This window comes from Castanea sativa, chromosome 2 (assembly GCF_040712315.1).
Source record: "Castanea sativa cultivar Marrone di Chiusa Pesio chromosome 2, ASM4071231v1".
Classification (NCBI taxonomy): domain Eukaryota; kingdom Viridiplantae; phylum Streptophyta; class Magnoliopsida; order Fagales; family Fagaceae; genus Castanea; species Castanea sativa.
In genome coordinates this window covers 51,351,152-51,422,726 of record NC_134014.1, presented here as the reverse complement: position 1 = coordinate 51,422,726, position 71,575 = coordinate 51,351,152, and the positions used below count along the sequence as shown (strand labels likewise).

The 71,575-nt window shown below is 34.3% G+C and overlaps 7 protein-coding genes and 1 pseudogene across 10 annotated transcripts in view; 2 read left to right on the top strand and 6 right to left on the bottom strand.

Moving 5' to 3' along the window:
• Positions 1 to 2,307, top strand: part of LOC142623314 (putative trehalose-phosphate phosphatase J) — a 3,165-nt gene extending 858 nt beyond the window's left edge. Inside the window, exons 3-12 of the mRNA XM_075796713.1 lie at positions 1 to 87; positions 212 to 283; positions 386 to 478; positions 615 to 668; positions 783 to 884; positions 1,024 to 1,101; positions 1,247 to 1,316; positions 1,600 to 1,670; positions 1,759 to 1,851; positions 1,982 to 2,307. The exon at positions 1 to 87 is cut by the window's left edge and continues 54 nt beyond it. Coding sequence (XP_075652828.1) covers positions 1 to 87; positions 212 to 283; positions 386 to 478; positions 615 to 668; positions 783 to 884; positions 1,024 to 1,101; positions 1,247 to 1,316; positions 1,600 to 1,670; positions 1,759 to 1,851; positions 1,982 to 2,044 — 783 coding nt within the window. The 3' untranslated portion in view covers positions 2,045 to 2,307. The remainder of the gene's footprint in view (positions 88 to 211; positions 284 to 385; positions 479 to 614; positions 669 to 782; positions 885 to 1,023; positions 1,102 to 1,246; positions 1,317 to 1,599; positions 1,671 to 1,758; positions 1,852 to 1,981) is intronic.
• Positions 2,308 to 14,358: 12,051 nt separating this feature from the next.
• On the bottom strand, positions 14,359 to 15,189 carry LOC142625493 (NDR1/HIN1-like protein 13). Its single transcript, XM_075799138.1, has one exon. The coding sequence runs from the start codon at positions 15,187 to 15,189 to the stop codon at positions 14,359 to 14,361; it is 831 nt and encodes a 276-aa protein (XP_075655253.1).
• A 7,579-nt stretch (positions 15,190 to 22,768) lies between these two features.
• On the top strand, positions 22,769 to 23,546 carry LOC142623348 (PLAT domain-containing protein 3-like). Its single transcript, XM_075796744.1, has 2 exons — positions 22,769 to 22,849; positions 22,938 to 23,546. Exons 1-2 carry the CDS (start codon positions 22,784 to 22,786, stop codon positions 23,391 to 23,393), a joined length of 522 nt encoding a protein of 173 aa, XP_075652859.1. The 5' UTR covers positions 22,769 to 22,783; the 3' UTR covers positions 23,394 to 23,546.
• Positions 23,547 to 28,678: 5,132 nt separating this feature from the next.
• Positions 28,679 to 32,379, bottom strand: LOC142625947 (inactive TPR repeat-containing thioredoxin TTL3). 4 transcript variants are annotated; one of them, XR_012842427.1, is made up of 6 exons: positions 30,876 to 32,379; positions 30,534 to 30,729; positions 30,248 to 30,420; positions 29,610 to 29,943; positions 28,904 to 29,169; positions 28,679 to 28,760 (listed from the first exon to the last, which is right to left on the bottom strand). XR_012842427.1 is itself a non-coding variant. In XM_075799708.1 (6 exons), exons 2-6 carry the CDS (start codon positions 31,853 to 31,855, stop codon positions 28,993 to 28,995), a joined length of 1,860 nt encoding a protein of 619 aa, XP_075655823.1. In that variant the 5' UTR covers positions 31,856 to 31,877; positions 32,117 to 32,379; the 3' UTR covers positions 28,697 to 28,992. The 4 variants fall into 4 exon arrangements, 3 of the variants coding, with proteins under 3 accessions (XP_075655823.1, XP_075655824.1, XP_075655822.1); XM_075799708.1 differs by having other exon boundaries at positions 28,697 to 29,169; positions 30,876 to 31,877; positions 32,117 to 32,379; XM_075799709.1 differs by having other exon boundaries at positions 28,697 to 29,169; positions 30,876 to 31,848; positions 32,117 to 32,379.
• Positions 32,380 to 45,764: 13,385 nt separating this feature from the next.
• On the bottom strand, positions 45,765 to 47,143 carry LOC142625492 (uncharacterized). The gene is made up of 2 exons (XM_075799136.1): positions 46,480 to 47,143; positions 45,765 to 46,141 (listed from the first exon to the last, which is right to left on the bottom strand). Exons 1-2 carry the CDS (start codon positions 47,141 to 47,143, stop codon positions 45,765 to 45,767), a joined length of 1,041 nt encoding a protein of 346 aa, XP_075655251.1.
• Positions 47,144 to 47,386: 243 nt separating this feature from the next.
• Positions 47,387 to 48,118, bottom strand: LOC142625491 (uncharacterized). The gene has a single exon (XM_075799135.1). It carries the CDS (start codon positions 48,116 to 48,118, stop codon positions 47,387 to 47,389), a length of 732 nt encoding a protein of 243 aa, XP_075655250.1.
• Positions 48,119 to 57,485: 9,367 nt separating this feature from the next.
• LOC142623389 (protein SCO1 homolog 2, mitochondrial) lies at positions 57,486 to 63,565 on the bottom strand. Its single transcript, XM_075796794.1, has 7 exons — positions 63,298 to 63,565; positions 62,362 to 62,497; positions 62,139 to 62,214; positions 58,370 to 58,570; positions 58,199 to 58,288; positions 57,950 to 58,082; positions 57,486 to 57,864 (listed from the first exon to the last, which is right to left on the bottom strand). The coding sequence occupies exons 1-7, from the start codon at positions 63,369 to 63,371 to the stop codon at positions 57,756 to 57,758; spliced, it is 819 nt and encodes a 272-aa protein (XP_075652909.1). The 5' UTR covers positions 63,372 to 63,565; the 3' UTR covers positions 57,486 to 57,755.
• Positions 63,566 to 65,973: 2,408 nt separating this feature from the next.
• LOC142625490 (succinate dehydrogenase [ubiquinone] iron-sulfur subunit 3, mitochondrial-like) lies at positions 65,974 to 70,091 on the bottom strand (annotated as a pseudogene).
• Between the last annotated feature and the right edge of the window lie 1,484 nt (positions 70,092 to 71,575).

The window sequence follows — 71,575 nt, the reverse complement described above, 5'->3', positions numbered from 1 at the left end:
GGAAAGAAAATAGTCATGTTTTTGGACTATGATGGTACACTGTCTCCAATTGTGGATGACCCTGACCAAGCTTTCATGCCTGAAGATGTAAGTACTTGTTTTTTCCTTTGTCTAGCTTTGCCTTTGTACATCATATTTTTTGTTTTCCTTTGTTTACCACTTTTTAATTTTAACTATTGCTAAACTTGGGTCTCGTTTCTATGTAACTCAGATGAGAAAAACTGTGAAAAAATTAGCGAAGTGTTTTCCCACCGCTATAGTGACTGGGAGGTGCAGAGATAAGGTACATTTCATGTTCATTGATTCTTTTGTCCTTGTCTTCCTGCTTGGATTATTAGCTTTTCTCTCTTTTGAGCTGAAATGAGTATTGTTCAATAATTAATAGGTGTATGATTTCGTACGCTTAGCTGAGTTGTACTATGCCGGAAGCCATGGCATGGACATTACAGGACCAGCAAAAGGCTCCAAACACAAGAAAGTGAGTCAGCTCAAAGCTAAAGCCTAAAACTGTTTCTATACTTTCACAGTTTCACACATATTTTTAAACAATAAATTTTGTCTTTTTATTGATTTCTAAATTAATTTCTTTGTTTCCATTTTTTTACATTCTTCAGGGGAGTAGTGTTCTGTTCCAACCTGCGAGTGAATATCTTCCTATGATAGATGAGGTTTGTGTCCTTGGCAATTTTTATATGATTTTATTCATTTGGATAAATACATCTAGATGATTTAGAAGTTGGTGCTTGAATTTTGAAGTTAACATGAAGAAATTTCAATTTCAGGTTTTCAAACAATTGGTAGAGAAAACCAAATCAACTTCTGGGGCTCAAGTGGAGAATAACAAGTTTTGTGTCTCTGTTCATTTCCGACGTGTTGATGAAAAGGTATAACCATAATCATGACTACTATTATCATAGTTTTTATTTTTATTTTTTCCTTGGTTCACGTATATCTTAAAAGTACATTCTATATTTCTATGTATGTATGTAAAAGGAAGTCTGACTTTAGTGCTTGAACATACAGAAATGGTGTGAACTGGCTGAACAAGTTAAATCAGTACTAAAAGAGTACCCAAAGCTTCGACTTACCCAAGGAAGAAAGGTATGACATGGCATCAAACTATTAGTCCAGTTGATCTTGTGTGTGTGTGTATATATATATATATATTTAAATTTCAAAGTTAATTTTAGTTTGTATTGCATAATTAAATGGTGTCTGACTTTCAACGTGGTTTTGTTTGGTTCAGGTGCTAGAAATTCGCCCTACAATCAAATGGGACAAGGGGAAGGCTCTTGAATTTTTGTTGGAGTCACTTGGTGAGTTTTATCTTTAATCAATAACCACTACTTGTTTTTTTTATTTTAGGGTAGTAACAGTACCAAACGTACTTTAATCATAACTAAATATCCATTTTCTTTTTTCCCTTAAAAAGTGATTCTAACACTAACTCTAAAGCATAAAACTGCCTATAAGGATGGTTGATACCACTTCAATTATTTTACTCACTTAAATTATTGATAATAAATCATATATTAGACAATATTATAGATATAATAACAATTAAATTCTCTGACCACTGTAATATTCCTCTTTTGATAGGATTTGCCAATTCTACCGATGTTTTTCCTGTTTACATTGGAGATGATCGCACTGATGAAGATGCATTCAAGGTATCGTATGTTTGAATCAAATTTAATCATCTTTATAGTAAAAATTGTTGTTTATTGATAGACTAACTTTAAATTTATTGCCTATCAGGTATTAAGAGATAGAGGACAAGGTTTTGGCATTCTTGTCTCCAAGTTTCCAAAAGAAACTAGTGCATCTTATTCTTTACAAGACCCAAGGGAGGCAAGTACAAAATACATGCACTTTAATCTTACTTTTGGTAGTTTTAAAAAAAAAAAAAAAATTTCCCATAGAAATTTTGCATGCCTCCTATGGTATCTGACTAACTGTTTATTCTTTTATGTTTTTATAGGTTATGGACTTTTTGCAACGCTTGGTCCAATGGAAACGACTACATAGGCAATCCGGGGTGTAAAGTGATATGTACCCCCGCAACTTTTTTCAAGAAATGTATATTGGTGGGCAAATAACATGTATTTATATTTAGTATAAAAGATGTAAAGGAGGAGGGAAAAAAAAATGACAAGGAAACAGAACATAGTCGTAACCTTTTCTTGTCTTGAAGGCCTTGTGCATCTTCTAACTACCTTTGTACAAGAAAAAAGTGAACAACTACTTTTGTAGAAGGGAAGAAATTGTAGTGAGAAAGCTATCTACATGCATAGAAAGTTTACTATATCTCTCTCTTGAATGTTCTTTGGTGTGCCTTTTTTTTTTTTTTTTTTAATAAATAAATTTTTTTTATTTAGCTTATTGACTTATCTACAATCTTTTAAAGCCACATATTTTATAGGTACAAATTTAATGCCCAATTTTGACAAATCAAAGTAAAAATAATCTAAATGTACACCTAATATGAAATAACACAATTATGGAATTCTTAATCTTTATTCTATGGATAAAATTTAGTTACAAAATTTATTGAAGGTGAATTTTGATAAATCCACCCTTGGATTACATCTCCTTCTTATATCCTCCATCCTTGCAAAATTAAAAAAAAAAAAAATTAAAGATCAATAATTATGTCATCAATAAATCATTTAAATTGCAAGTTTTTATAGTTTAAAATTTTGTATGAAATATAAACTTATAGATCATATAGTAAATAATATCCGATTGATAGAAAATTTGATATGGATTACATCTCCTTCTTATATCCTCCATCCTTGCAAAATTAAAAAAAAAATTAAAGATCAATAATTATGTCATCAATAAATCATTTAAATTGCAAGTTTTTATAGTTTAAAATTTTGTATGAAATATAAACTTATAGATCATATAGTAAATAATATCCGATTGATAGAAAATTTGATATGTGTATTAAGAGTGTAAAAGAAAATGTAATTTAATAGTTAGATTTTCAAAATATATAGTAATGTTTATTTTATAAAGTAAGGTTGTAGTCTTAGGTTACAACAAATATTGTAGCTAAAAATTTTTTTTTTCTACCAATTCTCATAAAAATTGTAGGATATGAATTCAAGGTGCTTGTTCTAAAATAGTTTACCATGATACTTATATTCAATCGTACAATATAACCATTAATACTACCTTATCTTTATAATTTAATTGTTGAACTAGTCAAGAGACACTACAAGAAAAAAAATGTTTATTGCAAAAAAAAAAAAATCATAATATCAAGGTTATTACAATAGTTGTTAAACGTATTACGTTTCTGGAACAAAAAATTTCGTTGCAATAAACTTTAGATGTTTTAATGATAATTTCGATGCAATGAATATTTGTTGTTGTAATAAACAATTTACTACTTCGAAATTTTGTAGCAATAGACTATTACTTCACGAATTTTATTGTAATAGAGTGCAAATAATTAACAAAAATAATTTGGGTCAAATTATTGCAACAATATCTTTGTTCTAATAGATAATTGCTTCATGTTTATCATTACAATAGATTGTTTATAGCTTCATGTTTGTCATTGCAATAGATTGAAAAATAATTAATATTTAGTTATTGCAAAAATATCTTTGTAGGGTCAATGGGCCCAGGGATACATATTGGGTTGGTCCAAGAGGGTTTGTTGAGTTAAAGGCCTAATCCAAGGATGCTGAATGGTCCGAGAATGTACGAACATCAACCCACTAAGCAATACTAATATGTAAAGAAGTGATATTTGGTCAAGTATATCCACGAAGTTGGTTCGAGGAGGAGTATGTCCTCGACTATGTAAGGCTGAGGTAGGAGAAGGCTGTCTGGCGTCTAAAGGCGATATTCTAAGAAATCCTACAAGTAAGGATAGGCATGGTGGATGCATAAGATAAGAAGAAGAGTTATGAAATATCTAAGATAATGCTGTTACCATTGCATTGAATGGTCTACAACTATTTCTCTGGCCGCATTAATGGGGAAGTGATACCTGAGCATCAAAGTTCAGTCTTACAGCTGCCTCCAAAGACTTCAAGGATAAGTTGATGGGACAAGTATCTAAATTGATAATTTGATCCATACGTGGAAGATGGAGGAAAGAATGAGGATGATATAAAAGAAAAGGAAGATGTTCAGGAGAGGGATCGGAGAAACAGGAGAGAAAGCACTGTACACTTTTGCATAGTGGTGTCCAAGCAAAACCGGGACCCGACCCACCCGCAAAAACCGTTCGATTCGGACCGACAACCGGCCGACCCGACGCCGTGACAGGTCGACGACGGGTCTCAGCCTCCTGAACCCGAAAATGGCGGGTCGGTTGGTGGTTTTGAGGCTGAGAAACCGATTTTAACCGACCCGACCATATCTGTGAGGAACGTCGCCGATTTTCTGTCCGATTTGTCGAGAAAACAAGAACACACTGACCAGAAAATCATCAAAACTTATTTGATCTTCGAGATATGCCGAGATCACATCAAGATCCGGCTAGATCTCGCAGAGATCGGCTTGATCTCTTCGAGATCCACCGAGATCTCATTGAGATCCGGCCAGATCTCACCGAGATTGGCCTGATCTCTTCGAGATCTCGCTGAGATCAGGCGGCTTTTAGCGAAATCTAGCATGTTTCTCACAACTTGAAACCGACCGAGGACCGATCTGTACCCGAAGAAAATCCGACCACCCAAACCGACTCTGATCACCAGTCGGCGGCGGGTCTGGAAATGAGAAATCCGAGGTAGGCGGGTCGGTTTCGGGTTGGGCATAAACCCGACCCGTGGACAGCCCTACTTTTGCATCCATAATTGTAACCTATCTTTGGAAGGGTGAAAGAGAATATAAATCATTCTCGACTTGGGTCCAAGGACAATTTCTGTTACATAAACAACCACTTGTGTATGATGGTACAATCTAGTCTATTATTTTTATTATTCAACATCATTAAAATATAGATTTCACACTCACTCTCTACAAATTTCATTGTATTGGGCAATTTGAGCCTATTCCCCTATTCCTATTGGGTTTAGACGCAAATTGTGACCCTACAATCTTCATTGCAATAAGCAATCACTTTGAAATTTTCATTGTAATAGATTGCAAAAATAATTGGTATCAAGATATTACAATGATTTCTTTAATTTAAGTTATAATTTTCATGATGTTTTTTTGAGCAATTTTCTTTGATAGATTGCAAAAATAATAAAAGCATTTGTTTAGAAAATACTTCTAAAAACTTTTTATGGAAAAGGAAAAAAGCAACTAACTTTAATTTTTTTACAACTATTTTTTATTAAATATTTTTCATAAAAAATTGTATCAACATTTCTAAAAATAATTTATTAACAAATATTCTAAGAACATCTGTTAACCGAAACTTATCAATAAAAGCACCATAAATTGTAATTTCAAAGCTAAAGTATAGTAGAAATGTACGAGGACCAAAGAAAGTGCCGTTGCTTTGTAAATTTATCCAACTACTTTTGAGATAGTAATGTGCCTAGATTAAGAAGGTTAAAGAGAAAGCCACCGAGGAATATTTCAAAGTAAAAAGATAAAAGGCAAAATCTTAATGTGGCATGGTATCTACTATCTACATTAACTCTCTATCATAATTATTGTGCCTTTATACATTTATGGTTATTATAATTTTGCTCTTTTGTGAAAAATACCAAAAAAGTCAATACCTGGTACCAAGTGTTCGTTTAGTTTGCGTTTTGGATTCAGGTGTCTGCTTTTGGCTTCTTTTTTTTTTTTTTTTTTTTTTTTGGGACTAGCGTCTTTTGCACGGTTCATAGAATATGAACAGTGCATTAAGGCACTGCTACAATAACTCAGCAGTGAACAATAACTCATAAATTATTTTTTTATTGTTTTCAATTTTCAGCAAAATAAGTGATATTCAAATGCACACCAACCATACCGGTGAATATATTGTACCATGAACAGTGCATTAAGGCACTTCTACATTAACCTAATAGTGAACAGTAACTTATAAATTATTTTTTTATTGTTTTTAATTTTCAGCAAAATAAGCGGTATCTAAACGCACATTAACCATACCGGTAAATATACCGTACCGGTTATTAAATCGGTATTGGTACTTTTCCAAAACGTACCGGCCAATATTTGCCTTTCGGCTAATACAATAAAAAAAATAAAAAATTGAAAAAAATTATTAAAAAATATTTTACTTAATCTAATATATTAGTTAATGCACTTAAGCTAATAAGTAGGCTTATAAAATATGTGAATTTTAAATTTTATGTTGATAAACTTAAAAATTAATAAATTCATACTTACATAAATGATACAAATATATATTTATATATAGTAATATATAATAGCAGTATTCCCAAAATGATATGTCTGTATCAACGAATACCGAAATATCTTGTTTCTTTGGCCAAATTGAAAAAGGCCTAGAAATTGACTTCTTTGAAAAATATATACACAACACTTCCATATTGTTTTCCTATAATATATGGAATCTTTAAAGAATTTTACTGTAACACTCAACCTCCTGTGGGGTTATTTTATAAGAAAGTACCTGATCAAAATTCTCTTGTTTGATGCAATTTAACAATAAAAAAGAAGGAAAAAAGTTCTCTTATTTTATGTGTAAATCATTAATTATGTAAAGTTTAAGCTCTTATGGTACCCTTATTACATTTCTAAATATGAAAATAGTTTACACATAAAACAATATCAAATAAAGTTAAGTATTATACTCAAAATTTCAGGAGAACTCCATGTTTTATGAAGAAACAATAGGTGAGTTTTGTGTGCTTTTCTTTCCCTTTGTTCTTCTTCTTATATTTAAGTTTTTGACAAAGGGTGATTTGAATGGTGATCTCCATTTCAGATGCGTGGTATCCTCAACCAATTGTGTAAACTTAAAGAGTTTAATAGTTATATTTTTTGTACTCGAAGATCTTTAATGGTGATAAGATTGATTCTTTGACCTTTAGGTTGCCACCTTCTGGATACAACTCTGAGGATTCTTGGTGGTGGGGAGAGGAGAAAAGAAAGAGAAATGTTTGGAAAGACGTAGAAAGAAATAGCCAGAACCAGTAATTTTTGTTGGGAATGGAAAAAAGAGGTTTGTTTAGTGTGTACTGTTTAAATCAGAAGGCTAGGCTCTAAATTATAAAGAAATAATGCCTTGTATAACATATTCTCCCATTTTAGGGAATCAAATTCAATTCGTTCTTGGCTATTGGGATGGACATTGACCTTTGGTAGAATTTGGGGGTAGCTATTCTAGCAATATTGATCTTGTATTATCCCCAACTTACACCATCATCAATGGACTCTAATGAGGCTCTTATTCTGGATTAATTCACCATCAAACATTAAAGATAAGACCATCAAAACGATTTTATTTAGGTAAAAAGTACAACTCAATCACTCATTATGCATGCATTAACCATCAACAATATGAGAGTAGATTTTTTAGGCTTCATCATAGCTCATGGGAATCCATCTTTTTGGAAGGGATAAGATTATCAAAACAATTTTTGATTGGATAATTGCATGATCAAGTAACGTGAGGACCCCTTATCAACAATTAGATATCATTCTTTTGCTTTCAATTGTATCATATGCTGAGTCAAACGGATAAGTTTTGCACTAGATCTTTTGTTGTTCAGATAGATGCATGCAAGGTATGCTATATGGCCAACACATTTTGCAACTTGTTATTCAACTTCACCAATCTGCTCTCCTTTTATTAGAAAAAAATTGACCGCATCTACTGGACACAATTTTCAATTCTTGCATTATGGATTCATGAACAATGAATGAAGTAGATGCACCAGTTGATACTATTACACCATGGTAATATTTGAACTCCCAATGTGTTTACTATTTATATATATCAATAATTGGTGCACTAAAAAGCATTATAAATTATAGCAGATAAGATTTCTCTTAAAACTGTCTTATACTATACTAATGCTGCATTTGTGATATTAGATCTGGCAAATGGTACGAGCAATGATAAAAGTATTTTCTGTTGTCCTTTATAGTTCTATTATCAAAAGCACAATTATTTATTGTTTGCCTTCTTTTTCAACAACTCAGAGTGACTTTCACTTCTGTTACTGTTTTCATTAATGCAGTTTAGCAATAAAGTAAAAAAAAAAAATTGGACTGAATTATTGTTAGGTACTATGCTTACATTAATATATTTGCTTGTCTCATGTTGAAGCTGCTTCCTTTTCCACATACCATGGATGTACATACACCCTTTTTTCAGACAAGGTTGTAGCAAAAGAGTGAGGATAATTCTAATATGCTTTAGAGATACTCTTTTCTCTTTTTAAAAATCCTTTTGTTAAGTAGAAAATGAGTTGGCACCATAATAGGACATAAGTGACACTAATATAAAATACTTAGAGACACAACTTATGTGAATTGACTAGGTATTATACACATCCAAGAAGCTGCGCATGGATGTTGTTGAAACAAGAACCTTGTAAAGAAGTAAATTAATTGGAGGAGGATACAATAAATGATCTACTCCACAAGCAAGACACAAACAATTGGTTTAATTATGGGACATTGGATCTTTGCTGCAGGGGTACAATACAATCATAAGTATTGCACACAAACAAAGAAACAACCCTACCCCATTGGGTACTTAGATTTGAAGAAACCCCACCTCAGAGATGAATTGGATCTACTTCATTTTCTAGGGCATTATTTTTCACTTTGTGAAAAGGGCGTGGAAGGAAAAACTTTTTTTTTTTTTTTTCTTGGTTAGGTTTGTCATGAAAGGGAAACCCACCACTAGCAAGGTTAGGGAATCTATGGTTGAATGAGGAGTTGGAATCCACTTAAAAGGGGGTATTTGATGTGAGGAACACACATGGATTTTGGAATGGAGACACTAACATGGTTCCAAGCTTTGACAACCTCGTTTCTTTCGGACGTGGAAAGATGGAGTCCACTAGATTCAACTATCATTGGCGCCTTAACTGAATTAAACTATGTCTTTTTAAGATTCAATTATTGGTGGAAAAGAAAGAGACTTCCTCTCCATCCAATGCAACCAACTGTCACTACTGATATCCTAGCCTTCCTTTTATACTTTTTTTTTTCAATATCATTATTTACTCATGCTCTATAAACGATACAAGTTCTTAATCTATCTCACTCACTCACCCACCCACCAACCCATTATTATTATATAAAAAAATACAAGTGTTATTTGATGCAGAGACAATGCTTTTTTTCTTTGTCTTCTATTTGGGTTAAAAAGTACTTCCATTTAAGATCTTGCTTATGCACTTAAATCCATTATAATATGAGAGTTTTGATACATTAAAAGATTCGGCTGTACATAAACACATCTTGTTTCCACCAACCCAAACCATAGAATAAATATATGTAGATACAAAATCTTTCATGTGAACAACTATGCCATTCCTATTGTAAACTGTGTGATTCATTTCTGTACTCTCTCCCTCTGCTATATAGTATTAGTTTAAGTATTTTGCTAGCTCTCGTTGCTGTACAGAATATATATGGTTGGTCAGATTTATTACAGCATGGAACAGGAACCTTTAGGCACTGGCGTGTCAGTAAGACTGAGTTCATATCAAAGTAGGGATGGTCCTGAAACCACACGTGTCAGGTATTGCAATGCACAAAGTAGATTTCCAACACGTGTGCTGCTTGGGAATCGGTCCCCGCAATGAGGGTCGAGCTCTGGAGGGTGGTGGTTTGTCTTGGAATACTATAAATACATGTATATGGTATGGGTGTAGCCATTGGTCTGATGTGCCAAAACTCTAGCTCACATGGATTCCCATGTGACCCTAGATGCTCTGATTATGGGGAACAAATTTATAGTGACTCTGTGTGAATGAGACATTGGTCGGAACCTCTTTAGAATTATCTGCTATGTATGCGTGAAAGAGATTGCTCATTATGAGGAGTATATGAGTGATTAAGTCAAGTGTGTGCTAATGGGTCATTGATTGGGGAGGGATATCTTAATAGCTGTGTGAATGAGTTACCACTTGCAAGATAGATGAATCTCACTGCAAGGGAAAAAAAATTTATTGCAACTAAAAAATAATTGCAATAACATTAGAGTCATTGCAATAGTTGATAAGAGGTGTTGCAATAAAACTTGAAGTAATAGGTCTGTACAACAACAAATTCTATTGCAATAAACTTCAAATATTTTAATGACAACTTTGATGCAATGAATATATAAATATATATATATATATATGTATATTATTGCAATAAACAATTTACTGTTTGTATAGACTATTAATTCACAAATCTTATTGCAATAGATTGTATCAAAATAAGTTGGATTAAAGTATTACAATGATATATTCATTGTAATAAATAATTACTTTATTTTGTCATTACGATAGATTATGAAATAATTGATATCAAATTATTACAATGATATATTTGTTGCAGTTTTGTATTTGCCACTGCAATAAATTATAAAAGAATTAATATCAAATCATTGCAATGATAACTTCATTGCAAGAAGCTATTAGTTCGAAAATTTTCGTTGTAAGAGATTGGAAAAATAATTAGTATCAATTTATTGCAATGATTTCTTCATTTTAAATAATTGTATCAATTTTTTCTAATATATTAAACCTTTTGTTGCAACTAAAAATTATAGTTATTGCAACTTATTATTGTTGATGCAATAATTTAATACTTTTAAGTTACTATTGCAACAATTTTAACTTGTAGATGCAATATTTTGTCTAATACTATTATACATATTTTGTTGTATTAACACTTGATGTAATAGACTTTTTTTCAGTGTAGTGTCTCAATAACTTCCTTTATTTTTTTAAACACAAGGGTCTGATCTGATGTGGGTTATGAATAATTAGAATTATTGTGTACTAAGTCCGGATTAAATGTATGAAGGAAAGTGGCTAGAAGTTTAAGATAATGGTACAATGATTGTCACATTATTGTTGAATAAGAAAATGTTTACCGAGGAACTATACGGGGGTGGAGTAATGCCAATGCTTCTCTTATTTTCCCTTTCATCTATTCGATATGTAGATGCATATATTAATCCATCGAGCGCGGGTTTGCTCACCTTTATTCCAACTAAAAAATCAATAATAAATCAAAGAATAATAATTTTTAAAAAAGCATGCAGTTGAGCAGTTTCATATATGTTGTCAAACTCACTTCCTAGTAATATAATAATCAAGAGGATTGTTGACCAATTATGAAATGTATATCCGTTATTGTGGGCACGTGCAAGTGTGAAGACTTGCACTTAGAAAGTATTGGAATTTGCAAAAACGACATTATTTGAAGAGAGGAAAAAAGGCATTTTATTACAAACAGAATGAACAGTGAAATTCATAAAAGAGGGTTATGGTTCCCAGCTAACTCTAAGTGCTAACCATGTGCAAATACATGTAAAAAACACAAAGAGGATGGATTGGTAGGACCTTTTTCCAAAACTTCATAATTACTGAGCTGTAAAGTATTTTTCAAGTGAAAAAAAATAGGAAAAAGACCTATTCTAAAGAGCCCATTGTTAACACTCTTATAAAAGGTTCTCTCCTTTAGTGCAACTCTTTTTATTTCTTTTTTCATCTTTTAAAGTACTTCCACCCTTAAAGCAACTTGCTTTTTTAGATAAAATCATGTCTTATAAGCTTGTTTTTATACTTTTCATGCTCTTCTTCTTCTTCTTTTTCATTGTTAATTATTAGTATTATTATTCTTATCATGTTAAAGATCTATCGAGAAAAAAGCAACTTAGAAATGGAGTAAATAAACGAGCCACATCCACTTTTGCGCATGGTGCATATGGTCCTTAAACTCTCTTTATGGGTCTCTCATGGTGCACATGGTCAATTCTTCTTGTGGTATCATAGTCAACTCCATCAAAGACTCAATCATGAATGAAGTCAACTTAAGCATTTTATTAAATTGGTGTAACTATATATGTAATTAATATGTTACACTTAATAACTAAGTGGTTCTAATTAATTCAATTCGTAAACTCTTCTTATCTTATAAGAAATATGGAATTGAATCTTTGATAATAATAATAAAAAAAAATTATTTATCTTGATGACAAGTAATAGATTCAAATCTTATGATATTCTTTTATTAAATAAAATGATTTTAATCGAGTTTTCAAGCAATATTTTTCTTTCGATCTTTTTCATAGTTACAAGAGGGTGCGGGGATATCTTCATTCCAACAATCAATTTACCAAATCTCTCAGCCCCCGGCGTTCAAAGTTTTAAAATCTTCTCCAGTAATCTATCAGCTTTTCATAGGTATGCTTCTGAAATAATATTGCTCATAATTTCTTGCAAGTGGAAGATGTGTCAATACAAAATAAAAACTTTTAGCTCAAATTACTAATTAGAGGAAGTCAAAATTTAAAAAATATATATATAAATAGGAAAGAATTAAATCTTTTTATTGCTACTAACAGTTTATAGTCCATTTAATTAAAAATAAATGATAATAAAAACCCTTATAGTTTACAGATTATTTAGGAGGGAATCCGAGAACTACTGCACACCCTTGGTGCGATAGTCACTCCACAAGTATAAGTGCTTGTGGGATGTAGGGAGGAGGGGCAAGGGCTGAGGTTTAAGTCTCTAAGAAAGAGTTTCACACACACATACACTTAGATTAGGCAAGAATAAAATTTCTATCTTGTATATAAAATAAAAAATAAAAAACAGGGAGGGAATCCGAGAAATGTAGTAATGTGAAAATTTGAAACTGTTCTTCATTAATTTGTAGGATTTAGGCTCGTGTTAAATTAACTAAACTATTATACTTTGCAAACCAAATTGTCAATGTACACTCAATAAAGGACATGCCAAAAGTAGTTGTGCCTAATATATGATCAATATATTCCTTTGATTCTTTTCATATTATATAGGCTAGCATCTTCTAATGCACCTTACCATGAAAAGTGGATAATTTAAAGATTAATTATGAAAGAAGAAAAGTTCTAGATAGATACTATAGTATAATTACTTTTTATTTTTTTGAGACGGCTATAGTATATACACTTGATCTTAGCTTTTCTTTTTTTGATAAAGAAAAAATGGTAATAAGTGGTGATTATAGTTTCTCACATGTTTTGGAGTGTCAAGTAATTCTATTGTCCGCAATCTTACTAAACATGTCACAGATTTCTAGATTTAGATGAAAAATGTTATTACACACCTTACTATTGTAATCCAAATCGATATAACTTTTCATTCTATATAAATTTTCATTCATGGAAATTTCAGCTTTCTTCTTTAAAAAAAAAAAAAAAAAAAAAAAAAAAAGAGTTGATGACTAGAGTAGTTTCCATATTTGGGCGTTATCATTGTATCCTACCCGCTAAATATGGACTCGTAAACAATGGAACCCGTGAGTCATTGCTATTATGAATTATCTCACCCTCGCGAGGACGTTTTCATGAGAAAGGTATTCATTTCCTATTATGGGCTAGTCACTTTTAGTGCAACATGAATGTGGATAATTTAAGATAAAGATGTAAAGCCCAAAGATAAGGAAGTTTTGACACCGATCAAGAAAAACTTTTGGGCTTACAAGAAATCGAATTCGAGTTTAGGTTCTAAGACAATCTCAGTTCAACTCGAAACTGACAAAATATACCTTAATGGGTCTGGAGCCTGGGCATGATTAGGTCCATCATTCTCCTCATGGCTAGGGCCCAAATTACTCTAGGAGGACATGACTGGGCCCTCTTTACTGTGAGTTCTGTTGAATTACTTGGGTTTCTCACTCATTTGCACCCCACTATTAAAAAATTATAAACAATATATCATAATGGGCATTATAGCTTGGTCCAATTTTTTCTGGGCACCAAGCCAGAATTTTGCCTACAAGAATATTTCTAGACCAGACCCAAAAGTAAAAATATTACTGGAAATACCAGGGGAGTAGTCTAATATTTTTGTGAAGTATAGTCGGATCTACTTTTCAAGCTTGAAGCAAAAAAAAAAAAAAAAAGAACAACAACTTGAATACTCTTTAAATGTATTAGGAGATTAGAAAAATAAATTGCATATATGTTTCAAGTCCAGCTGATGTTATGGGAAATTAACAAGAACAAAGAAGAAAAACTGCCTACTTATAACAAATTATACAAACATATAATTATAAATAGTATTTTGTACTAAAAATTAAACATTTTAGCCCATCATCAAACTTAGTTGACATAAAAAAAAAAAAAAAAAAAAAAAGCATTCATGAAAATGACAAAATAAAAAATTATTCATATATTTGCATGACCTGTGTCACCAAGCCACTCAAGCATCACCACCATTGCCACTTTATCTAGGACTTGAATTAGTTCTGACATTCTTCCGACAAGATCATCGAACCCACCCCCAATGTATTGACCTTAAATTTACATGCAACGTCCATGTCAATAATCCATGTCTTAATCACACCCAATTTCAGTTTCACTCTAAGTTTCGCATTTAGAGTTAAAGAGACCGGTACCTTAGTTTTATTGGCCTTCATACTCTTCTCAATCTCCTTAGGTATCGTTTCTTTTGTTCCTTTTAGAAAGACTTTAATCTTCTTGAAACCCGTCTCTCCTTGCTCCAACGATGGAAATTTGCCTGTAGCAATCTTTTTGCCCTTGGAAGATAATGTGACAACCCCACCACTGTCATAGTCAATTCCCATTATTTCATTTGGGTTATTGGCCTTCAATGAGATTGTGTACCCAGCTGATTGAGAATGTTTATGAGTAGAATTTCGTGCATACTTCACTAGGACATGTGCCACGGAGAATGAAGGACTTTTAGACCTATAGACGATGGACAATGTCACTAGGATTAGAGCAATTATAAGTGCTAGAACAACCAAGATGGAACCAGTTATCCATACCCAGCACTTGGGTCGTGACTTCTTGTTCTTCTCAACAGGTTTTTTGCCGCGACGTTCCACAAATAGGGCATTTTCCGGGGGTGGAATGCGATAAATTTGATCTTTAGGGATTTGAATTACGTAGGTTTCAGAGCACATATCAGGAGGCGGTGTTATTAGAAGTGGTGGTGGTGGTGGTGGTGGTGTTGGTGGCAGCGATTTTGACCCTGATGATTGAAGAGGGAGAGAGTTGTCATCCGTGTCATCACCGTCAGGCGGCGGTGGTGGGACCCGCCCCTCCATGGATAAAGGGGAGGGGTGCACAAATGAGATGATAGGGTGGCAAGGATAAATTGAGGAGAAAGAGTGATTTGCATGGGAAGAGGTGGTTGCCTGGGAAATTGGTTTGGACAATAGAGGAGAGGTGAAGAGAAACGAGGAATACCGGCTTGGAGAAAAATACAGCTCATGTTGGGAGTGAGTGTAAGGTTGAGTATAGCTCTAGGGGGTCACATATCGTTTTGCCGATTAGATCCTATTTTTGGATCATTTTACTTGGTCAAATCCAGACATTTAACAGTTGCGTCACTTGTGTTTTGTTCATCATGAAGCAGTCTAAACTTGAATTTAAGGAGAGGGATAAGTTCCAATTCAAATAGTATATTCTATGTTACATGTTTTGTGTTTCGCTTTACGCTTCACCAATCTTAATATGCCATATGTTTGATTTTTTTTCATTTAAAATTTTGATTATTTTAGGAGAAAAGTTAAATGAATACATTGCAAATTATAATTGATGAAATATAAAATGGAAAATAAAATGTAGTACAAATAATTTGCATTCTGGTAATTCCAACCTATAATAGTTTTGGGAACAACCATAAAAATGTTACCTGATTTAATTTTTTTTTTTTAAACTAAAAAAACGGGTTTTTGAGATAATTATATGTTCTTCTATCTTGTATTAAAAAAAAAAAAAAAACTATTATATGTTCTAAAACGAATTCCAACACAAGCAAATAAAATTATGAAGTTGAAATGACATCTCTTTGGGGATTTTACAAACACCAGGAGAAGACTTTTACATGAGTGTTAATTTTCGTTCTTGAACTTTCTATTTGACTAATTAATTTTTGGAAATTAGATATGTGATATATTAAACACATCTCTTAAATTTTTTTTTTTTTTAAATATAACACGTGATAACTGATTGCAGTATTCATTCCTTTCTTATCATATGGACCGACATAGTTATAGTGACTATTTGAATCTTGGCTTCTGTTATGTCTTTTTTAGGTACATAATGGGATGGACAAATTATTTTTTAAAACATAAGGTGCCGCTACTTTCCATTTAAATAAACTAGTATATAACTCGTGCATATGCACGGTTAATTACACACATATATGGATACAAATTACTTTCTTTCTCTCTCTCTCTCTTCAGTGGTGGTTTTAGGAATTTTTTTTGAAGGTGTTCGTTAAGAACTTAAATTATACAAAATCTAATAAGAAGAGAATTTCATACATTGACCACAAAAAAAACACATACACACACACACATGCAAATATATAAAATCTTACAACTTCCTTCTACAAATTTTTTTATTTTAAAATCGTTACATGATAGTCTCATTATCAATATTGCAAGCTACATCACTTCAAAAGTTTAGTTAAATAAATTTTTTCTTAGACTTTTTCTTTTTATAAGGACCTAATATATTGTTAAGGGACCAAAGTTTAAGAACAAAATATGGCTACAAACTTAGTTGTTGTTACCCTCACTAAATGAATTAACATTGTGGGAGGAAACTTAGTCTCGGCCCTAATTAGGTATTGTTCACTTTGGGATGGACAGGGTCGAGCCTTGCTCCCACCCGCACGAATTTGCTCAATCCCACATGGGGGAGAGACACCTCCCACCCTTGCCTTATAAGCCTTGAGCCGAGGAGGTTTTATCTTTGATATATCACTATGGGGTTTTTATACAGTTTCAGCTCTTGGTGCTACAATGTTTTTCTTTGCTATTTCCTTGATCCATTCCCTTCGGGGGACCTTCTATCTTATATTGATAATTTTAGATGATCCTGACCTTCCATTTGTTGATCATGTAGGCCACCACTCAAGTGCTAGTTCCATCAAGCACCTTCCTTGAACTCTTATGAGATACAACAACCAAGACAGCACTGTTCAAGGGTCTCCTCCACATAAATGCGGCCAGAAAGTTTGGTGGGATGCATTAAATGGGGTGGCAGCCACCAATTCCTCAATCACGTTAGCATTGGCCCCATTCTCAAAGCTCTTTTTGTACCTTAAGGCCTCCTTTGATGACGTGATCATAGAATCCGAGGATGCAGACTCCTCAGCACAACAACTGCCCTTCTCGGCCGTGTTATGACACGTAGCGTAATTGCCTTACTCAGAATTTTCTAGTACCCCACAAACATTGTTACATATTTTGAAAATCTAATCGATGAATTGCATGTGTGGGAGTAAAAGGACCCAAGCAGGTATTTGGGCCTTTGGGCTCTAGCAAGGAGGGCCGATCTGCTCTGGAGTTAAGAATTGGTTAGTACTACGAATCGGCCCATACGCCGAGGGTCCGAGGATGCGTCCGAGAATAAATCTCTCCTCAGACAGATCCAAGAGGATTTGGAGATTCACTACGAAGGGCAAGGCAGAATTCTGGAAGGACTGTTGGTTAAAAGGGGAAAACCCTGAGCCTTCGAGGTACACCGGTGTGGGAAAAATACCAAAAGCAAAGGCTGCCACCTCCACATTAAAGACCCTGCACCTACCTCCCTGGCAGCATTAAAGGGGAAGTGACCCCTGAACAGTAGAACTGAAACTTCTGGTCACTATTCAAAGGTACTAAGAAAAGAAATATCTAGGGAAGAGGGGGTTGGAGCAACACGTGGATAAAGTATCAGGAAAATAAGTATTTAAGGGGAATGAATGCCAAAGAAGGGGGGGAGGGAAGAAACAAAGAAAAAAATTAAGAATTGTAATCTTTAAGGAAGAAAGAGAAATAATACAGGGAGAGTCCTCGGCTTACGTCCGAAGAGATCCATTTGCAATTATCGTTTATTATTTACAAGTATTTGTAACTTTTAGCCTGTTATCAAGTTCTCAGTACTTCTAACCTAGGTTTCAAGCCCACACTCTACAAATTTCATTGTTTAAGGCTCATTGGGCTTGAGCCCGTAGTTGTCTTTGGGTTCAGGTACAATTGTGCACTTACAGCATGTTCTCTATGTTCTTAACCATGTCTAAATTTCATGTCAATTGGATATTATTTACTATTTGATCCATAAAATTATTTTTATGTATAATTTTAGATTACAAAAACTCAAAATTTAAATATTTGATTGACAACATAGCTATTGATTTTTTTATCTTCTTGAAAATTTTGCAAGTATGGAGGATTTAAGAAAAAAAAATGTAATTAAATGGTGGATTTGTTAAAATTCACATTCAATAAAAAAAAAAATATTGAATAGAGTTGTAGGCTTAGTCTACAATTAAGTTTGTTGCTAAATTTTGTCCAAAATTTAATTATGTTGGGCCTAAAAAAAATTTAGGGTGGTCACAAAGTTTTTTTAAGGATAAAAAATCATATATTTTTAAAATTTATACATAATAATTGTTTTTTTTTCTAGGTCAGTGTGGTCCTATGACCACCTTGGACTCTATATAGAGTCGCCCTCATCTCTCTTTTATTTTTATTTTTTAATTTCTTTTGGATATACACACGAGTTTACTCTTTCTTTTTTTTCTTTATTTTTTTATTGAGTTTTTGATGATTTTTTTAGGTTAGACCCTTTTTCTTTTGCACCTATTAACTCACCTAGAACAAAAATTAAAAAAAAAAAAAAAACCTTAAATATGACATGTGTCACAAAATTAGACAACAATTAGAATCCAATTTAAAACCTAATTAAATTTTCTCTCTACTTTGCCTACTATATATATATATAGATGACAATTAGCTCATTTTAATTGCCATTCTTTTCAATGGGTATTAGGGCCAGAGAGTTGGTTTCTTGTCTTCTCACACACGCATACTCACATCTAGCAACCACCATAGTTTGAGAAATCTAAGAGTATGTTTGGTAACTATTTTTTCCCCTTATTTTCTGTTTCCAAAAACAATTTTCTATTTTTGAAACTAAAAAACTTGTTTGGCAACCCAAAATTGACAAAAAAACAAAAACTGTTTTCAAAACTCAATTTGTGAAGGAAATTGAAAACATGCAAAAGGTTGTTTTCAGTTTCTAATTTTCAAAAGTCAATGAAAACACACATTTAGTTTAATGAATCTGTCTCATTTAATGAGTTAGCATTAGAGTTCAAATCCTAGTAATAATATATTTTATTATTTTCTTTTTCTTTTTTTCAAAAAACTATCTTTTTAATTTGAACTAACTAGGCATGTTTTTATTTCAAAAATACAAGAATTTTTTTTTCTTTATATTCCCAAAAACAAGTTTTTGAAAATAGAAAATAAAAACTGTTACCAAATATTTTTTTTAAAGATTTCAATAGAGGCCTCATCATTAAACCATGGAGGTATGTGGTTTCTTCGTAAAACACCCATATATACTTGCAATGAATAGTAAAATATATTTTAAATCATTTCTAACAATTACATGATATGCACATGTTAATAATTGTATTTTAACATCATTATATGACATAATATGATTAGATAGAACTATATGCATATCACATGATTAGATACGTTAATGTTTAATGAAAATTATAATTTTTTTTTTCTGAATATAGTAGTTCAAGGGGTTGATGGCTCGAATAGAAGAAAAATGCTAAGATCACATAAATTTATACAATTTTTTCTATACCTCACTACTTGGTGAGTTGTGTAAGTTGTAGAAGTGTGGTAGTGGGTTCATGTGGATCCACAACTCTACCTCTCACAATTCACCATGTGATATATTGTGGCAAAAAGTGTGTAAGTTTATGTGATTCTAACATAACTCCAAAGAGAAAGTATGTACAAAGACTAAATTAACACAAATGTCAAAGTCCAAAGATAATATTCATAAAATGTTAAGATTTACTAAAATGAAAATTAATTTAATTCATGAAAAACTACAAGAAATCTGGATTTAGGTTGCATTTGTTTTAGTGACGTTTTTAATTCCGCCGCTATAAATGGTATACGTGACGTTTTTGAAAACCGCCACTAAAGAGTGAGCTTTTTGCGACGTTTTAAAACGTTGCAACAAGTATAGTTTTAGTAGTGACGTTTTCTAGTAATTAAAGAAAATGTCCTCAGTGTGTGGTTGAAAAAAATCATATGACGACATTAAAGAACATGTCGCCCCAAAGATGGAAGTGTGTACCTCACTTTTAATACAATTAGTTAGCAATATGTGCAATGCACGTAAAAGTTCAATAAAGTTTGATATCTAGAAAACAATGATTTTTACTCTTTTATTTTGTATGTAAATATGAAATTTGACAAATATGATAATAATTATTAAATATTTATTTTGATTGTGTTTGTATATAAAATATAAAATTTGATAATTATAGTAATTATTAATAGGTAATTATTATGATTTTTTTTATATGGAGCTACTAAAAATATTCTTATGGTAATTATTAATAGATATTTATTTTGGTTGTGTTTGTACATGAACCTATATATTCTACCATTTAAAGAAAATATTATGTGGCAATATATTTTTTTTTTAATATATAGATAAATGATATGACAAGATTCTAATTGAGGGTTTAAATTCAAATAGAATTAAAACATACTATCTATTAGAATATTGATCTGCCATCATGGACAGTCGATCTGATCCTAACCAATGGTTCTTTTTGGTTGACGACGGGTCAACATTTTTAGCCAATCGAGCTGGGTTCAAGTTTAGCCCAAACTTGACTCAACCAAACCTGTGGAGAAAAAACTTAGATATATGGCTATTAACAACTTGAGCCAAGCAAAGTATTAAAAGTTGACTCAACCAGACCTGTGAGTCTACCCCTTCAAAACTCAATTCGAACCAACTCAACTAACCTTTTACACAAAACTTGTGATCTCACCAGAATCGTGCCCAAAATCCGACCTATTCTCCATTTTAAATCAAATCTCCTCCTGTTGTTGTCTAAGATTCTACTCAAATATGTAGAGATCTCATGATCTTCGTCCAAAATTTGGTGGAAATCTCATGATCTCTAGCGATATCTGATCGAAATCTCACAATCTTCCACGAGTTCCGCCATAATCTCTCTTAGTTGTTCTCTTTGCCGGTTTCAACTCAACTTGATCTGTCATCATGGATAATTGGGTTGATCCATACCAGTGGTGCTTTTCAGTTGAAGATAGGTCAACATTTGTAGCCATTCGATGGGATCAGGTCGGGTTCAAGTTTTGCCCAAACTTGACTCAACCCGACTTGTGGACACCACTAAAAGTGAGTCAAAACTTAGATATAGGGTTGTAAACAAACTGAGCCAAGCCGAGTGTTAAAATTTCAAGATTATTCGTTTAATTCTTTTCAAACATGGGTTGAGCTTAAGTTAATCACCAAACTAGATTATATGTTCAAGCTTGACTCATTTTCTTATCAAACAAGCTCCAGCTCATTCACAAACAACTTGATTGACTTATTGTTTTCCAATATGTAGTAGAATTTATGACTATGTTTTTTTTATACCAATTTATAAATATATGTGCTAATAATTAATAACCAAATTATAATTGAAATTATATTATTTGAGTTTATAAGATATAATTATGAATTTATAATATAAAAAAAAAAAATCAATCCTCTAGCCTTATATTGTTAAAATGTATTAATAATTTGACTACAAATAAACTTTTTTCCAAACTTATGCAATTTAATCTAAAGTCTTATTAAGTTTATTATAAACATTTGTACATATAAACATGTAATTTATACATACTTTTTAATCAAGCCTCATACTCACGAGCTTGTACATGGACACAATATTATATGTGAGTTCGGCTTATTTAATAGTCAAGTCTAAAATTTGGACTTGAACTGAGCTCATTTGCTAAATAAATAAACATAAACAAATTTTTTCTCAAGCCGAGTTCAAGTAGACCATGTCCACAATTTGACTAAAGGAAATCAAAGAAAAGAATACAAATGAGATCACTCAAAGTTTCATTACTTCAGTGACAAGCAAACACTATACAAGTCCTTGAAAGTTCTAGACTGATAGAACTATAGAAAGAAGTCCCAAGCCCCCAATAAGTGTAATAGTTCTCAAAAAACAAGAAAAAGCAAAAAGAGGATCCTGCCAGTTGCTATGATATAAGGTATAGATGGTGGTATTGACTATTGACTATTGACTATTGACAACCCAGCTAGCTCGTTACCCACTACCACGTTTTTGACCTCATCTATTTTCAATCGGGTACCTTTTTTGTCTCCTACTAGAATATGCTTTTCATGATACCTCTCACTCAATGGAGTTGGAGAGCATTCTTATCCTTAGCTCAAAATAAAGAAGAACCAGCCAAAATAATTAAAGTCTTCCTATCAATTCGGTGGCACGTACATTACAGGTAACCTAGCCCTGTTCTTTTCCTTTTTTTTTTTTTTTTTCCCCTCATTATTTTCACATAAAAATCTTTTATGCGTCTCATACATTTGGCGCAAGAGATACAATCTCCGCGTACACATAAAATATGTCAGTGTCATTCTTGTAATTTCATCACGCATCAGAGCCCTCCTTTTGTCGCGCACTGCACAACGATGTCGTATTTTGTATAACATGATCATGTCTCCCCACCTCGTTTTCTACATTGCTCTGAATCATCAGGTGTTTATATATAAAGGTTTATCATGATATATAGCCAAACACAACGAAGCTTCACACATCGCAATCTCATTTTCCCAATGGCTCTCAACACCACCTTCTTCTTCATCCTTTTCCTCTGCGTTCTCTCCATAGCACAAGCTTCCGTAATATACTCATCAAATCTAATATCTTCATAACAATCTTAGCAATTGCAATTTTTAACTAACTTTTTGTTGTTGTTGTTGTTAACAGGACGATGATTGTGTGTACACCGTGTACATCAGGACCGGGTCGGTCCTAAAAGGAGGTACGGACTCGATCATCGGAGCGAGGCTGTACGACGCGTACGGCGAGTACTTGGAGATCAAGAACCTAGAGTACTGGGGCGGACTCATGGAGCCAGGCCACAACTACTTCGAGAGGGGCAATCTGGACATTTTCAGCGGCAGAGGCGGGTGCCTTTCGGCTCCGATCTGCGCGTTGAATCTCACCTCGGACGGGTCGGGTTCCCATCACGGGTGGTACGTTAATTACGTGGAGGTGACGACGACTGGGGTCCACACCACCTGCGCACAGCAGTTGTTCACCGTGGAGCAGTGGCTCGCACTCGATACGGCGCCGTACGAGCTCACCGCCATTAGGAATTACTGTCCGTACGAAGATTCGGAGAAGAAGAATCGTCGTGGTCAGCTTAAATCTAGTGCGTAATAAAACGAAGTATTGTTGTTGGTGATGTTAAGGTTAATTAGGTTTATTAAGAGCTGTAATTTGCTAAGGTTTTTCTGCTAAATAAATACTATTGCTACTTAATGTGGAGTGAGATGAATGATGAATGATGAATGATGTATGAGTTTTAAGATTTGTTGGATCTGTGTTTGTCGGTGAGAATGGATCTATTTATTAGAATCAGACAAATTTACAACGTTTGTCGTCACAGTCTTTAATATTGGTATGGTCTGGATATTTAATGTGAACAATTTTTAATTAAGGAACGATGCCTTAATTTAATCTAATGGTAATGGGTGCTTAAAGCATTTTATTTTCATTATTTGGTATGTCAGATTCCAACAGGCTCTGTTCTAAAGCTCTGGTTTCTTTTAAAATAAAAAATAAATAATGTCAGATCTGATCACATGGAAAGAGTTTGGTTCAATTTATTATCATTGGGTTCCAGATAACTCAACTATTAAAATTTATGATGCTTGAATAAGAGATTTAGAGTTTAATTTTTATTTACACAAAAAATTGATTGATATCTTGGTCTAATCATAAAGAACTATCATTAAAAGCGGATGTCATATATTAAAACTCTCAAAAAAAAATTATTTTTTTACCCAATAAATGAAATATGGTGTTGACATAAACTCATCCAAACCTACATAATAATTAATATTTTAGGAATACTGCTTCCAACTCTACAATGAATTGGGGATTTTATGAATATTTTTTTTAAGAGGGTTACCTATAACGTATTTCATTATGAATTTGTTAAGTGTTTTTTTTTTAAGATAAAACTATATGATTTATTATTATATAAAATGTGTAGTGGGTAAAAATTAATATTATGCAATTTATTTCTTATTGATAGGAACTACAAACAAGACCTATGAGTTGGCCCAACAAAACTAATTACAAAAGGGATAAACAGGATGATTGCTATATCCTAATACCTAAAGTCATTACAAGAGGGAACACTTCAACCTTTGGAGCTTTTAAGAGATGAAATAGATGTCAAACCCTTGAGGAATATTCGAGGATCCAGTGGGATGACTCCAATCCAATATGCTCTGTATCTCTCTTTTTCTGTTTTCTCCTTTCTCCCTAAACAATCGCCCATTTTTGGTTTCTCTGAAAACGGGATGTTTTCTGTTTTCATTTTCCATAGGCCCCACCAATGAAAGCCGTGTTTGGTTCTCTCAAAATCCATTTTCCCAGTTCAAAAAATCACTTGCATTATTTGGCACCAGTTTTCTGGTCTAGTTTTGTTTTTGTTTTTTTTTCCTTTTCTTTAATCTTCTAATTAAAAATTCATCATCACACCCACACCAATGAGTTCTAGCTGGGTGAGGATAAGAAATGGAGAAATCCCAAGATATTGAAACAGAAAATAGAAAAGTTAAGGTCTATTTGGTAGGTAGATTTTTATTTTTGTTCTTAAAATAGTGTGAAAATAGTTATCAAAAAATTGAATTTGAAACTAGTTTTTAAAAGACAATTTTTACATTATATGGCTACCACTTTTAAGAGCTGTAGGGAGTGGTTTTAGCATTAGATGATATTGGGCCTTTTTAGAAGGCCGGCCCAATCACTGCTAGGAGAGTAAGTTCCTAAGCCCAATAAGTTGAAGTTGGACCTTGGGGAATAATCATGTGCCCACTAGCTAAAGTCTACTAGATGCAGCTCCTTGGGTATTCATTGAGGATCTTGGCACCCTCGAATACAATAGCATGGAGTCGGAGAAATGTCCAAGGACGTAAATGAAGATTTTTTGTTAAAGCAACAATCAATTCTGCATTAATTAAACCCACTTACTTGATATAGTTGCATTTATTGTTAAATGACCGGTCTGAATAGTACTTTAAGCTCCAAAAGTCAATCTTTACTATGAATGACAACGGGTCAAGTTCAAGGTGAGTTTCTTTATGCCCAAACCTGACCCGCGAGCCTGACTCCAAAACTTGAACCTACCACATTTAATAAACGAGTTTTTATTTTTTACCCCAAACCCGCCCCGTCAGGCCCTGCCCAGCCATACCACCTTAGGCCCAATCTGTGGCCCAAAATACAACTCAGAGTCTAAGACAATATATACAGATAAGATCTTTTATAAAAAAAAAATACAGATCAAATTAGAGTTTAAGCCTACCACTATTTCAACCCCTCCAAAAACAAAACCATGAAAAACCCCAACAAATCAGAGTTTAAGACCATAACTACATATCAGATCTTTCATAAATAAATAAAAAAATACAGATCACATCAGAGTCTAAGACAACCACTATTTCAACCCCTCCAATACTCCAAAAACAGAACCACGAAAAACCAACAAAAATCCCCCCTTTTTCCAATCAAGCCGAGGTGAAAGAGGTAGGGAGGAAGGAGCGGCGTTTGCGACAAGGTGGATCAATGAGCGACTCGGTGAGAGAGGCAAGGACCGATGAGACCGGTGAGGTGGAGGAGGGACTGGCAGCAGCAAGTGAGAGAGAGAGAGTTAGGGAGAGGGAGGGGTGGTTAAGAGTGAAGGAGAGGGAGGGCAACTGAGAGGTGAGGAATTAGGGTTACGATGAGAGAGTAGTATTTATACCTAGGTTTATAAATTTTTTAATAATATTATATATACGGGTCGTGTTCGGGCCAGGTATGCATAATACTAAACCCGACCTGACCTCGCTACAGGTTGAGTTTATAAAACCTGAATCTGCCCCATTTGCTTCGCAGGTAGGGTACCCACAAGTCGAGGTTTTTTTGCCATTCCTAATCTTTACCATGAAAGGAGGGAAGAGGTGTCTGATAGGACAAGTATCTTAACAACTGTATGATGATAACATATTTCAAGAAAGAGGGCAAGAGAGAAATATAAAGAGAGGCTGAACATACATTATCTAGGGTGGACAAAATTATGGAGAGAGAAATTGCAAAGTGAATGTACACTTGTTCTTGGATGTTAGTATCCTAGCCAATCTTCTTCTTATGTTCATAATTTTATACAAGATACATACTTTTGATAGCTACTTCTTGTTCAAATCTCCCATTGTGGATCAATCATTCCTTAACCAATATAAATTAGTTGTGACGTTAGAAAGCATATTTACTTAAGCAGCCGTTTGTAGGATTCTGTTTTTGACCCCCACAAAAACAATTTTCAAAATACTGAAAAAATAAATGTTTGGAAGATCATTTTATGTTTTTGAGGAAAAGGTTATTTTGAGACAAAAATTAGCTGGTAGATTACATATTAAAATAGAATAAACGTTAAAATAAAACACCAATGAATTAAGTAACTAAAAGAAAATAACCAATGGTTGTAAAAGATATATTAAAAAAAAATTCGACACTAACAATACAACAAACTTATTCATGCTTTCTCTCCTTCACTCAATTAGTGCAAATCTGTTGTTTTCAAAAAATTTTGGATAATGATAAGCTTCGTTGTAATTTTTTTTATGATAATGATAAGCTCCTAAATTGTAGAAATTAAACTTTTATGCAAATCTGTAGGATTCATTGTTTTCAATTTATTTACAAATTACAACTATATCATCAAAATTATTTTATGTATTCTTAAAAACACCCTCAGCTGTTTTCAAAATCTCATTTTAAACAATGAAATAAGGAAACCATTTTTTAAAAATTGTATTTAGAAAATACCAACTAAACTATAAATTTAAATGGGGAATCCACTATTTTTGGTTTTAAGAACAAAAAACTATATAAATATAGCCACCAAACAGCCCTAAAGTAGAAACCAAAGCCTTTAGATAACGATTCCATTTGTGGGTATGACGCACTTCACTCTCTACTTAGCTCTGTTTGTTTTGATGAAAAATCTTGTATAAAGATAGTTTTCTTTATTTTACAGTATTTGGTAATAAAAACGAGTTAAAAGAAAACTATTTTTAGTCAACAGAAAAAGTATGACTTATTTTTAAAAATTATTTTTCATTAATTTATTTTTTGAAAAACAATTCCATCTCACAACAAGCTAAATAAGAGAGTCAAAAAATTGTTTTTCAACTCATTTAAGGTTGTTACCAAACATAAGAAAATGAGATAATTTTATAGAAAACACTTCTTGAAACACTGGATATATTTGGTAACTGTTTTTTCTCGTTATTTTCTGTTTCCAAAAACAATTTTCTATTTTTAAGACTAAAAGACTTGTTTGGCAACCCAAAATAGACAGAAAACAAAAACTGTTCTCAAAACTCAATTTGTAAAAGAAACTGAAAATATGCAAAATGTTATTTTCAGTTTTTAATTTTCAAAAGTCAATGAAAACACACATTTAATTTAATAAATCTGTCTCATTTAATGAGTTAGTATTAGAGTTCAAATCTTAATAACAATATATTTTAGTATTTTCTATTTTTTTTTTCAAAAAACTATTTTTATAATTTCAATTAACTAAACATGTTTTTTATTTAAAAAAAACAAAAAAAATTGTTTTTTCATCATATTCCCAAAAACAAGTTTTTGAAAATAGAAAATAAAAACTGTTATTAAACATAACCTTATTGAAAATTAACTCATTTTCCAGAAAACATTTTTTCCTGAACAAATAGAGGGCGCAAATCTCAAGCCTGACTTCTTCCAAGTTATTTTCTTTGTCCTTTATCAACTAGTGCTATATATATAGTGTCATTGATGCGACAGGTTTTAATCAAGGTTGATAGCCTTGTTTATTTTGTGAATCAATGGCCATGTGAATTCAATTGGAGTAAGGATTTGATTCCTTTGCAATGAAGATGGTTCCAATAATAAGATTTCATGGGCAGCAAAATTTTCCAAATTCAGCACAACGACTAGAAGAAACCATAGTTATACTTGCAAAAAATTTTCTGATTCAACACCTTGTGAACATCTTCTTCTTCTCCTCTTCCTTTTCTTATTCATTTTATTTTCTCGTGGAACCCACATATATAAAGTTAATGAGAAATATTAGGTTTACAACATTTTTATAAGAAATTCTAAGTGATATGTTGCTCTTTCTCAAAAAAAGAAGAAAAAAAAGTGATATGTTGTTATTAACTGTTAGTCTATTATTGGTGGGCAAAAAAGTAATTTCATTGATGAATTCAAGTTGAAACCAGTAACAACTTATTACTTAGAATTTTTATTGTGAAAATATTATGGACGTATTATTTTTCAAAACTGATACTTCTGTGTCTTCTTCCTAATAGTCACAAACTCTCACTATTGTTATTGATAAATCCCAATAAGCAATAAATAAACAAAATTTACATACAAACAAGGGGAAAAAAAATAGATGAAATTCCAAACCATATATTCCGACATGCTAATAAGAACAGTTCCACAGTTCCAAACACCACTCTATGGAATACAAAGCTAAATGAGCTGTATTGTGACAAAGAAAAAAAAAAATCAAGAATCATTTAGGTCCTTTCCACGGGAACTAGAAATTTTCAATCAAATTCTGAGATTAAAAAAAGATTACACGCATTTGAACTATACACAAACAAATTGAGAAAAAAGTATACCTATTAGGCCTATTAAATCTTGCTCTAAAAGAAAAAAAAAATTGTGCCATTCACATCTCCATCTCTAAAACTCTCTGTCTGTCTCTCTCTCAATACAGGGCGATGGCCGAGTCAGATGCACCATTCATTGTGCCATTCACGTCTTCACCACGTTGTCTCTTGAGCTGTACCTGGGCATCCAACAAGGCTTGCTTTACATGCTCGTCTCCTGGACTTTCCTTTAATAACACCTCGTAGTCTTGTATTGAAGCTTCCCATTTTCCCAACTATATATTTAACATCCAAACAAATTTTTAATTATTCACTGCCTAAGAACATTGCCAAACAACTAAATTTTTCGGTTCTCAATTTCACAGCTTAAAATCAAACTAAAGGTAAATCTATTTTGAAATGGATTCATGTAATGGTTCAGATCAAATATTACAAATCTTAAATGTATATCTAGTACAAAATCATTTAAAATTTTAAATAACATGACACTATGTGTACTATTTAATATTAAGAAATAAATGTCTAACTATAAAATGTTACTTGAAATGCATTATTTGATATCTTATATGTTGAGATGCCATTCTCATATATCAATTCAAGTAGTACAACTAGACTGAAAGTTCTGTTTATTTGAGTTATATTCCACAATTCAATCACTGAATTTTTAACATGGTATATAGTCTGTAAAAGAATATTAAACAGTAACTTTAGTCACCTTGGCATTGCAATCGGCTCTTCTTAGTCTAGCCTTGCTGTAAGAGGGTCTCAAGTTGAGGGCAACAGTGCAATCCTCCACTGCTTTCTCAAATTGGCCAAGTTTGGACCGAGAAGCAGCTCGGTTGCACAATAACACTGAATTGTATGGGTCATTCTCGAGTCCCTCCCCGTATGCAACACATGCCTCGGAGAATCTTGATGCCTTGAAATGGTCGTTACCTTTTAATCGAGCTGCTGAAATAGCACGAGCCTTCCTCATCGCCATGTTTGCTTCCCTATTGTTTGAGTCAAGACGAGCTGCTCGTTGAGCTGACTCCAATGCATCATCAAATCTGTTATGCCATTGCACACCAACAGTTTTCTTATTTGCCTAATAAAAGAACATGTGAGGTTGTGCTTCATAACAACTTGTGCTTCAACTAGGCACACTTAAATTTGATAGACAAAAATGGTGATCAATCAGGAGTAGACCATTAGAATAATGATTAAATTCAATATTTCTTAGGTGTGGGTTACTTGCCAAAAAGAAAAGGGAACATTTTCATGTTTTGCCAGAACATTTGATTTGAAATCCAAGTGTGTGTGACACTAGACACCAGGGCTATGATTTTAATTAACCATATAGAGCACACTAACCTGCCAGCTGCCAAGTCAACCTGAGCACGTATAGCTAACAAATTTGCACTACCAATAGGCCCAAGGAATTTAGTACATGAGTCAAGTTCAAAATTTGGACCCTTTGACATTGTTTCATCTGCATCTTGATGCTTATGGAGCTTCAACAGGGCCTCAGCTTGCAGAGCAAATATCTTTTCAAGGCAACAACCAGGGCAATGAGTCACAGATGTACACTTACAAAGGTTGACAGATTCATATAAAGTGAAAAATTAATAAGAGACCAATTCTATTACTTATAGCTTACCTGTGGTGCTGAATCTGCACCTGCAGAAATAACGTATGCTGCTTCCTTAATTAGGGTGTTCCAATCTCGTAATTTGCGAGCCTCAGTGCACTTTTTGAGATGGACCTGAACCGATTTCACTTTGGCTATGTCATCAGGGTCCGCCTCTGGTCCTGCATGTTTAAAATGATACAATGCCTTTTCTGCTTCCCCTAATCTGTATGCAGAAATATATTCTCAAAATTATAAGAATGATTATGTCTTAACAGGAATAAAAGGCACAGACTAGCAAAAAGAAATTATTCTAGGGAAGTACATATGATTGTTCATATTGTCTAGGAATAAATAGTTTTAATTCCTTACCTTAAATATAATGTTGCCAAACGATGATGAGCTCTCTGATAATGAGGTTCGATTTGAATAGCTGTCCTGCACTCAAAAACTGCTTCAAGAAGCCTACCAAGAGCGGCTAATGCAGCACTTTTGTTGCTTCTATATGAAGCCTTATTGGGGTCAATGGAAATTGCTGCATCATACAAGGCCAGGGCTTCAGCAAATCTTCCATTCTTGTAATCCTCATTGCCCATAATCTTCAATGTCTCAGGATCCATTCTGGTTGAGAGAGCTCGGCACAAGGAATTTTCTAGACTGGGTTTTCCTTCTCCATAAGTACTTGTTACCACATTTCCCCTTACCCCATTTGAGTAATTTGAGTTATTTCCTTTTGGCATTGGAGTTTCTTCTCTTGCAGCCTTAGGAGGATGATTAACAACATTATATGAATTCACATTTCCTCCTCCTGGCTGCCTTAAGTTACCTAAATTGCCGAAAAGCATTACATTGCTAGATGATGCGCGAACAAGATTATTACCTCCCTTTGCCTTTTGATGATCCACAATCATACTTTCTAGCTCACCAGAAATTCCAATGGCTTCCCTTGGCACCCTTCTGCCTTGGTTAACATATCCTTGATTTGGAGTTATCTTTGTTGTTGAGCCTATGCCTGATGAGGGTACAATTGCAACCTGATTGGAGGGTCCTCTACCTTGGATTTGATTATATACAGGAGGTGCCCTTTGAGGATTTTGTGTAGGTCTAGCCACAGGTATAGTTGTCGGCTCTGACTTATTAGATGGGATCTCAATGAATGAGCTTTCATCAGAGTCACTTCGCCGCCTTCTTGAATTTGGAGTGCTTGGTGTCTTGACAAATTCAGGACCATTCCCTGAGGGAAGAGAACCGGTAGAGGTAGCTCTTCTTGGCCAAAAACCACGTCTACCGAATACTGCATTTAGGAGGCCACAACCTGATTTCTTTTCCCCTGAGTCATCCATTTCTGTCATGATTCCCTCGCAATTCAGTACCCTATACAATTCTTGTTGATGAGTGCAGTTTGTTGTATTGTATATATGATAAAAGGAGAATGATTGTATGTTATCTTGCCAACAATGTGAACAACATTGTTGTTGTGTCACAAATTGATAACTAGATACAAAATTAATAGCATTCAAAAATTACAAAGAAAATCAGATCTAACTAAATAATTCTTGTTGGAGAACATAAGGGGGAAAACAATGTGTAAGTGGGGTTTGCAATAGGCCTACCCTCAGCAGATGATCAGTATGATGGCTTCCTGGAGTGGCTGCCAGAAACCAATTTGTTTTTGTTTTCTTTGTCATTCAATTAGAGAGACAATGAAACTAGATGACATGATTTGTGGATGAAAATTTCAGGAAAAAAGAAAGAATGATTTCCAGCTTTGATGTTTTATTAGAAATGAAGCAGTTGACCTTCATCAATCTTTTTTTCCATTTTTTTTTTCTTTCCTTTGTGGTGGAAAAGGGAAACCAAGAGACCCGGTCTTGTATTAAATGAGGATCTCTAGATTTTTAGAAATAAAAGGAATTTGGCCTTATCATGCACCTTAATCGACCTTGAGGTTTTGTTTTTTTTTTTTTAATTGTATTCATTCATTCACAGCTAGGACAGAGAGACAGAAAGAAAGAGGAGGGCACGTTGGCGTGTGTTTTAGCGACCCACGTTAGAGGCCAGCTATGATATATCAATGAAAAAACCAAAAAACAGACCTATTGTACTCTTTTCGATGGGCAACAATATGCATCATTTTGGATCTTGGATGTTTTTTTTTTTTTGAAAAAATCAAGTAGTGTCAATCAAATTACAAGGCTGGATTGCCCAAACTAGCATGGCAAATGACATAACCCTCAATTTTTCATTCGTTTGGGAACAACTTATTTAGCTGAAACTGAAAACTTTTCGCTGAAACTACTGTAGACAAAACTAAAAGTTAGCTAAAATAGTACAATGAGACCCATTAATATTACCAAAAAATGGAATGGGATCCATAAATAGTAGTAAAAATAAACTAAATACTAAAATAAGCTGCCCAATATAAGTTATCTCAAACGCAACCGAAATGACCATTTTCAAGATTGATACTTAGACATGTGCTTACCACTTAGTAAAAAGCTGGACATATGTCCATAACTTCATTAATTGGGCGGATTATAATAGGAATGATAACTTTTACTACTGGGAATGAAATATAGTGTTGTTATGATCTTAGTGTCCCACATGGGTTAAGTATAAGCTTAACTATGTTTTTATAAGCTCTTTAGTATTCTCTCCTTGCAAGCTAGTTTTCAAATGTGAGTTCTACTCATGGATTTGTAACATTTGGTATCAGAGCCAATAATTGATAGATAAGTGTAGCCACTAAAAGAGAAAGGGTTGACCCAATGCCACTAAAAGAGAAAGGGCTACCATCGAGTCTATATAAGCTTAACCATGTGTTTATAAACTCTTAGGCACCCTCTCCATTACAAGCCTTTTAGAGAAGAATAGTTATTCTTCATTTTAAAAAATAGCTATTCATAAGAAATGATTATTCCCTATAATAAAACCATAACCAAATTAAAGAATAGCTATAACATTACAATGTCAATTATAGCCTACCAAATATGCCCTTCATATCCTACCATTCAAAAAAAAAAGAGGGTGTTGAGGCACAAGTAGGAGTGTCAAAATCATCTCAAACCCACCCAAAACTTATTTGGGTCAAATGAGTTTAGACCCAATTATCATAAGTGTTAATTGGGCCTTAACTAGGTTACCCATTACATACCCAACAAATCACCAATTTAATACCCAACTCAGTTAAAGATAAAAGTAGAAGACTAAATCTCTCTCTTGGAGTCTTCATTTGAAATTAGGGGTTAGGGTTTCTCTCTTTTCCTCTCTCTCTCCAATTTGGATTAGGGTTTCTCCTGCATTCTCTCTCATATTGGTCCACACTAGGTTTAGAGTGTGAGAAACAAAATAAGAGAGAGCTTTGGGTTTGGATACCACTGACAGTGGCAACTGGCATTAATGGAGTTTAAAGAGTGAGCTTTAGTCATGGAAGCTAAGGGAGAGAGAGAGAGAGAGAGAGTGATTTAATCCTTAATTTTTTTTTTTTAATTAATGTCATGTGGTAGCTTATGCAGTAGTCCATGTGGCATAAAAATAATTTTTTTAATTTGGTCATTAGTTACACCAGTATTTTTCATCCATTAGAGACCATTTTGGCACAATATCAAAAAGTTATGGACTAAATTGATACATTTAAAATATTATAAACCAATTTGACACATAGTGTAAAGGTAATGGACCAAATAGGTAATTCATTTTTTTAGACCAAACCAATTAAGTCTATTAATAGTTTTTTTTTTTTTTCTAAGGAGGAGATTGCAAAAGTAAATTATTACAGGATGCCAAAATCCAAAACTAATAAAAACTGAATTTAGTATTATGAATAGAGTAATGCTAGGGATAAAAAAAAAAATCACAACAGTTTCGCAACATTCCTAAATTAGCATTTCATATTATTTATAACAAAAATTAATTGAAAACTATGGTGGGCCCCATGTGTGAGTTTTTTTTGTTTTTTTGTTTTTTTTGAGGGAAGCATAACAAATTTTATTTAAGGTAAAGCAACAATATCTGCTAGGCCCCATGTGTGAGTTGACATGCAAATTTGAGAATGTTGTAAAATTGTTGTGGACCTTGTGGCTTTTTGTTGTATTCATAGCATTACTCAAATAAATATGTGAAACTTGGATTAAAAATAAAACAAAATAGTAAGAAAACCGAATTTCAAATCTTATTTTTAATGTACTAGTTTACATTTTTTTTTTTTTTGAGAAAGTAGTAGTTTACATTAAAAAAACTATGACAATGATGATTAAAAACTTACGAATTTAAATTGTAAGTCCAAATAAAGACGTTATTAAAATTAATTTACATAAAAAAAAAAGGATTAAAATCTCAAATGTAGTTAAAGGTAAAAATAAAATAAAAATAATATAACGAATGAGAGAAGAGGGGTCTACAAGCATCTATAACTCTTGGGACTAATGGAGTAAACAGTTGCTTTGGTTTTCTTTTTCGGTTTTTTCTTTTTAATGATTGAAAAATCTGATAGTTAATGTAAACATCATAATATATTAAAATCAAAGCATGATTAGAATTCAAAATGAAATTCAAATTAGATTTTAATTGTAGGTTAATTTTGCGCAAACTATTCATTTTAATTTTCATAATTTTAATGTCAAGTGACTCATTCATAATACTTAACTAGTTGCTGGCTTACGTGATATGTGACTATGTTACAATTTTTTGTATCGATGTATATTTTTTTTTTTAATTTTTGTTTAGTAAAAGTAATTTGGTGTTTCTTCCAACCACATAATAGAGTCATCAATATAAAGAGCATGCTTAGTACAGCTTGTACTATCATGTTGACTACTTTGAGTGTTTGTATGAATATATATATATATATATATAATCATTCTTGTTAAAGAATGAAGAGGACAATATATTTATTTCTAAATTAATTTCTGCAATGGTACGTTAAATAACTTATACATTGCAAGATGAGCTTCACATGTCAATTTAAAAAAGTTTTTATGTGCTCAAGCAAATCATTTAAAAGCTTAGGAGAAACACAGTTATAGCAATCTCCTAATTTCTATCTAACATAGAATTTGTCTTCAAATTCAAATTATATCATATCAAAACTCTTAAATTTTGTAATTCACTCAAAAATTAATATACTAATATCAACTAAGGGTTAAAAAGAACATAAAAAAAGATAATACAACAAATCATTAAATTAAACAAGTAAAAATAATAATATTACTTTTTGTCATCTATATTTTTTAATAAATTCTAATATAGAATAGGTACACCACTGTCAATTTCTTTAAGACCTTCTCACCTCTCCCCATGTGTGTGTTAAAAATACTTAATATTCTCCACAAAAAAAGAAGAAGAAGAAGAAGAAGCTACTCTCAAACTGAACCTGTCTCTTCCAATTCTTAAGTCAGTGTATTGAAATGGACTGAAGTGGACCATATGGACTAAAGTAGACCGAATGGACCAAAATTGACCAAAGTGGACTGAAGTAGATCGAAATGAACTGAATTGGACTGAAATAGACCGAAGTGGAGCGAAGTGTACCAAATTGGACTGAAGTAGACCGAAATGAACTGAATTGGACCAAAATGTATCGATTAGACTGAAGCAGACTGAAATGGAAGAATTGAACCGAATAGACTGAGCTGGACTGAAACGGACTGAAGTAGACCAAATGGACCAAAGTGAATGGAATTGGATTGCAGTGTACCAAATGGACATAATAGACTGAGTTGGACTAAAATAGAATAAAATGGACCAAAGTGAATTGAATCATTGGCCACATCAACATTTTTTCTTCTAATTTTTTGGATGATATTAAATATATTAACCAATTGATGTTGTACATTCATCTTGTTTGGTTTTTTTTTTCCCTCATAATATCTTGGATGATTTAATATTATTAAAAAATTAGAGGAACAAATAATAAAAAACTGGTGCGTAGACGATGATGTGGCTCAATAAGAGTGTGACAACATTAAATATATGAACCGATTGACTTTACACATTCATTTTGGATGGTTTTTTCCCTAATAATAGTTTAACATATTTAATATTATAAAAAAAAATTAGAGGAATAAATCAATAAAAATTGTAACGAGTCAATGATATGGCTTAACAGGAGCATGACAATATTAAATGTTACGCTTCAACTTTTAGATATTACTAGCAGGTTGTCCGCAGGATGCACAAATAATGCTATAAGCTTTTACGTAAAATGGTTTTGGAAAATGTTGTATATGTATTATAACACAAACGGTGGATATTTTCATTGCTAAAATTACCTACAATTATAGCTGAAACTTCAGAGCAAGTAGTCATATTTTGTTCCCTACCATCAGTTGATCATGAACCCAATAAACTACAGGTGTATGTTGTACATATTAGACTCATTGAACCTATCACTTTTCAAATGAAATTTATAACTTAGGCATTGATCTCATCAAGCATTCTCGATAATATTTTAACTATATATATAGCAGTATCAAGGTCGTATAGTGTGTCATGTCTAGGCAAAGCACTTAGCCCATTATCAACCTCTTTGGCTGTGCAAAACAAGGGTTTTTCTCTAACTGTTAGAAGTAATGACCCAATTTTATGGTGGTTTTGGACATTCGATTGAAAGATGTAAGGACTTTGTCCTTCATTAAATGGGCATCGAGACTCTCTCTCATAGAAGTCATTGAAACATGGAGTTGAGCTTCCTTATATTAGCCTTATAATGTTAATTTAGGATGCTTTGAGTATCAACAATTCAGATCTACTTACATATAATTCCACCTATTTTAAATGAATATAATTAGATATAATTATCCTAAAACCTGGTCCAAAAACTTGTTCTTAACCCACAATCCATCTTCAATACAGGTATGACAATAAACTAACAACTAAGTATAGTCACTCAATTAATTACATAAATTTGAAAACAATTTATAGGAAAGCAAAAGTACAAATATAGTATTTAGAAATTTAATGTTTGATTTATGATAAAAAGAAGTGGCAAAGTGCAGATAGAAGACCAAAAGAATTTGTATTTCAAACACTTGGTAGATTTTTCTATATGCCTTTCTATAAAATTCATGCTTATAGTACTGTTGGAATAAATAACAGTCACACTAATAAAAATTACAATGAAAAATGAAAAGAATTTACTTGTAATATAAATATATATATATATATATATATATATATATATATATATATCGGAAAGAATTGAAAAAAAAAAAAAAAAAAGAACATTAAATTGATTAAACATACATGGCAGTCACATCTAAATTGATGTACAATATCTATTCCTAATTGTCACAACAATGATCAGCTAGCGCCCACTCAATTAGGTGTTACATTCTTCAGCTTTTACAAATTCCTACGAAAGTCAAAAAAACTAAAATTAGAGAGCTTTGTCTATCAATTTTTTGTTTAAATATAATTAGTCAAAGAATGATAATTGAAGGTAGAAACCTATTTGAATGAGACAATTCCACTCCCATAACCTTGAAATAATCATTTTACTCCTTTCATAGTTGCAATAAATGTTTTAAAACACAAATGAATTGTTTTTCTCAGTTCTGAAAACCCATTTATCAATTAGATTTACCTACAAAGTAATAAATATTCAACAAACATGAACATCTTTTTTTCTTGTCAACCCTTTTCATGGGTGTGTCCATCAAACACATGAAAACATAGAGATACAATTATTGGGATTAAAGTTATCAACACAATAGGGAGCAACGTACTTTGCTCAACAACAGTCCATTGTAAAAGATTTCCTACATATGGTGTTGTTTTAGTTTATCATAATACATGTCTAGGAAACAAACATACATTATCATTTCCTAACATCATCCACTTGTATTACCTACATATAATCATAAATTAAAATAAATTGAAAAATGAAAGGAAAGAAAAAAAAAAATGTGATGAGAATAAATTAGAATATTAATTCAAAGGTCAAAGTGGAATCTTTACCTTTTCCTATTGAGACTTACAAGAAATTCGGCAACAATCAAGGCCATCAAAGCCATGTGGAACATAGGATCAACGATTAACTCGTGACCCTTTATGACATGATTGATCTCTCATTTCCTTTTTGGAGTCTACAACAAACCAAATTACTTTTAAATGTTTGAATTATTCTAATATCACTCACACATACACAAAAAAAATGTTGCAAAATGGGTATCATTTAAGAAAAAGTTCATAGCTGCAGAATTCTTTTGCTTTGTTTTTTTTTATTTTGTTCATGGTCTAATGACAAAATTATCAATTTAAGCAAACCATAGACGTTATAGAAAAGAAAGCAAAACTAAAATAATGTTTATTTGAAGCAATTTACAACGTTACCTATAGCACAGACCATATTTATTATGTATAGCTACAATTTACAATATGAGCACATGAAAAATAGTTTGTTGCATCTGCATTAACTGTTGCTTACAACAAAACACTCATCTATCTTATCAAACAATTTGCATGCATGTAACTAAAAGGCAATTGCGCCCAAACTAAAATTATAAAGTAAAAATTAAAGAGATCAAAGTAATAAAGCAAAAAATTTTTTTTTTAGAGATTATATACCCACCTTTTAGTGGAAGAATTACCTTATGATTCAATTTTAAGCAGAGCTCCAAGAAGAAGATATAACGGTTGAAGCAAATTGGCATCAATGGAGCAAGAAAGGGCAGAGGCATCTAATGGAATTTGGGTTATTATCCAAAGAACTATTACACTGATTTATTTTCCTCAGTGTCCAGTAATCTCTAAGGGCTATATGTATATAAATTTAAAAAGAAATACATTAGTTTGCATTAAATTTAAAGGTGATCTGAAGAGTTAAGAAAGGGAAAGAGAAAGACATGAACTGGATTTTGCTGAAGCAATAAGTAATACATGTCTTTTCAATTTTTAAAAGGAATTTGAAATTTATTTTTCAAGTGAAGTTGATTTGGAAGGTCAAATGCAATAATTTCTCTGATAGTGCTTAAATAAAATGTCATATGGCAGGACCTCATGCTTTCCTGTACAAGGTCTCTGCTTTATATTTACTAGTGTGTGGCCCCGTACATATGCATGAGTACAATTAAAAAATTTAGAAGACGTTCAAATTATATGATATTAGTTTACACTTTTTTTAAATCATACATTTCTAAAATAATATAGTATGATTTTTATAGAACCTTATTAATAATGAGTCCATCATAAGAAGTAACAATTATAAATTGTGATGAAGCACAAGTTCTTCAGTTGTATTGAGTTCATCCAGATGGAACCGAATGGTTGCTGGCATTGTGGAGGAAACAGTTAACTCCCTGAAAATGGACACCGGTGTGGTGCCTACAATAACGCCTCCGATGCCAAAATTAGTATATTGAGAGTTTAAAACAGTATTTAAGAAATATAATGAATAAGTGCGTTCTCTATCATTCATACCTCCCCCTGGTGCTTGTGAGGACCGTATATATATGTTCTCCTGGCTTCTAACCGTTGGAGAAATGATTGCAGCTATAATGCTCCTATTGGTAACGCCTTGTGTCCTTTTAATGTGGTCTTTAATGGGTGTCCAACGGTCTGCACAGCTGTTTATGTGACCATCTAAGAGGTTATCCTCTCATTAAATGGCTGGGTATCTTCGTCATTAATGCAGGTGTCCGGTTGGCTCATCGCAAGAGATGACTATGTCACTAACTTAATGTCGTCTATATGAGCTGGAGGCATCAGTTCCATCAGTTGCCCCCTCGAGTTCCATGGTCGTCGTGACGTGTCAAGATGACCATGGAAGTTTAAAAGTTATCTGCGGCTTTTGGGATTCTGTTCCGTATTTAAGGCGTAGTGGTGGCGCTTGGTATGTTGTGGCCAAGTGGCATGTTTCAAATGGGGTAGTTTAATGCTCCCATTGTGACCCTTGGTTTTCCCGCTGGTTTTCAGTTTCTGGTGTTTATCTTTTTAAAACTTCCTCCTTTCTTCTTTACCTTCTTATTTTTTCTTTCGCTTTGTTTCTGAGTCGCCATTACTGTCGCCATTGTTGCCATTTTTCTTCTGCAATTTCTGCGATCTCGCTTTCCTTCTCCATTGCTTTTTGAGGTATGGTCTTTCTTCTTGCTCTTTGCCTTCTTTTGAGTGGGCGATTTTGCAGTAATGTCTAATTTCGCTTTCTCTTTTTTTTTTTTTTTTTTTAGCTTGTTGTGGGCCTTTATGCTTAGCAGTTCTGAGGTTAGGGTTCTCTATCCCTCTGTTTCCTTCCTTTTTGCATGTTTAGGGGGATCATTGGGTGCTTTTCCACACCTTGAGAGGTACATTTTAGAGGGTAGTGGGTTGAGTATAGTGTTGGCTGATTTGCTATCGTTGCTGCGTCAATCGCTTAATTGGTTTGAGGACCTGGTAAAAAAAAAAGGGGGAGATGGAGGAGGTGAGATCGAGTGAGTTAGAAACCGGTTTATATTTTAGCGATAGACCCATAGAGGGAGATACCACCATCTTTGCTCCTTGGGAGATTAGGGCTTTTTAAGCTCTTAAGACCGTGTGTGGTTTAGACAGCGAAACCCTTTCGAGGTTCAGGGATTGCCATTTCTACCCTGGGGAGGTATGCTTCTATAAGGCTGCTTTTCTTTGTGGTCTTAGGTTCCCCGTCCATCCTTTCCTTATGGAATTGTTGGATCATTTTGGTATCACTCCAAGGCAACTTATGCCCAATTCGTGGAGGATTGTGGTCAGCTGTATGGAGATATGGCTGGCTGCTACTAACGGAGGCATGATTAGGGTGGACGAGCTCGTTTACCTATATCGTTTGAAAGCATCCAAAGAACATGGGTATTATGAGCTGGTGTCGTGGGAGAGAAGAACTAGGATCGTCCGGGATTTGCCTTCGTCGTTCAGATATTGGAAGTCTCGGTTCTTTTTCATGTCTGGGGACGATTGGAAGACTCCCTCTAACAAGGTTTGGGGTGATCTCCCAAGGCTGCTCCGTCGGTGGAGTACCCTGAACTTAGGTGCGTCATTGTTCTTCCCGACCTTTCAGCTTTTCGTTTACTTATAACCGCTTAACTCTTATGCCCGTTTGCTTCGTGCAGTTAAGAGATGACCTAAGCTAAAAAACAGGTACAAGGATCAGGTTAACAAAGCGCTTGAGTACGCCCAGTCGATTGAAGATTTTGACAACCTGGTAGATCCCTGGACCCTCGCTTTCTACTGTCTTGGTCCCGAGCCATCCGCTTACGTTCTGCGAAACTTGGAAATAGAAGAAAATAAGAGTAAGTACCTAAGTTCGTCAATACGTTTTGTAAGGATTTTTTGTTTAACTGTTTCCTTTTGCAGGAATGACCACAAAATTCAAACAAGGAATGTATGCCTAGATGAGGGCTAAAAAGAATGAGCCTTTGTCCAAGCTTGGGACAAGGGGCGTACGGGTGATGGAAAAGGGTACTCCCGTCATCACGGCCACGTCCTCTACTCATGCTATCGAGTCGGCGAGAACGGCTTCTCTAGACGTTTCAATCAAGGAGATTCCCTCTCAATGGACAAAAAGGCCGAGGACCGGGGATAAGCAAAAGGAGAAAGTTGACTCCCGGTCTTCCAGCGTCTGAGACGATGCCGAGGTGGCATAGGCTCGGTTGCAGGATGTTTTTACTGCTAACGACATGAGGGCATTTTTGGGAGTGCCGGCTAATGAAGTAGTGGGTCGCCATCTCCACAAGCTAGTTCAGGTACCCAACTTGTATAATGTTATCTTTTTCATCCTTTAGTGTCGTTTCCTAACAAAAGTTTTATCTCCAGGTGCTCGGGGAGAGTCTTCACATCACCTCCAAGTATCTTGCTCAGGATGCGAAGGTCGTTTCGTCCACATCTAGGATCGAGGCCCTGGAGGCGGAGAGTTCTAAGTTGAGGAAGGAGTTAATCTCCTCCATGGACAAGGCCAACTCCGTCAAGGAAAAGGTAAAAACTCTTGAGGATGAGCTTAGGGTGGAGAGGCAACTTATTCTCGAGAAGGACGAACAATTATCCACTGCTCGAGAGAAGTTGAAGGTAATTGCTGCTAAGGTCGTCGAGGGTTTCCAACAGACAGAAGAGTACAACTCTGTGCTCTTCAGTTGGTACTTTAAGGGGTTCGAACTTCTTCGTCGGTACATGATTAAGCATCCCTCAGGAGTAGACCTGGAAGGCCTCGACATGGAGATGGCGGTAGACGAGGCCACTCAATCTGTAGCTTCTGAAGATGCTCCCAAGGACACTCCCTTGCCCCCTCTAAACGGTGAAGACACGGCGGCTAATGTTTGATCCTGTTTCAAGTGAAATAGCTGTTGTTTTTTTTTTTTTTTTTTTTTTGCCCAGTGTATTTTGGGCTTTTAGTTATATTTCCAAAATAATGCTTTTTGCCTAGCATTTATGGGCTGTTAGTTTTAATGTCAAAGCAATGGTACTGACCCTCTGTTTTTGGGCTTTTAAGTTTATTCATGATTTCAAACTTACTTGCATGTAACCAAGCTTGTGGGTGCTTTTTACGCTCCGCGTTATGCTTATTGCTTCTTTCTTTTTGTCCGTTCAGGCAGGATTTCGTTAGTAATGTACATCCGTCTAAGCGGAATCTTATTACTTATTCGTTTTTATGACCATCTTTTGGCTTCGTCAGTAATATACATCCGTCTAAGCGGAATCTTATTACTTAGCCATTAAGATAAATTTTGGCTTCATCAGTAATGTACATCAGTCTAAGCAGAATCTTATTACTTGGCCGTTAAGATAAATTTCGGCTTCATCAGTAATGTACATCCGTTTAAGCGGAATCTTATTACTTGGCCGTTAAGATAAATTTTGCCTTCGTCAGTAATTTACATCCATCTAAGCAGAATCTTATTACTTAGGCCTTCTCTCCTTTCCTATTTGCACAAAGACATTAGCTGAATAATTCTTTTATTAATTTCAAGAATGAATATACTTATTTGTTACATCTGTTAGTGGTACTTCTTCAGGTGCTCGATGTTCCAAGGTCGTGGGAACCTCTGTCCGTCTAGGGTTTCCAAGTGATAGCTACCTTGTCTAAAGTAATGGATGACTCGGTAAGGTCCTTCCCATGTGGGCCTAAGCTTTCGTTGGGCCGAGTCTTTAGTCGCTGTCGTGACCTTGCGCAGGACAAGGTCGCCTATGTTAAATCGTCTGAGCTTTACCCTCTTGTTGTAGTATTTGACCATCTTCTACTAATACTTCATCATCCTATCGAAAGCTTTATCTCTGACTTCATCTAAGCAATCCAGGTTAACTCGAAGCTGGTCATCATTATCTCTTTTGTGGAATACCTCTCGCCTGATGCTGGCCACTCCTACCTCAACTAAGATCACTGCTTCAGTGCCGTAAGTAAGCCTAAAAGGGGTTTCTCCCATTGGGGTTCTTGTTGTTGTTCTATACGCCCATAGGACATTGGGCAATTCTTCTAGCCAAGTACCCTTCGCGTCATCCAGCTTGGCTTTAATAATCTTCAGTAGTGTTCGATTCGTCACCTCTGTTTGACCATTCGCCTGCAGATGCCCTAGGGATGAGAACTGGTTCTTGATGCCTAGGCTTGAGCAAAAGTCCCTGAAACCTCGATTGTCAAACTGCTGCCCATTATCTGATATAATCGTCCTTGGGATCCCAAACCTGCAAATTATATTCTTCCATACGAAGTTCCGGATTCGTGCTTCGATGATGATTGCTATTGCTTCTGCTTCGACCCATTTAGTGAAGTAATCAATTGCAACTAGTAAGAATCTTACCTGACCTTTACCAAGGGGTAGTGGGCCGACGATGTCAATTCCCCATTGTGCGAAAGGCCACGGGGATGATATAGTCATCAGTCTCTCTGCTGGAAGCCGTTGAACATTCCCAAACCTCTGACACTTGTCACATTTCTTCACGAGTTCTACCACGTCCACCTGCATGGTTGACCAGAAATATCCTATTCGAATAACCTTGCTTACCAAGGACCTGGGACCAGCATGGTCCCCACAAATTCTTTCGTGAATTTCTTCTAGGATGTACTTAGCTTCTTTTTCGTCCACATACTTCAAGTAAGGAATGGAGAAGCCTCTCTTGTATAAGGTGTCATTTAGGATCGTAAATCTAGCTGCTCTCTTCCTAATCTTTTTGGCCTACTTGGTGTCTTAAGGAAGGTGCTCATCTTGGAGAAACGATACAATCGGCGTCATCCAGTTGCTTTTGCTTTGGATTGCCAACGCTAGAACTTCTTCAATGTTGGGGTGTTTCTAAATCTCCATGTCTACCTCCATATTCGTTGTTTCTTCCTTTGACGAGGCCATTTTTGCGATCTCGTCTGCTGCCATGTTCTGACCTCTGGGGATCTGTGCGAATTCCAATTTATCAAACTCCCGGGCTAGATGTTTCGTCAGCTAGAGGTATCTCTGCAATCTTTCCTCCTTTGCTTCATACTCTTCTTTGATCTACTCTATCACTAACTTCGAGTCACTCTGCATAAGCAGGTTCTTAACCCCGAGTGCCTTCCCGAGTCTCAGCCCTGTCAGTATTCCTTCGTACTCGGCCTCGTTATTGGTGGCTGGAAACTTCAGTCAAACTCTGTATTTGAGTGTTTCTCCATTTGGGGCCTTTATGATGACTCCAACTCCTCCCCTTTTTTGAGCTAACGAACCATCGGTCTAGATTGTCCAGCGTTCTGTGTCGTCGTCGGGGTTGTCATCGTCGAGGAGGGTAAATTCAGCAATGAAGTCTGCTAGGGCTTGTGCTTTGATGGTTGTTCTGGGGTGGTATTTGATGTCAAACTGGCTGAGCTCAATTACCCACTGAACCATTCTTCCGACTGCTTTAGGTTTGTTCATTTACTTCTTGATGGGTTGGTTCGTCATCACCAGGATTGGATTTGCTTCGAAATATGGTCGCAGCTTGGGTGAAGCTACCACGAGGGTGAATACAATTTTTTCAATCCTGGAATATTTGGCTTCCGCTCATTGGATAGCTTGGCTGACATAATAAACTAGGAGTTGTTTCTTGTCTTCTTCTCGAATCAAAGCTGCACTCACGGCCGCGACCGACACTGACAGATATAGATACATATTCTCCCCCTCCTTAGAAGGACTTAGGAAGGGGGGACTGCTCAAGTAACGTTTGAGTTCTTGAAACGCTGCTTTGCATTCATCAGTCCAGGTGAATGCTTGCTTCGATGTCTTGAAGAAGGGTAGGCACATGTCCGTTGCTTTAGAGACGAACCTATTGAGAGCCACAATCCTTCCTGTGAGCTTTTGGACTTCTTTGACGGACTTGGGTGATGTCATGTTAAGTATGGCCTACTTTCTCCGGGTTGGCCTCTATCCCTCTTTGAGACACCATGAACCCTAAGAATTTTCTCGAGGCTACGCCAAAAACACACTTACTAAGATTCAACTTCATCTGGTACTCTCTAAGGGTGGCAAAAGTTTCCTTAAGGTCATCAAGATGGCCATGCTCTTCTCTGCTCTTGATGAGCATATCGTCTACGTACACCTCCATATTCTTGCCAATCTGCTTACTGAACACCTTGTTTACTAGCCTCTGGTAAGTTGCCCTTGTGTTCTTCAGTCCAAAGGGCATCACCCTATAGCAATAGAGCCCTTGACTAGTGATGAAAGCAGTTTTTTCTTGGTCGTCCTTTGCCATTTTTACTTGGTTGTATCCTGAGAAAGCATCCATGAACGTCAACAACTTATACCCAATCGTAGAATCCACCAGTTGATTTATTCTTGGTAGTGGGAAGCTGTCTTTCGGGCAAGTTTTGTTTAGGTCTGTGAAGTCTACACACATTCTCCATTTCCCATTCACTTTCTTCACTAGCACAACGTTAGCAAGCCAGTCAAGATAGTAAACCTCCCGGATAAAGCCAGCTGCCAGCAGTTTATTGACCTCGTCTGTAATTGCTTGGTTTCATCCTAGTGCGAAGACTCGTCGTCTTTGCTGGACGGGCTTTTTTTTGGATCTATGTTCAACTTGTGTTGGATAACTTTTGGGGATATGCCTAGCATGTCCTCGTGACTCCATGCGAAGATGTCCAGGTTTTCTTTGAGAAACCTTACAAGCCTTGTTCTCATCTCGGGACTCAGCATCGTCCCTATTCTTGTTGTCCTGGATGCTTCTCCTTCGACCAATTCTACTGTCTCCAAGGCTTCCACTTTATCTTCTTCTTTCTCCTTGATTACCCATGTATAGTTCTCCTTTGCAGCCAAGACGGCTTGGTAGCATTCCCGGGCCAAGACTTGATCTCCTTTCACTTCTCCAACGCCATTCTCAGTTGGAAACTTTACCTTTAGGCAGTAGGTGGACGTGGCTGACTTCCACCGGTTAAGTGTAGGTCTCCTAATAATTACATTGTAGGACGATGGGCAATCTACCACCAAAAAGTCCAGTTGACGGGTCAGTTGCCTCGGGTAGGTCCCTACTGTAACTGTCAGCGTCACTATGCCCTTTGGGTACACCCTGTCTCCAAGGGGGGAATCAAATGGACGTAGCCTTCCTGGATCCAGCTTTAGCTGCTGGAAGGTAGGCAGGTAGATGATATCTGCAGAGCTACCATTATCTACGAGGATCCTCTTGGTATTGAACCCTTCAATCGTGAGCATGATGACCAAGGGGTCATTGTGAGGTTGCTTCACCCCTTTAGTGTCTTCCTTGTTGAAGGACATGTCCTGGTTCGTCCGTCTTTGCTTGAACGGGGGTGTCATGTGGACGATATTTACTTGCCGCTAACAGGCCTTTTTTAAGGATCTGAATGACCCTCCCGCAAATGGCCCTCCTGCAATCGCCTTTATCTCCTTGATCACATCTTGTGGTGGCTAGAACAAACGATCTCCGCTTTTTGACGAGGATTCGTGCTAGTGCTTATTACTGTCCCTAAACTTGCTGGACTCTCCCTTCTTCACATACTTCTATAATTTCCCTTTTTGTATCAATTCTTCTATTTGTCCTTTCAGGTCCCGACAATCCTCCATGTAGTGGTCGTGATCTTTGTGGAACCGGCAGTACTTGTTCTTGTCACGCACATTGGGAGAATAATGCAATGGCCTCGGTGACTTGAGGATGTGCTCATCCTTAATCTGCATTAAAATTTTATCAACAAGCATAACCAGAGGAGTAAATTTTACCGTTCGTGGAACTCTTTCGTCATTCCTTTTATCCCCATCACTATTTCGACGACCTGAACGTTCCCTCTTTTGCCCCCTGCATTCGTCCTCCTTCCTTCCCTCTTTTGCTGGCTTTCCTTCATCCCCTATGGCTGCTAATGCATCCTCTGCGTTCATGTACTTCTGAGCTTTTAGGAGCATTTCTGCCATCGTCTTAGGTGGATTTTTTGCCAGCGAAACCACAAACTCCCTAAACTTCAACCCTGCCTTAAAAGTAGTCAGCTGTACTTTGTCATCAGCGTCGTCCACCTCCAGAGTTTCTCGGGTGAAATTTTTCACGCATGACTGCAAAGTTTCTTTCTCCCCTTGCTTAATAGTGAGTAGGTGATCCGCGGGTCTTTTAGGACATTGCCCTCCGACGAAGTGGCGCAGGAAGGAGCTACTTAGCTGTTCAAAGTTATCAATGGATGAGGTTGGCAGTTTTGTGAACCACTCTCTTGCAGCTCCCTTAAGCGTGGTAGGGAAAGTGCAACACATTATTTCATCAGGGGGCTGTTGGAGGCACAATGTCGTCTTGAAGGTATTAAGGTGGTTTTAGAGGTCCTTAAGCCCATCGAAAGGCTCAAGCTGAGGCAAATGAAACTTTGCCGGTACCGATCGTTCTAAGACTGCCACGGTGAAAGGAGAATCTATCACCTTGACCATCCTATCCAGGCTCCAATCGGTCTTCTCCTTAATGGCATTTCTCAGTTCGTCCATCTCTTTCCTCATCTCTTGAAGGAGATCAGAATTTTGCTCATCTGGAGTAGAGGTCCTTCGTTGGTTGCTTCTACCATGGTTGTCTCCTCCATCCTCTTGAACAGCTTTGGACCGATTCTCCTCCCGCTGAAGCCATTGCCTCATCTCCTGATTCTGTCTGGTGAGCTCCTCAATAGTAGCCACAAGAGCTTGGACTTGTTGGGCCAATGCCGCTAAACCTTGATTTGACTCCATCTGAATATTGAAGCTAGTGGAAACTACTCTTTTCAAACCTTAGTACAAAAATGTCATTCCCACAGACGGCGCCAAACTGATGAAGCACAGGTTCGTCAGTTGTATTGAGTTCGTCCAGATGGATCCGAATGGGCATCCAACGGTCTGCACAGCTGTTTATGTAACCATCCAAGAGGTTATCCTCTTATTAAATGGCTGGGTATCTTCGTCATTAATGCGGGTGTCCAGTTGGCTCGTCGCAAGAGATGACTTTGTCACTAACTTAATGTCGTCTATATGAGCTGGAGGCGTCAGTCCCATCAAATTGCACACACATATCTATTACAATTATTCTATTGAAGTAATGAGAAGAAAAAAAAAACTTTGGAGGAATATTATAGAATAAAATTTGATATAAAATGTGTATTTCACATTACAAACATCTACATGATGTTGGTAGCGGCCTCTTAGATTTTTCTCTTTCCTTTTCTTACAAATGTTTTGTCAATCTCAAGTCTTTTATTTTAGCAATAGTGAAATGGTGCATTTCATTTAACAATCCACAACATTTTTGTGTCTCTCTATCTCTCCCTAAGGCCTTATCTAGTTAGTTATAATAATCCTTAATATTTTTTATTTAGTTTTTAATACAACCTACCTACTATCCTTAAAACACACCTATAGAACAAACAATAATAAGCTGTAGGAGGCTTGCGTGTAAAACACATGTAATAGTTCCTTAATTTTGCACCATATCAGAAATTAAGTATCTAGGAACACAAAGTTATATTTAGAGTAAAGTCCTAGTAATGTGTTCAACAATGACAACAATATATATTGAAATATAGTAATGTAATACTTACAATTGATTAATTTATCCAAAGGGAAAAAAAAGTAACTACACTTCACCAAAAATAACAATAATAATAAAAACAGTAGGTAAGATGTTGCAATTGGGCCTTGGCTCAAGTGGTAGAGGAATGACTGATGAGATATCAGGTGGTACTTAGTTAAAAATCTTGCTTAACAAACATATGCTGAGATGATGACCACTATTTTCCTTCCAGCATCAAATTTTTAGTTCCAAACTACCACCTAGGATTCAAAGCAAATTCAAATTAGTAAATTACAACATGCTTGGCATGGGTTGAATAAGTTAGCAACAAAAGCTGGGTAACCTACAAGCATGTATGCCACACACACACATATTAATACAAACATATCTATTTATGAAATGTTCACATGTGAAGTCATTTAATCTTACCTATAGAAGATTGAAAGAAGCAATAAAAGATATTTCAAGATATACATGACATTATTAGCTTACTGCATCAACAAAACGCATGCTCTCTGAATTGCAAACAACACAAACTCTCAGGTCCAGCAACACATGAAATCCCCCAACAAATTGGAAACTTTATATAGATGCAGCATCAAGGTAAAGAGTAGCATCTTCAATGTGCTCTGATATCCAAAGACAAAGGTGAATAAATAATATTAGAATAGATCAACTAAATGTTGGACAAAAGTAATCACATGTCAAGTTAATGCCATCACTAAATTCTAAGCAACTGCAATATTGAACTCTACTTAGTGCCTCTCAAAGGCAAATACAAAGCAGGAACTTAAAAGTAGAAACGCATTCAAATACATGTATATTAAGAAAAAAGAAAACTACTTTAAAAGCTATGTTAGTGATCAGGAAACTATCATTAGACTTGTGCTTATACCTCTAGTAATAATGTGCCCAATAAGGATATCAAATTATCTCGTCACCAACGCTCTTTCCAAATAGCGAACTTTCTCTCTTATTTCTTTGTCTTTGCCCTCCCCAAACCTAAATCATAATCATATATAACCCCAAATTTTAGAAAATCAAATCAAAACCTAATGTAACCCATATACCTAAATAAAAATCAATCCAACCATATTTCTCAAAACTAATTCATATTTTACACCCAGATCTAAAGAAAGAATGAAAAAAAAAAAAAAAAAAACCCCTTACGGGTGGTAGTTCTCTCTATGTTCATATCTTAATTCTTTCGTGCATTACTGATGCTGGTTCTGGTGGTATAAGTCTGGCAAGGGAACAGACGGTAGTGGGAAAATGATGGTGATGGCCGACCATACGAACTGTTTCCCCTTCTCATCTCTATATCGTAAGTTTTTTTTTCCTCCCTCTCTATCTCTGTATCGCAAACATAATAGTATTTTAACCAGTTTATATATATATATATATATATATATATATATATATATATATATATACTGAGAAAAATTGTGTTAAGATTAAGCGGTGTGAAGGTTGCAAAACAACATAATTTATCGCTTTTCAAGTTATACGCAGCAGAATTTTAGATGAGCATTTTTCCTACATGGCAACACCTCCTTAATTGTAAGAAAAGGCTTCTACTATTATATATAGTATATGATATAATATATATATATATATATATATGTATGTATGTTAATTTAAAAAGAAATACATTAGTTTGCATTAAATTTAAAGGGGAACTAAAGAGTTAAGAAAGAGGAAGAGGTGAACTGGATTTTGCTGAAGTGATAAGTAATGTGTGTTTTTTCAATTTTTAAAAGGGCATTGGAATTTGTTTTTCAAGAGAAGGTGATTGGAAGGTCAAATGCAATGATTGCTCTAATAGAGCTCAAATAAAGCGCCACATGGTAGAACCTCATGCTTTCCTGCATGAAGTTTCTGCTTTCATATATATATATATAATACACTAGTTTGCTTTAAATTTAAAGGGGAATTGAAGAGTTAAGAAAGAGAAAGAGGAAGAGGTGAACTAGATTTTGCTGAAGCAAGTAATGTGTGTCTTTTCAATTTCTAACAGGACATTGGAATTTATTTTTCAAGTGAAAGTGATTGGAATGTCAAATGTAATAATTGCTCTAATAGAGCTCAAATAGAGCGCCACATGGCAGGATCTCATACTTTCCCACATGAGATCTCTGTTTATATATATATATATATATATATATATATATATATATATATATTTATGGGAAATGCTAATGAATGTCCTTAAGGCATTGTTTAATAATCCATTTAAAGAAAGTTTTTATGGAGAAAGAAAGAAAAGCAATTAATGTTTTGACATCTTTTTTCATTTCCCATAAAAGTGATATCAAAATTTTCCTAAAATGGATTGTTAACCAATGCCCTAAGGGCACTCGTTTGCATGACCATGTCTATATATATATATATATATATATATATATATATATATATATATATATATATATTGATTATATAAATGCCAATAACTAATGTGATCACCTCATCATTATTTTTGTTAAATATTTTTGAGGAGAAACACAGGTTACAACCTAGTTTGCGTTGATTTTTCATATTGAGTGCCTTAAATAATTGTATTGCAATTTTAGATGGAAGCCTTTGTTAACAAATTGGACATTTCACACTACCTACAGTTAGGGATTCGCATTTGGGAAAAGCAAGAAGTCCATTTTATAGTTCAGGACTTCAAGATATTCATCCGTAGTAATTACTAGTTTTAGTTATAAATCATATGGATCAATCCCATTAGGGTCTCGTAAGTTTTGGGTTTGATTTCTCATGAGCATCATTTATGGTAGCTAGGGGCCCGTTTGGGTAAGCGTTGTCATTGGGCAAACACACGTTTTAAGAAAGACAATTAGACAAGCAAAAAACTCAGCTTGTTCCCTGAAAGAAAGAGAAAGACAATTAGATTTTAGAGTCGATTTTGTTTTACCTTTATGGTAAAATTACATTGCTCTCACAACTTTAGTTGAACCTTGGACTTGAGATTGTGCTTGATTTTTGCTATAAGACTAACCTAACAATTTTTTTAACGTCGCACTCAAAATGAGAATTTTAGTGTCTACAAAAGTAAATTCTTCCAACCTTTTGGTTTTTTTTTTTTTTTGAGATAATTTGGAATAAAATAAGCCTTTTTTCCCCTTAACGAGGAAATATTTTCGAACAATTGACAAAGGACCATATTCTTGTTCATATTCTAATTCATTGCAAAAAAGTTGTCCATTTGATTTTATTATTGCATATATTAAAATGATTGATTGATCATTTGCTCCTAAAATTGGGTTTTATTTTGCTCAAATTCTTATTGGCCTTAAAATTTTCTCTAATAACTTGTTTTAGATGATAATCCCACCATTCTATTAACATTCCCGTTGAGCCTGCTACTATCATTTATATATATATATATATATATATAAAACTGAAACCTCTAAAACTCTCACACTTTTTCACTTCAGCACAATATTTAAATAAAATTATTTTTGTTTAGTCCAAATTTAATAATGCGTGAACTTCTATCTCTCTAACAAGTCCAACTTAAACTCAAACTCATTATTATCATTTTTTTTAAAAAAAATTATTTTTGTTTAATCCAAACTTAACAAGGTGTGAAACTCTATTTCTATAACAAATCCAACTTAAACTCAAGCTCAAACATTGATAATCTATCTCCAAATTTGCGAGGTTAATCATGAATACTATAAAAGCAAAGCAAACTCCAATATTTTTTTTTTAAAGCCGAGTAGAGGTATAAGCTCTTCTAATGTTATTTTCTTCTCCTCTACTTTGTTAAAAAAAAAAATTATTTTATGGTTTTTCATGTATTTTTTAAAAAGTAATTTTCGTACATGAACCACCAAACTCTCTTTAGCCGTTTTTAACAAGATAAAAAAAAGATTGCAATAATTGAAATTATTATTCCGAATGTAACCCATCTTTCTCTTATATTTCTTTATTATTTAGTCATATATATTTTGTTTTGTTTCAATAATTTCTAAACAGTGAATCATCTGATTCTTCAATATTTTTTGGTCTTTCATAAGTTTTAATATCTGAAACTGTCTGACAAACTTTTTGTAAGCCATTGCACGTTTAAGCAATGGCTTCTTCATCAAATTGTAACACAAATTGAAGTCATACAAGAGTAAATTATGCAATGGTGTAGTTTCTTAATTTTTTTTATAAAATTATTTTAGTCTACCTCACAAATAGGTAGATTTTCGTGCATAGCACGGGTTAGTGACTATTATCAACAATTTGGGTACCGTTTCGTATAGGTGTTTTAGAAGTTTTGTTTGTTGTTTAAATGCCCAAACATGTGGGCCCCACATTAAGTCTTGTATTTGGTAAGGTGTGTTGTTCAAATGGTGTTTGAGTTATGTTACCGTTTGATTGAAATACATTGGTACCTGAAGTGACTACACCTTAACTCTCTTCTCTCCCATGCCATCTATCTGTTTTGAGTCTCTACCCTCTCATCCTTCCCAAAGCTCATTTCTCCTCTCCCTCTTGCACAACGGCAATCCTATCACCACTAAGTAGCTCCCTTCATTAACCCTTCGTTAATCCACACACTCACCTGAATCCCTCATTACTCATCCCAACGGCCATCGGAGAGCGTTCATAAATCCATTGTGAACCAAAGTTACGAGACCCTAAATTGACCAAAATTAATCCCAAATCTGTATGGCCTGATTCATCTCCCCAACCATTGTATTTACTCGAACAATCCAGCCACACCTTTAATCACTATTTTGGGCAAGATTTTTTCAAACAACTATCATACTTTATCTCAAATCAATTTAAGTGCCCTTGCATAGCGCATCTACCATTAGCTGAGTATATTATGGAGTTTCCAGACATAGCATCTTCCTCCTTAGTCATTTCGCCATATTCATCCTCCTCTAACGCAATTCCTTCACCTACGATAAGTGTTTAATTTTGTTGTTCAATTCAATGTTCAATTTTGTTGTTGCATTTGTTCTTAGTTGCTATTAAACAATCCTTCACTCATGGTGTTCATATTTCTTCACAATTGTTGTTGATTTTTGCTCTTGATTTTGGACACAATTTTCCTCCCTGCCCATCTAACTAAAGATAATTATGGTTTGGAAAATGGGCTTTTTGAAGCACAATAGGGTTTAGGAAAATGGGATTTTCAAAAATCATTTATAAATGCCTAAAGTGTATATTTGATTTCATATAAATCATTTATAATTGTGATGTTAATTTTGTTTTGTTTCCCCATGCTATATGTAAATTGTCTTCACTACAATCTCTTTTATATATACCTGTAATAACTTGTTTAAGCTAATTGGTAAATGTGTCTCTCTAGCTGTTTCTGAACTTGATACATAATGCTACAACATGTTTGGTAGAGTTTTCTATGCAAAGGACCATTTTCCTATTCTTCAGTTATTGGTATTGGTGAGAATAAGGTTCAAGTCTGAGAAATCATAAAAGTAATTTAGGAAATCAAAAACCTTGCATTTATTAGGAAACCATGTACACTCTGTGTAGCCTACTATCCATGTTAGTGGGTATTTTTGGCTTAAGTGGGTATCTTTTATTAGATAACTGCATCATCCGACACTGAGAATTGGAAGTTATGGCCTCCACCTGTTGAGAAGCACTTCATAGATGTTTTGATTGAAAAAGAAGCCAGAGGGAACATGCCTAGTGGCCAATTCAAAAAAGGGTTTTGGACAATTATCCGAAATGAGTTCAATCAACGAGCTGGAAAAGCCTATCGCAAAGATCAATTATGTCAGAAATATCAAAGGTTAAAGCAAATACACCGTGTTTTTTCCCAACTAATCGGTTGAACCAGAATGGGATGGGATTTTGTCACTAACACGATCACAAGTAGTGATGCGGCTTGGGCACAAGCAGAGGCGGTGAGTGTTATAGGTTTACTTTATAATTTCCATGCCGTTGATTCATAGTAATCATATAAATAATCCCATATATACCACATATTGATAAGCTAACCCTAAGTGCAAAGAGTTTCATAAAAAGGGGTTAGATCACTATGACCTACTAGGACAGCTCTTCAACACGGGCACTACAACTGGATTTCTACAAATTTCCTCCGCCCAAGCAGCCCCTAACAACGATGAAGAGCAAGAATTGGATGCCGCTTTCCTAACGCATGGAGTACACGTCAATGTTAAACCTGATAGTGGAGACGATGTGGAGGAGTTGCCCACCCCAGTTGCAAGGCAAGGCAGCAAGTGTGTTAGAAAGCAGTCATCTCACTCAGAGACCTCAATAGGGAAGAAGAGGAAAGGAGGACCCATTGAATATATGACTGATGCTATCATGGAGTTCACAAACATATCAAGGAAAAGGAGTGGTAATAAGGATAGTGATAGTCAAAAGGAAATTGTTGAATCTGCACCAATGGGTGATAGGTTCTCAATGGACAAGGCCGTCACAATTCTTAATAGTATTGAAAATGTTGATGATTACACCATATTCAAGGTCCTTAACGAATTCCATAAGCCCAATAGTAGGGCCGCTTTCATCATGCTGAGGCCAAATAGAAGAAGGGGCTAGATAGATTTAGTCAGTAGTTTAATGTAGAGGACTTGGTTAAGGAAATGGGGAAAGTTTGGGCTACTTTTTGTGAGGTTGCAACTACTGTTTCTATTCTTATGTGTATTATGCTAATTACCACTAGAACCATTTTTTGTTGTATTGGTTGTATGGTTTATAGGGTCACATTCTAGTGTGCTAAGGAACAATGATCTTATTATATGTGAACTTATTATTAATGATGGTAGTATTTGCTGGTTTGTTAAGGAACCATTTACTTTTTATTGTTAAAAACTAGTTTTGGTGCTGAGTTTATTGTATAAAATTTTTGTTAATGATTATTCCAACATTCTGGTTTGTTAAGGAACCATTATTTTGTTGTTAATAACTATTGTTGTGTAATGTTGTTTACTGCAAGCCTTGTCGTTAATAACTACTGATGTTGTTAATAACCATTCTAATGTTGTTAATAACTATTTTTGTGTTGATTATTCCAACTGTCTTTGCTGCAAATTATGTTATATTTGCTGCAAAGACATGATATGTTGTTTTAACTGGTAGATGTTGTTTGTATAAAATTATGCTGTCTTTGTTGCAAAGTTCTATAAATATAATTTGTTGATGGACTACTACATATATAGAGAAACAAAACATAACCTATTGATGGATGAAAAATCATTGATCCTTAAAAACTTCCAACTGATGGTCTGAAACATCTTGAAGCATGGTCTGAAAACATGCTAATGAACAATACTAAACATGTGTTGGCTGCAAATTTTTTTGAGTTTGGCTCATTTGCTGTGCAATGCATTTTAAGAGTATTGGCTGCAATTTTACTAGGGATGCTCAGTGAGATTCTGCCTAAACCGAACCTTCTTTTCATTGATTATATTTATTACTTTTAATTACATGTGATGTGATTATTGCTTTATTTTTGTGATAAAGTTGGCATCCGTCCTTGCTAAAACATGCACACATGCATTGCCTAGTATAGTAGCTAATTATTTTTGTTAGAGACGTTTTTTTCAAATGATTTAATCGCTTTGTGAATTTTTTTTAAGCCAAAATTCCATTTACAATTCGCAGGGAAGAATTTTTAGTAACTTAACAAAATTCATCTACAACTTATGTGAATACCGATATTGTTGACTCTTATGTTCTTTTTACAGGTTTGCAAATGCTTTAAAAGGCATTGAAAAATAAGAAATATTTTCTTCTTTTTCGATTGAGTTAGTTGGGATATAAATAATTTTTAAAAAAATCATAAAAAAAGAAGAAAATGAAAATCAATTTTAAGCATAGACTTTTAGTAATAATATTTATATAATTACATGGTGCATGCATTTGTACTCATTCTTTCATTTTTTATGTAGTTGAGAATTAAGAAACTATTAACATTTCTTGCATTAAATTCAATATTTCAGGTTCAGAGATCCCATCAATGATTCAATATTACATTCATACATATAATGCCTTCTTTCAGATGAAAGGTTAGGTCACATAAAATCAAGCTGTGTCAGCATCCACCAAGGCAAAACTGACTAGGCCATGCTTAAAGATCAGGAGACACGCTTCTAATGCAAAAAAAAGAATATCATTCAAAAATTAGATTGTCATTCATCTTTTTATGTTCTTGTCCAAATGATGTTGAAACCGATGACTCGCTAACTAAAAATCTAGCAGCTGGTTAGTCAGGTGTGACATTTGAACTCAGTAAAATGTGTAAAGAAATTTCATCAAGAAAAAGAATAACCCCAAAAATAAAGGTCGTGTCAAAATGATGTCAAAAATATAGCATCTCTCTTACTGCAAAGGAGAATTTGACATTCTATCAAAATTTTGGAGCTATTAAGTAGGGGTACTTCTCATCGCCTTTAATATTGCCTCTGACAATTCCTCTGCATTGTACTCAACCCCAAAGCATCTCGCAACGTCCATTCTTGGGTTCATCAGATACCTGCTAGTTTTAAGATGGGTTACATACATTTTGAGCTCAACCAGGAAAGATAAAGAAGAAAAGCAAAGACCAGTGAAGGATTTACATGTTATGGGAAGAGTCAACAAGATAGTCATCTCCCTCCTCTTCTACTTTTTTGAAATATATGCGGTACTCCTGTGCCATCTGCCTGATAGCCGATACAGGCCCCGTTAATCCTATTATTCTTGAGTCAAATTCTGCAATCCGTAAAAGGTTTGGGAACAAAATGCAAGAAAAAGAGAGGATCAGATAAGTTATTCGTATCTCAAAGTTGGCATATTGCTACACACTTTGGTTTTGGGGGAACTCTCACCGTTAAGGTAAGCACGAAGTTGTGAAGGGTTGTCACGTTGAGGATCAATAGTAACAAACACTGGTAGAATCTCGGAATTATCTTTTGACTCTAATTTCCAAGTAATATACACAATGTCAGTGATCATAACAGAAAATCAGTATCATTCATTATAGTTGATAAAGTATAAACCTAGTAACTTTACAGCCTTGGCCATAATTTGTACTTGCTCCGGCCCAACATCTGGAGATGAAGTATAGCCAAAATAGAGGAGAACCCACTTTCCATGAAAATTCTGTTCAGTAACAATTCGATTCTCAGTATCAACTAAAGTGAATGGACCACCAATTGTAGGCCCCTTGACAGTATTTCCACTGGATTTGTTACCTTGGCCTGAGTCAATAAAGAGAGAAATGAGAACAAACATGTTATTCAGTCATATACCAAATGAAAATCTTTCTTCTGCAACTCAAATACAGAAGCATATAATTGTATTAATATAGTTTTACAATAGATTATCAACGGTCCTTTCACATTTCACATGCTTACCTTTTCATAGTTCAAACTAAGTAGAGAACAGGAGTCAAATTAGGCAAACAGTTTATAAATTGTAGCCAATACATAAATTATCCCATATAACATTCAAGTTTCTGTTGTGGATGGAGAATTGACATTAGATTGTTGATTTGAATATAATTCTAGCATAACTTTACTACACCTTCTGAACTTTTAGCTGCTTTTGCTTGCTTACATGCTGTTGATGGAAGGGGACAATACAAACCTGATCAATACTATAAACCCTGCTGGAACTTTTTGGACATCATATACAACCATGCTCTATAGCCAACATTAGTAGTGGCCAACAGTGTGGCAAGCAATTCTGAGCCTTACTCCAGTTGATTCCTACCCAGTGACAGCATAAAATGCTTTTAAGTAGACCAATTAGAATAAATGAAAATTGGGTGCTAATTGCCATATCCACAAATTACCTCTTCAGTAACTTGAACTAATTTCAAGTTAGACTAAGAACCACCACAAATCATATCTTTTTAAGTATCACAATTATAATGCAAAAAAAAGTAGAAACAGATACTGAATAACTCAACCAGGTTAATTTAAGGTGTTGTTGAGCCATCTAGTTTAATATAATATCTTCCTAGATAGCTGCCTGGAGCTACCAGATTAAAATTTCAAAGCTAACTAAAAGGTGGCATAGGTGTTTAGAAAAAACCAAAGAACTTTTATCTTAGATATAATTTTGTTCGATACATCAATAGTTGGGGGTGGGGAGAATTTGAACCCGGGTTATCTCAAATATAAACATCAAGAGGTGCCAAGCAGTTGAGCTACAAGGCTCTTGGCTTTTACTTACATATATAATAAATTTAAACAATAGCAAGAGCCAGGTTTAATGTGAATCAAACAAAGCTCCTTACTCCTATCCCACTTTGAATGTGCAAAGACTTAAAAAATGCCTCTAAATTTATTAAAAAGGATAAAGGTTCAGGAATTTACTTATGCCAAGAAGGATAAGGGAAACCCATATATTCATGATTCAATTATGGGTGAAGTTAATTTCACCCCCTATGTTTAAGCCACTCCTATCAATTGCAATATTTTAGCCATGTAATAAAAATTGTTGCAATATTGCTCCGATTGTCAGTTAATCAAATTAAATGGTAGAGTAATGTGCTGATACTGTGACTTGAGTGGAAGGGCACAAAGGTGGGACAGACTAACATAAAGGATCCTCCATGGCCATCATCCATAACCACCACTCTCAGTGACTAATTTCTACATAAAAAATGACTGGGAAGAAAATCCCATGATTTGTGAAGGGATTGGATCAACAATGTTTTACAAGCACCGATTCCACACTTTAGAGGGCATATATTTGATGCAGCCATTACTGCACCCACCAGCAAATCATTCAAAGGCTTGGAAGAAATAAGGTAAGTTCAAGGTTTACCATTCTTCTCCTTCATAAGTTCAAGATAGTCCCCTGTACAATGCCAAAGGTCAGGCAATTATTATCCAATCCACTATTACCTTCCTCCTTTACATGGCCTTGCTTACTACTCGCCAATAATCAAATATACTATCCATTCTTTCCTTCCCAGCAATGCATTTTTCTAAATTGAAATGAAAAAATCATCATTAAATTTCTAGCTTATAAATGCAAAGGGATACCGTTTACATGTTAAGTGTGTCATCCTTTGGAGCGTCTACTGGCTATTAATTATTCAGCCATTCAAGGTTCCTAAAGAAAGGACTTTCTGTACACACTACACATGCTTATACAAAATATTTTATTCGTTCATTCTTTTCCTTTTATGGAGTTCCTTTGAAAACCTAGTATATAGACGCTGTCATCTCATTTATTTGGCCCCCTTTATTCTACCTTAAAGCTACTTCTTACACTTGAAGCCTAAGAGGTAGTAAGCAAATGAAAAACTTTCTTCATCACAACAACAAAAGAAAAGTGGTGCAGGGGTGTATCCATAACCTTCCACTAGTGACAGCAATTGATATCAACAAGGCTACATCGTGATAAAGGCATTTCCTAACCAATTCTTTTTAAAGGCTGAAAAGCTGTTGAAATACGTATAATCACGAAATCACTTGAGCTTTGAGACCATCATGGCCCTCAAAATTTTCAGGGAAAGTGGTTTTTGGTGCTGTAACAGAAGCCAAACCTACACAGGAGTTGCATAAGGAAAAACAATCTACTCTGATTCACAAATAGCGCATACTCATCTACCCATCAGTACAAAGACCATCATGAAGACTGCAGTTTGATCATTGGGTTGTAAGCATACAACTAAGTAAACATACTAAAATGGATGCTATATTTCTTCCACTCGAACATATTAACTCATGAGAAATAAGTGAAAGCAATGATCACATTCATGATAAGTACAAATCATCACTGATAAGTTCAAATTTGGAATAAAAGATGCAATCCAGCTCTTTAAGATGACTTTCCATTAGTGATGCAAATGATGTCACTGTACCTTCTTCTGTCTGCAGATCCTTTAGCATATTTCTATGATACTATAATTAATATAGCATCAAATAAATATTTTGACATTCTTCAAGAAAAGTGCACCATAACATTAATAGAAAGCCTTAGCATAAAAAATTTAATAAAAATTAAAAGTCTGTCATCATTGTTTTCTCAATTCAATCACCAGTTAAACTGTATTATGAGGGGCTTAAAATCATAATTGGAATGTAAAAAAAATTCTGATAGTTCCTCATGTCTGTGTATGACTATTCAGAAACTCAAAATCTTCAGTTGTTGGAAGGACCTGCCTATAGAAAAATTAACAGAAACCAACTAATTCCCACTTCATGAGTATCTCAAAAATGCAGAAATTGTCTCATTAATTTTTTTTTCCTTATATGACATAGACAACAACAAAAAAAATGATGAAATCTCAAAGAATGGAAATCAAAGAAGAAGAAGAACAAGATGAAACTGAAATAACAATGTTGCACCCAAGAGGTGCAAGTTCTCGATTATTTCCATTCCCACTTCATGATTATCTCAACAAGGAATAAATTCTTCTTCTTTTTTATTGGATAACATAGAGAACCTTACTAAATAAGAGCCCTTTGGACTCGCTTTTAGCCAGTAAAACCTATGGACAACTGACCCCACCCTCCAGAACTGATTGCTGGGTATTCCAAGACCATTCATTCCTGACGGACTGAGCAGTTTATGCTCATGCCCAAGAGCAAGGAATAAATTGTCTCATTAATCTTTTCTTATTTGACATAGACAGCAAAGAAACAGATGATCCAATCTTAAAGAGCGGAAATCAAAGAAGAACAACAAGACGAAACTGAAATAACGATGCTGCACCCAAAGAGGTAAAATTTTGCACCCATTAACTTTCAGATTCCAACCTCCAACTCCAACCCATTAAAAGAAATAGTAAAGTATTAAAAGATGTACCTTTCGGAATTGCTCTTCTCTCATCATTATAATGAACAAAAGTTGCTAGTCCCGCAAATCCAAGTAAAGCAGCTGGCTGCAGGAAAATAAATAAATATGAATGAATCATAAACTTCCAATGCAGGGTCATAATCTTGTTCATTATTCATATATTTCAAGGACACATTGAAAGCAAGAAGTGGCACATATTATCATGAGAGAAAACAAGGGTAAGGCAGCATACAACAGCATAAGCAGCCCAAGAGCGAGAAGCCTGTGTTTCTACAGACGTCACAGAATGAGCACGTGTCTTTCCATTATTGAACCCCCCTGATGATTTGGTATAGTTACAAGATTGAATTCTCTTAGATGGACCACACCTACAACATCCATATATGATTCAGCACAAAACAAGGGTGCAAGCATGTACAATATTTTTTAATAGGGCATTTTGGTTTTGAGATATTGCTTATGCTTGCCAAATGCCATTGGGGCAGAACAACATGATATTGCACATAAACAGAACAAAACAAAACAACCCCCAAAATGCCTATTCTAAACCAAAGTTTCAGTCTTTCAGAAATCTTGACAAACTTCAACATACAAATACATTGATTCAAGTACCAAAACCAAGCCAAATGTCACAATCTTTAAAGTTGACTAAACCAAATATAGGACCTGAACTCTCCCACTCAATAATCATTGAATGCAACACAAATTTGTACATATCATCTAAAAACAACACACCCCCCAAAAAAAAGGTATTGCTTATGCTTGCCAAATGCCATTAAGGAAGAACAACAAGATATTGCACAGAAACAAAACAACCCCCAAAATGCCTATTCTAAACCAAAGTTTCAGTCTTTCAGAAATCTTGACAAACTTCAACATAAAAATACATTGATTCAAGTACCAAAACCAAGCCAAATGTCACAATCTTTAAAGTTGACTAAACCAATTATAGTACCTGAACTCTCCCACTCAATAATCATTGAATGCAACACGAATTTGTACATATCATCTAAAAACAACACACTCCCCCACCCCCAAATCAAATGACTCTATGTTATTGAATATGAATACAGAATTCCCATTATATCATGCTTAATAGTTATATAAAAACAGAGCTACGCATCAATTTAGAAGAAAAGGATTAAAGGGGTTTTGTGAAGTGACTGACCTCTTGAGTAGATTGAGAGCCTGCTGTGTAGAGCTGCGTTTGGAGGAGGAGAAAAGAAACCGAGAAATGGGCATGGCTACCGACTAAGCTTTGTGGTGATACGAACTAGACCTTTCTTTCAGGCAAAGACCCATTTTTAGATTTTTGTCGAAAACAAATACTAAAAGCACACGCGCTTCGTTCGTTTCTTTCCTTCTGCTGCTACTGATTTTCTTGCTGCCCAAGCTCAAATTTATGGGTGTTTTTTTTTTTTTTTATTGTCTTTTTGGTTGATGTTGTATTGTAGAATTCGCTTTCTTGCTAACACCAAAGCGGGTTCAGATTTGTTCAGGCCCTTGTGCAGTTGACTTGTGGCCCATGATAGCCCATGTTGTCTACTAATTTTGTAAATTTTAAAATAAAAATGGTTAGGTCATTTAATAAAGAATCAATCGTAATATATTTTTAACGAATCAAGCCGATCATGAATAACTTAGACTCGTCTCGATAAAAAACTTATTTATATTTGTTTGTTTATAAATAAACCAAGTTTAAGCCTTAGTTTTAAAATTTTTTAATAAACAAGCCAAGCCCAAACAAAAAAATTTATTTACGAACAAGCTCGTAAGCTATTAAGTTTGATACACAACAATTCAAGCATAGACTCATTTATAAGTTTATATGTGTTAGCTAAATATACTCATTACACATATCCTAATAATGACATGGCCAACATGAGATTACTCCCTATATTACATTAATTTTTTCCTTCCCTTTAAACTGATCAAGAATCACTTTAGACTACAGTTGCGTTTAAAAATAAATAAATAATTAAGTACGCTACATATGATCCTTCCCTATCAATCATCTAAAGTAAAGTTATGAAATATGTTAGTATTTTCTCATTCATAATAGTTACAAACAGGTATTTTTCTAGTCCTTCCCTATCTAACGTGAATATAAAAATTGTATTTTGAACAATTGTTGAAGCTGTAGACAATGAATGATGAATGAATAAATTTAATTATGTAAATTATTAATTTGGATAATAGCTAATCATAAGTAAAACTAGATGCATGATAAAATGAATATACTATTTTCTTTTTCTTTTTTCTTAATTTTAGAGATTTAAGCATTTAATAATGTAATTTTCTTTAAATCTCAAGCTCAAAAACTTGACCTTAGATTGATATTAAGCTTGAGTTTGGCTTAACTAATTAATCAAGTCAAGCCAACCAAGCTCAAGTTTTTTGGCTTACTCACAAGCTCAAGCTCAAGCTCAAGCTCAAACTCAAACACTATTTTTAGGCTTGTCAAAAGCTCAACCCAAGCTCAAGTTTTTGATTTTTCTTGACGAGTCAAGCTTGAACATGCACTACTCGACAAAACTCCGCTCATTTACAGTCCTATATATTTTGTTGTTAACGGGAGTATTAAATCAATATATTAAAAAAAAATATTTTGTGACTTTTTTTTTTTACTTATATAAATTCAATTGATTTTTTCATTATAATTTTTTTTATAGACAAAATTGGACTCCTAAATCCTAATGCTCATAATTTTTTTTTTTAGTGTGAATTTATTTGTTTGTGAATCAAATACTCATAAAATTGGATTAGAAGAGGTTATTGCAAAGTGAATGTCAGTTGGGTTTAAGGTGAGTAGAATATTAATTGAAATAGAATTTTAAATTTCTTGAAAATTATGTAATATAGTGTTTCATAAAGTAAATTATTAGTAATGAATTAAATTTAGAGTTAATTATCTTAATAGTTAATGCACGTAAACACTTTTTGCAAAAAGAATATAGTTACTTAGTGCAACCATAACCACAGTTTCTAGAATCCCACTTTTATTAATGGTATATGATTTTGTTAATTTTAAATATATTTTAGTTTGTAATTTTATTTTTAATGTTAGTATATATTTATAATTATTAATTAAAGTCTATTTAAGTTAAAGTTATTGTTGAAACAAGGTATGCGTATTTGTTGTTTAGCCAAAAAAAAAAAGGTATGGGTATTGTTGAAATTTACAGAGATCCCTTCTGAATTCTATCCTCACTTCAATTTTGAAGATAATGATAATTTGTTTATGTACTTCCACTCTTTCAGCCATAATTTGAGTCCTGCTAAGTGCTATCATCTTAACCATCTGCCAATAATAGAGAGCTACATGTGGCTACACTTTGCAACTTTATTTTCATCGTCATCCCTCCAAGTGTCATTGATACAAACCATGCTGACATGTTTCTTTTTTTTGTCTTTTCTTTTTTAAGAATAAACTATGATACCTTAGTAGAAATGCAACTTAGCATTTTGAATAGAATAAAATGATATCACAGATCAAAGAGCAGCATATTCATTTACTGCTTCCCTGCACTGCACAAACTAGAGAAGCAAATGCAAAAGTTAATTTCAAGTAGTTTAATTGGTAAAGTCTCTGATGGTTGAAAAAGAGATCTCCTTGCCTACGCTAAAAACCAATTTAATGTCTAATTTTGATAATTAAGAGTGCAAGAGGACGTCATAAATTGAAAGTCTATAAATAAATAAAAATTAGTGATGCAAAACATAACGAGCAGGGGCATATCACCTGGTTACTAACTGTAGGAGTTCAACATCCATATGTAACATAGGGCACATATTAAAGCTTGACAACATTGTTGAACTCAATAGTATAACGCTTAATATAGCTTTACAAACTCTCAATTCTTTCGACTGGCGGAGAAAGGAGATGCTTAGACTTCATCTTGTGAATGGCATATGCAGGATTGAGGCTTCTGGGGCAAGTGGCTGTGCAATTCTTAATAGTCCTGCATCTATATAATCTCCTATGATCCTCTGTTAAGGCTTGCAATCGTTCATCCGTGAAGTCATCTCAACTGCCAAAAGACCACAAAACAAAACCTAAAATTGATCACTAGCACAAAGGATGTATCAACCAGCAACTAATAGAGTCCTTACATTTTGATACAAATTAATGGGAATCACTTAATATTAGTAATACTATTTGATACAAACTTAGCAAATTTGAATGAATTAAGCTTAAGCACTATAGTATTGGTACGTAATTAATTTGAAGTACCGAACATTTTTTACCTGTTAGAAATTCGTCTATAGGCTTGAAGCAAAGCTGCAGGACCCAGGACCTCCTCAGGGTTCCACCAATAGGAAGGGCATGAAGTAGTACAGCAAGCACATAATATGCACTCATAAAACCCATCTGGCTTCTTTCTATTCTCGAGTGATTGCCTGTATTCCTGTCCATCCTCCGGAGCTTTTCTAGTTTTTAGCTATGGCTCAATCAACCTATGCCAATGCCCATTAATGAACATTGCAATTTAAATAGAGCCAAATTGGGTCCAAGAACTAAATTTTAGTAATTTTTTTTTAATAATGAATTTTATTAAGATTGGGCATTTATGTATGTGACTTTTTGTGGATTTCTTTTTTACATTAAAAAAAAAAAAAAAAAAACTCCTCCCCTGCTTCCTTCTTGTATGTGATATGTTCTACATCTACATCTACATCTACATACACATATCTCTCTATCTCTTAAAATTTCTTCATGTATATGACACTCATTATGTTCTACAATTTGATCCAAAAGCATATTTTTAGATTTCAAACCTATAACACTCACTCTATGATAATTGTTTTTCATCATCAAGCCTAGATATCAATTGGTTTTTTTGTGAAGCAGGGTTCGAAGACCCTTATTCTACTATAAGAGATTTTTATTAGTTGTGTTAATTGAAATTCACTTTATTTTATTAACCTACGGATTGGAAAAAGGGTTTCAAAAATGTTAAGACTTAAGATCTCCTTTTTTGGGGTCTTATACTCCGAAATAACCTAGACATATAATATAAGACTACTTTTCTTTCACTTCCTTTTTGTTAAATACAGAGCTATTTATACTTAACATGGACATATAATATAATATAGGCAAAAATGCAAAACTTACCTTCTAAGTTTTACCATTTTTATTTCAGTCCTATAAATTTGAGTATTGTCATTTCAGTCCTCTAAATTTCATTTCTTCCCAATTAATTCCTCTGTTAACGTTACTGTTAAAACGTTAATTAAAAAAAAAAGCCAATAACCTTAGAAAGCGAGAAGAAAGAAAAGATATGAAAGGGGTTTGCAATGCTGTCTTCCTGGGAAGTTGGACATGCAAGACCCAAATAAATCACTTCGAGACCTTGAAGAGAGAGAAGGAGGAGACCTTGAAACTCATTGCTAAGAAGAAGCAATAACAATTTGAAGAGGAAGTCGTCCTCGAAAGGCTGCCCACGGATTCTTCAGCTGCGGCTCCCAAGAGAAGGAACTGGTGGGACCAATCGCAGGATGATGGTAGTGCTGCTAGCTTGCTAAGAAGGCCAAGACTACATCTATATTTACATCGGATTAGGACTTGCCTAATACCACTCCTGGCGTTGAGTCTTGCTTGCATGCATGTCTAATTTTCCACAAAGACATTGCAAACAACTTTTAGATCCCTCTTTCTCATTCTCGGTTTCTCAGGTATTGACTTTCCCTTTTTCTTTTTTAATTAACGTTTTTTCTAAAATTAAGAAATAAATATAAAAAAATAAAAGTTAACGGCTAAACTAACAGCACATTAACGAAGGACTTAATTGGAAAAGAATGAAACTTAGAGGATTATAATGACAAAATCCAAACTTATAGGATTGAAATGAAAAATGATGAAACTTGGAAGGTGAGTTTTGCATTTTGGCCTATAATATAAGGCTACTTTTTTTTTACTTTCTTTTTGCTAAATATACAAAGCTCCTTATACTTGACAATTGACAACTTAGCATATTTGACAATTGACAATTTAGCATATTTGTAATTATTGATTTCTTCTGAGGTTACAACTTTTCTCACAACTTTAACATCATAGATCACACTATCACAATTATCTATTACTTTTACATGAACCTACCACTTTTTCTTCATCTCTCATAGTTAGCCATGTCAGGATTATGACCTTATATTTTCTAGTAAAGATTAGGGTCTAAAATTTTATTACACGTTTCTAGAATCGAGTTTACTGGGCCCGGACCCTGAAACGTTTGTAACTCCCAACAATGAGAATGGTGCAAATTGATTCATTGAACATCAACATTTTTATATACAGAGGATGAAAATGAATAGAAAAGCTAGCAAATAAAAATTGCTCATCTTACTTGTATTGCTGGTAGAAATTAGTGAGATCAACGACAGGATCTTTGATGACAAACATGTGAGGTAGAGTAGAGGAGTACTAAAAGTGGGCCTGGAAGTGTCTGGATCAATGGGCTTGAGGCATGCCACAGTGTTGGTCCCATCAATATTCATAGCACAAGACCCACAAATTCCTTCTCTGCAAGACCTCCAACAGGTCAAGCTTGGATCGTCCTCTGCTTTGATCTTTTGTAATACATCCAAAACCTACACAAAGTCTCACTTCCATCTATTACTTTACCCAACCATATTCAATCTAAACTTAGTTAGGCCTCTATACTATTACTATATGTCTGTTTCAATTTTAGTGTCCCACCTTATGTTTTACCAATAAGTGTAATATCACCATCTCAATTTTAGTGCTCCACCTTATGAACTATCATAGTCTCATTTGTTTTTTTGTTTTTTTGTTTTTTTTTTCCAGAAACTAGTATCACACGTGTGTTTGAATTTTTTTTTTCCAATCCATATTGGTTATACAGGTTGGTTACTTTATATATATAAATATTAAATAAAAGACAGTGTGACATAATGTAATTGTTAGAGTACAACATGAACATTCGTAGTGCTAGCGAAGAATTTTTCATATATATATAAACTAAATTCACTTTTCAAATCTTAATAAACCTCACATTGGAGCTCAGCATGATCACTATGTGGAGCATGGACAAAGTATCAAGAGGATAAAAAATAAAATAAAATAAAGCAATACTAATACAACATTTTTCACATCAACTAAATTCGAAAGTTTTTACTAGTTCTCACATACACTTAAACTGATATCACTTTTTTTAAGTATCATTAAAAATTTGTCACATCAGTGTCGTCTCAAATAGAAAAAGTATAAGTTATCAAATCTTTTGATAAAGTATAAGTACACAAATTTGAAAATAAATATCATTGAGGTGTCAATTTATAATTGGTGTCATAAAGTAATGATAATGAGTGTCAGTAATGATAGTGGTGAGCTCAGATGAAAATGATTATATTTTGCCAACTCATCAATAAATTGTGAAATTTGTTGTTGTGTCCCTACGAGCATTGCTCAATTTTTTGTGTCTATAAACTTTCAATAATACTAGTACAACACATATTTTGCCACAATTGTCCTATATGACATACTTTCACAAACCAAAAATAGTGGAAAAAAATGTCACAACTGTCCTATATGACAAACCTCAACAAACCAAAAGTAGTGGATGGAGAGTGCATCATAGTCTACCATGTGAAAGTGTGTGGTACTATATTGCATTATTGATATAGACTTTCTCTACGAAACAAAGTATTTGATCAATGAAGAAAATAGACCATGGGTCCACAGTTGGTGAGGTAGACAAAGTGGGACTCTAGGTAGGGCTTGTTGTGTTGGGATGGTCAGGGTTCCACCTATAGATCTTGAACTCCTTCATGAGTCTTTTGATGTTGCTTTGGATGGTGCCATGGGCCTCAACAGCATGTTCTGCATGTGTTTGGCCCACAGGGTGGCCTTCCAGCACCGGAAAGTACTTTCTTCTTTGTGTCTGCTCTGCCGACTATACGTGACACCTTGTTGTAACCATGTAGAAGCCAGCTTTTTGACATCCTTCTCCTCCTCCTCCTCTTTCAGAATAATTTGAGGTATTATTGGTGACTCAGTGTAGCTCAATTTTCTTGAGCCCAAAGGAGATATAGAAGTATTGCTTAAAGGCTCTTGCCTCATGCATGGCTAGAGACACGTGGTTGCAAAACTGTTACGTGTTAACAGTACATAAATGTGTGATCGGTGAGACACTTAAAATGGACTATCTTTCTTATTCTTCCATGACTAAGCTCTGAATTGGGCTTGGTCTTGTTGAGGAACTTGGATCTATTTTGGATTTGATGCTTAAAATTTTAAAAATAAGCAAGATGTATTGCAGTATTGGGCCTCAATTCAAAGAGACAATAAGACTAAGCCGAACGAGAGAGGAGGGGGGAAGAAATATAACGTGATTTTCTTTTTTTTCCTATAGTTCTCTAGGACATGATACTTGTTATAACCAAAATCATATATTTTATTTCAACTAATTTGATCTTACGAAAGAATGATATATAGAGCTTAAAGTCATAAAACTTTTAAAATACGTGGTTATACTGTTATAGTCATACTTTATTATATTCTTTAAACCTCCCAGCAAAATGTTTGGAATTTGGAGTAGGTTTTGACTAGCCCTTTCTTATCATTAATAAGACAGGTTTGGAATCTATGCAAATGCTCCTTACCCCTATCTCTCAAGGGGCTCATGCACTCTACTCGCTGCCTAATATAATATACAAAAATTATATATGGATGATATCAGAACAAATATATGTCTTGTGATTGGTATTACTTCAATAATACACAATATATATATATATATATATATATATGAATTATCCGAAAAATAATACATATCGGTTTGTAAGTTTTATGTTAGTGAAATTTGAGTATTCTTATCATCGCATATTCATTTTAGATTGATCACAACGCCACTTAATTTTCATAAGAAGACAATGGAGGGCTGGCAGCTAGCTGTGATGCTTCTTACAAATTGAAAATATGTACTGAATGGTCAGAGCATTAGAACAGGTGGTGAATATACATGCAAAACAAATCAACCGTCAAATACTTGTTTAGGTTTAGAAGAACTTGTGGACCAGAAAATCACTGGACCACCCCTTTGTAGACTTTTTACAAGGTTTTGACCCAAGCCTGCCAAAGACTCCCCCAATTGAAGCTTGAAAATTTGAAATTTGGGATGGTCTCGTGTCATAAGGGAGTTACTGTTTCTACTTTTTGTTTTGTTACTTCAACTCGTGAATCCAACACATGGGAGATAAGAGAAAGAGCTAAACAACAAAAAGCATGAAAATAACATCTCCTATATGTTTTGTTGAGTGAAACAAACACGAATAGACGTTTATTTGTAGATAACACTTTACACTTTTACAACATGGAACCATTTAAAGATAAATTTTGCTTAAAATTTGGGTTGGTTAAGTTGATTTGAGACATTTATAGCCGGTAAAACTTTGTGCTGTTAGGTGGGGTGGGGCAACTTCTACTT

Bases quoted from the DNA above. Each gene is read 5' to 3' on its own strand.
- LOC142625493 (XM_075799138.1), bottom strand. From the start codon at position 15,189: ATGGAGGGGCGGGTCCCACCACCGCCGCCTGACGGTGATGACACGGAT.
- LOC142625491 (XM_075799135.1), bottom strand. From the start codon at position 48,118: ATGTGTTGCACTTTCCCTACCACGCTTAAGGGAGCTGCAAGAGAGTGG.
- LOC142623348 (XM_075796744.1), top strand. From the start codon at position 22,784: ATGGCTCTCAACACCACCTTCTTCTTCATCCTTTTCCTCTGCGTTCTC. The intron at 22,850-22,937 runs GTAATATACTCA...TGTTGTTAACAG, and splicing joins TCTCCATAGCACAAGCTTCC to GACGATGATTGTGTGTACAC.
- LOC142625947 (XM_075799707.1), bottom strand. From the start codon at position 31,855: ATGACAGAAATGGATGACTCAGGGGAAAAGAAATCAGGTTGTGGCCTC. The intron at 30,730-30,875 runs GTAAGGAATTAA...TTCTGCATACAG, and splicing joins TTGGCAACATTATATTTAAG to ATTAGGGGAAGCAGAAAAGG. The intron at 30,421-30,533 runs GTAAGCTATAAG...TGCCTTGAAAAG, and splicing joins GTGCAGATTCAGCACCACAG to ATATTTGCTCTGCAAGCTGA.
- LOC142625492 (XM_075799136.1), bottom strand. From the start codon at position 47,143: ATGTCCTTCAACAAGGAAGACACTAAAGGGGTGAAGCAACCTCACAAT. The intron at 46,142-46,479 runs GCATATCCCCAA...ATGCTTTCTCAG, and splicing joins GAGTCACGAGGACATGCTAG to GATACAACCAAGTAAAAATG.
- LOC142623389 (XM_075796794.1), bottom strand. From the start codon at position 63,371: ATGCCCATTTCTCGGTTTCTTTTCTCCTCCTCCAAACGCAGCTCTACA. The intron at 58,571-62,138 runs GTACATCTTTTA...TTATTGACTCAG, and splicing joins GAGAAGAGCAATTCCGAAAG to GCCAAGGTAACAAATCCAGT. The intron at 58,289-58,369 runs GTTTATACTTTA...CTTGGAAATTAG, and splicing joins CAAGGCTGTAAAGTTACTAG to AGTCAAAAGATAATTCCGAG.